Below are 72,089 nucleotides of genomic sequence, written 5' to 3'. Positions count from 1 at the left end.
TTGAGCAGAAGCACTGACTCTAACTATCATTACACATCCTTCTTAACTTCAGGCAGTTTCTGACTTCTGCTTTACTACTACGTGGCCCATATTGTGTGCAGTTTCCATCACTTATTGGTGAGAGGCAGGAGAAAAAGAAGGGCGATATTTAGAGCAAGGTACCCTGCTGCTTTGACTAAGGTAATGAGAGAGGAACAGTGAACATTGAGCGGGATTGGAAGACAGGATTCATTGACTGGTCTTCATCTAGAGAGGAGAAGATATTTCATTTAATTAGGGGTGGGATGAATTTAGAGCTGAGATTTTGGAAGACAGGTTTTTTTTTTTTAAATTTTTTAAAATTAAATTTATTCTGACATTGGTTAATAAGATCATATAAGTTTCAAGTGTATATTTCTATGGTCCAGGACCTCTATATTGCATTGTATGCCCATGACCCCAAAGTCAAATAATTTTCCATCATCATATATTTGGCTTGCTGATTGGCTAATATTACTACCCCCTACCCACTTCCTTCTGGTAACCACCACGTTGTCTGTGTCTCTGTGTTTCAGTGTTATATCCCACATATGAGTGAAATCATATGGTTCTCAAGGCTTCATAGAATGCCATTCCATCAGCAAGCTGGTGACACTGGTCAACTCACCTCACTTCTCTGGGTTATAATGAGCTCAGCTTGTTGACCTCTGCAATCTTAACCAGTAGGATTAGCCTTGACATTTACTGATGTTGCCTCTCTAGCTTAATCTTTTACACTAATGGAAATATTAGCAGTAAGGACCGAGAGGAGAATGTATTTTGACAACTAACAGAATTGCTGCTTCTGAGGAAGTGGTGGAGAAGTATTTATCAAAGGCATCTTGCTTATAGCAATAAGAAATGTCAACAGAGGGAAAAAGTGAATTAAACAGTTAAGCACTTTGTAATCTGAGCCTGAAAGATGCTGCCCGCGTAGAGACTACTCATATTAAGGGAACATCCACTCTTCTAAATCTAGTCAGACGTTACATGTTCTGCACAGATTTTTTTTTTTTAACTGCTTATGGGATTGTATTTAACGGAAAACACCCAATTACTGGAAAATGCTGATACTGTAAAATGGGGCTAACTGAAAAGTGTTCTTTGGTGACTATAAGAAATAAAAATCAGGCCGACACCGGTTTGGCTCAGTGGATAGAGCCGTTGGCCTGCGGACTGAAGGGTCCCAGGTTCGATTCTGGTCAAGGGCATGTACCATGGTTGCCGGCACATCCCCAGTGGGGGGTGTGCAGGAAGCGGCTGATCAATGATTCTCTCTCATGGATGTTTCTAACTCTCTATCCCTCTATATTTCTTTCTGTAAAGAATAATAAAAAACACACAAACATATTAAAAAAAAGAAATAAAAATCAATGCCTTAAACTGGAGGATAAAAATCATTTCAGTATTGCCAGGTTCTAGAGTGGCGATGCACAGCATTTTAAATAAACTCTTATTTGTTTCATTTTATTTTATTTTCTTCAGTCATTTGTTTAATCAACCAGAATATTTTTTGAATAGATGTTCTGTAGGTTACTTTGAATATTAAACAGGTTACAAAGAAGAATTAGACATAAACCTTGTACTTTAAGAGCTTACTCTCTATGTGGGAGAAATAAGATATAGATACAGCTAATGAGAAAGTAAGGTAATAGGTAATATTTGCCGCATGAACCCTGCAGAAGTATGGATCAAATGAGCTGTCTCTGCAGCTCACTGCTACAGCTTGAATCCTATCTTTACACCACTCACCAGCTGTGTTACCTTGGGTATATTATTTAGGTTTTGTACCTAGGGCTGTTTTGAGTGTTAAATAAATTACTCATAAAGTACTTAAAATAATACCTGCTCCAAACTAGAGTTTGCTCTTATAAATCAGAATAACAGTTACCTTTGGCAGTAGAAGTGGAATAGTGATAGGGAAGAAATAAATTCTGGCAATATTCTGTTTCTTGGTCTGAATACTAGTTATAAAGATATGTTTCCTGTGAAAATTCAACAAGCTGTATATTTACATTTTTACCTCTCTAAGTGTATATTTTTTTAAAAAAATGTAAAATATAGTGCCTCCATCATGGCATGATGGAAACAAATATTAATTGCACTCAAATTACAGGTCTTAGAAACTCTGAGATGGGGTATAATCATTTCTGTCCGAGACAGTGATATCAGGGAATAGAACATTGTAACGAGATCCTCATGACTATGGATTATGGACAAACATATATTTCACAAGAGACTGTATGCCGGGTTTTAGTTGTGGTGATCAGGAATACCAGATAGGTAAAGGGAGATATGCAGATTCCACTTCCTTTCTTTTTTTGTTGTATCTTCGAGGAGGCTTCTCCATTGTTCCACCAAGAGGATTTTAGCGGAAGAGAAATCTAAAAGTGTTAAAATTTATTTATTTTGAATCCTTACCCCAGAATATTTTCCCATTGATTTTTAGAGAGAGTGGAAGAGAGGGGGGAAGACAGAAATACTGATGTGATAGAAACACATCAGTTGGTTGCCTCTTGCAGCAGCCGACTAGGGACCAGGCCAGGGAGGAGCCTGCAACCGAGGTACGTACCCTTGCCTGGAATCGAACCCAGGACACTTTGGTCCACTCCTTGCCTGGAATTGAACCCAGGACCCTTTGGTCCACAGGCCAATGCTCTCTATTCACTGAGCCAAACAGTCAAGGGCTTAAATTTTATTTTAACAGAAATGCTATAGGGCTGGCTCATTCATTTGGAAAGTTAATGTTCGGAATGTAACCTTTCTTGTATTATTTGTATAGTATGATAACAGGTCTTAAATAAAAGTTACTTAACTATAAACAAATCTGCAAAGTCCATTTGGTCATGAAAAGTAATATATTCAGGGAGTATTGGGATTAGGAGGTTGGGGACATCATTGGAGAGCCATTATTTTGCCTTTCAAAGCATCACATATGTTTATTAGAATGATTGGTTTCTTTGTTTATATGTACCAGGGATGTACTAAAAATTTTAGCAACCTATTTGTTTCATAGGTCAACTTTTGGGTCTCTCCTTATGGAAACTTAGTGGAGCTAACAAAATAAAACAAAGAATAGCAACAAAATCACAGGGATTATTTAACTACCCCCATTTTATAGGCCAGGAAGTTAAATGAAGGTGGATGTGAGATGAGTTGAGATTAAATAGGGTTGCATATCTAGTGAAATTTAAACTCCCACCATTTTAGAGTAATAACTTACATGTAATTAGCAGAGCTCAAGTAATATCTAAATTAGGGAATAGTCTTTTTCATTATATTGCTTTAACATATTCAAGTTCAATATCTGTTTGAACTGTAGTCAAGATTTGCAATAGAAGTCAATAGATTACAAGACACATCGACCTGCATTACATGAGGGGTTTCTACATTTATGAGGCAAACATTGATCTATTCAGATATTAACATATTTAATAATAGTTTTACTATTTTGAGCCTTCTGCTTGAAAAATCTAAAAATGAAAGATTGCAATCTCCTCTTGTGATCAAAGATTGTTATTCTAAATGATTTTAGAACCGTTGGTAAGTCTTGATAGGAATTTGAAAATTGGCATTTTGTTCAACCTCTGTTAAATCTAGACACATTTACACTTGGAATGTAGCAAACATCTACTTCATCCCATGAAGAGGACTGATAACTGTTTCAAAGAAAGCACACAAAATACCACATTTTTCTCCTGAGGAGAGAGTTATTATTTTTTTAAAAATTATCTTGCAATCAGCATTTACCAGTCAGTCTTCAGTCTTTGTAAAAGAACATTTAGCTTGTTGAACCATAATTCAAAATAAGTTACAATTTAATCTTATTTAAAAAACACTCTAGTTAATTGTAATTAATGTTTGACAATTTGAAAGACATCTGTTATATTAACATAATGTTCTTATTGCACGTGAAATGCTGCACATTAAAAATTAAGCTGAGTTGAATTATGGGTATTTCTGAATAAAAGAAGAAACTCTTCAGTGAAAACATGTAGTTTCCATTATTTGCTAAACTAATTTGATTTTTTTTTTCTTTTTGACACAGCAATTAACGAAACATATGTTTCTTTAAAAGGAAAATATATATCCCATTGGTTTGTTTTAAACTTGGTTATTCTGGAGACAGTTTGACAGTTTGAAAGTCATTGACATATTTTATATTTTCATGTGTTTACTCATTGTCAGCTATTTATTGGAGGTCACTTAGACACTTAGTTTGTAAAAAAAAAATATGTTTTTATTGATTTTGTTTTAGAGAAGAAGGGAGAGGGAAGAAAAGAGGGAGGGAGGAAGAGGAGAGAGAGAGAGAGAGAGAGAGAGAGAGAGAGAGAGAGAGAGAGAGAGATCTATGTGAGAGAGAACTATTGATCAGAATGCACCCAGACCTGGGACTGAACCCTAACTCAGGCATGTGCCCTGACCAGGAATCAAACTGGTGCACAGAAGCCAGGGCAGACTCTTGGATTTTCCAGGCTATAGCAAAAACTTTCACCATAAACAAATAAATGAATGAAGCAAATTCTTAACAAAAACATTTGCCATATAGTTTCTTAAATCAGTGGTTTTAAATTCAGGGGACATTTGGCAATACCAGGAAATAATTTTGGTTGTCACAACTTGGGATGAGGGGTGGTTACCAGAGGTCAGGGATGCAGCTAAACACTCTATAGGAGCCCTTCCTCTCATCCCCCCATTTAATCCAAAATTGTTAGTAGTGTTGAGGTTGAGAACCTTTTCCTTAAATCAATAATAAAAATTAAAAAACAGGTTTAGAAACATTAATATATTGGCACAGTAGGGAATAACTCTGACACATGAAACGTGCAGAGGCAAACTTTATAAGTACAAAACAATCTACTGAGTCTGCTGTCTATTCACTCTGTAGATTTGTGATAATGAAAAGTCGGTTTTGAGTGGAACTTTGTAATTCACATTCTAAAACAAAGGAACCTAGAAGTGATTGATTTTGTAAATAATTTATTTGCCCTATGTGCTGTTTCTTTCTTAAAAAAAAAGGCTGACATAAAGACACTAATTTATTAGAAAGATAAGAGGAGAATAATTTTAAACCAGGACAGTGTTGGTAAACAAAGGTGTACACTAGCTAGAATTAGGTAGAAGATTTTATTGCAGATTCCTGAGGGCAAATGTAAAGAAGGAAGCCCGCTGAGTTGCAAGCTTTTCAGGGTCCATAAATATAATGTCAGCTATAGTTTGCTCCTGCATTGCCTACACATTATCTAATGCCTGAGACATAGAAGTCACTCAATAAGTATGTGCTGAATTCAGTTTGCTGTAGTCAGTGACCGAAATAATGGTGTGAAAATTCTTTGTAAAACTACAAATCACTATTCAGATGCATAGTTCCAATATGCTACTTCTGTGTTCATGGTTCTGCCTTCCTAGAAATTTCCTTTCCCACCTTGCTTGCTTGGCTACTTCCTTGAGCACATACATGGATGCATGTGTGTGTGTATGTATGTATGTATGTGTATTTCAACCTGAGAGGTGAAAATAGCAAATCAAATTGGAAACTAGGCATCTAAGGCTGATAGCTATTAGTTACTATGTGCCAGGCACTCTTCTAAGTACTTTACATCTATTGGTTCATTTAATTATTATAATAATTCTTTGATATAGGTGCTATCTATCATCCCCATGTTATAGATGTGAAAAGTAAGAAACAGGTATCAGCACTTAATCACATTCATATAGTTGATACTGTGCTCAGGCTTTAATGGCTTGGTGTAATTAATATATCCACCTTTTTAGCCATGACCACAAAACATCCCTCTAATAGCCTCCAAAAAGGACAGCTATGGGATGGTCTCTTACTGTTTTGGAATACTCCGTAAGCATCACGTATTCAGTTTCTGATACCCCTTTAAGGTTCAGACCAAAGGCCATGCCCTACAGAAAATGTTTTCCTATTCTAGCTAAAGGAGCTCTTCCCTTTCCTCTTAATGAACTTTTGTGGGAAAGATGTCAAATGCATCTTTTCCTTGTGTAATTATCAACCCCACAACTTAACTGTTTAAAACAGCAACTAAATATTAGCTTCTGATTTTGTGGTTTGGCAGTTTGTTCTGGGCTCCACTCGGTGGTCTTTTGGTCTTGGCTGGGTTTGCTCATGCATCTGTGTCTCTCTGCTTCAGAGGACTGGCTGGCCGTTGGCTGTGGTGACAGGGATAATGGGCCATGTGTCTGTCATTGTCTAGTAGGCTGGCCAATTAATTAATAGCCATAGCACAAGTTTTCCAAGAGAGAGTTTGATATACTGGCTCAGAACAGGCACAACGCCATTCCTGTTGCATTCTATTTGTCAAAAGAAGACACAGGAACAGTACAGATTCAAGGTGATGGGAAATAAATTCTACCCCTGGATGGGAGGAGCCACATTATCCCACTGCACAGAGTCCTATATACAGGTGGGGACATAATTGTAACTATAATTGGAACCAATCTACTTGGCCCCCCAAGATGTCATAGAAGTTCCTTGAAGTCAGGTGTATCATGTGTACACGGCACCTAGCATAGAGTAAAGTTTTAAATTAGTATTTTTAATTTTAGAGTTATCTTTTATTGTGGCTATAATGTCCAACCAATGAATCTGGGCTGTAGTTCATTCCTTGGCTTGATTCCATTTACCTTGGGTCTCAAATCAATACAGTCATGTGACACATAATGACTTTTTGGTCAATGATGGACTGCATATACAATATAAAATTCCAGTGGAGCTGAAAATTTCTTATCTCCTGCTAACATTGGAGCTGTCCTAATATCATAGCATGATGCATTGCTCATCTGTTTGGGGTGTAAACATACCTAGGGCACTGCCAGTCATTTAAAAATATGGCATAAACAATTACATACAGTACCTAATACTTGATAATGATAATAAATAAGTTATGTTCTGATCTATGTATTTACTGTACTTTTTATCATTATTTCAGAGTGTGCTCTTTATACTTATAAAAGAATGTTTACTGTAAAACAGCATGCTGTGTTATGCCAGCAGCAGCCTCATATATCTTGTTTACTGCATCTCTTGATTGCATTATTTCTTTCTTGTGCTTGATTTAACCTCATGTTGTTTTATTCATCATGACCCCTAAGTGTACAAAATCCACTGCTAATGTTGCCAGTAAGAGGCCATGTCGTATGATTGACCTGGAAACAAAGTTAAAAGTGATTAAGGAGGTGATTAAAAGCTAGTGATTATGAAGGTGGAAAATCAGGGATGGTTATTGCTTGCCAGTCAGGCATGTCCCATTCCACTGTGGCTAGAATCTTGAAGAACAAGAACAAAATAACAGACCTATTAAAGGATCTGCTTAATTGAAGGCAGTGAACTAACAAAAATTCAAGAAGGGCCTATATCATTCATGAAGAAACTTCCAATGCCCCTGAACTAAAGACCAGACACAGCGTGTGTCTGTCCCAGCAACCATGATGATCACAGCCAAAGAAAAAAGTTTGTGATGTTGAAAGAGAACCCTAGATACTACTACAAGGTCGAATTAACTGCTGGCTCAAGAATCATTGTGTATTACCGTATTTTTCGGACCATAAGACGCACTTTTTTCCCCCCAGAAGTGGGGGGAAAAGTCCCTGCGTCTTATGGTCCAAATATAGCCTACACATATACTTTAAAAAAAAAGTTTTTTTACTTGCCCGGCTCTGTGTGGTCTCTGTGTGCTTGCCCGGCTCTAAAATGGTTCTAAATGCTGCTGTTTACTTTACAGGGTTGATTACATGTGTTTATGACTGTGATGTTGGGTTTTAATGCACATAAAATATTTTAGGACACTATTTGTTTCAGAATCTTTTTTTCTTCATTTCCCTTCTCTAAAAACTGGTGCGTCTTATGGTCCGGAGCGTCTTATGGTCCGAAAAATACGGTACATAATGCTAAAGTGAGTGGTGGGTCTGACCTGAAGGCAGCTGAAGAATTTCATTTGATTGGGAAGGAAAATTTCACAGTGTGGGCGAAACCTCTCTGCTCTGGAAACAGATGTCCAAAAGGACTTTTCATCCATAAGAATGCCCAGCCAATGCCAGGTTTCAAGCCTCCCAGGGAGAAGATAACCAATAGTCTTCTTTGGAGGCAGTATTGCAGTCTACAGGTTCAACCAGGCCTTCAAGCGCATCAGTACGCACACTCTGTCAGTGTACTGCAGGGGCAGTAAGAAGTCATGGATGACCTTCTTACCTTTAAGATTCCCCCCTGAGCTATTATGCCAGTGAAGTGAAGAAGTCCTCCATGGAGAATAATACACCTTTCATAATTTTGCTGCTTATTGATGGTGTTCAGGACGTTCTTCTTTTATTGGTGATCTTCATCCCAATATCAAAGTGATCTTTCTTTCTCCTAACATCACCGTGAGAAATGGGCTATGAATTTACAGGATGGAATAGACATGGGACTTTCTATGGTTGCAGTAAACCTTGTGCTTACAGTTTGGTAGCTGAACATAGCTCACGGAGTTACTGCAGCTCTTAAGGCCTACTACCCGCAGAGGACCTTTGCCCTACTGGGGGAGAGACAGATGCAATTCTAGAGCATCTGTAACTATATCTAGAACCTTGCCTGAGCTTGGGGAGATTGTCCCAAAAATGTACAATTGGCATCTGGAGGATACCCAGGAGATTCATCTGTGACTTCAAAGGATTAACCTAGGGTGGGCAAATTGCAAAACCAGTAAGGCTGTGGTTGAGATGGCAAACAACATTAGGTTGTGTGTGGATGTGGATGACATTGAGTATCTAATAAATAGAGAAAATGGAGTTCCATTCTCATATTATTGGCAAGAAGTCCAAAGTTCTGAGAAGCTGCTGTCATTTCTATAGTCACTCAATTACTAATGACTAACCCATTTATTGGGTTAAAGCCCCTTCCTACCAGTCTCTGAGGTACTTTTCAAAACATAGAATCAATACTTTGGAATAATGTTTTTACTCTACTTTCCCTGTTTGAAAAAAAAGATGAAGAATAACTGCCAATAGTTCTAGGAATTGGATTCTGCCGGATACAGACATGAACCTCTTTTAGCAATAGTTTTCAGATAAATGAGTCCAGCTTTTCTAAAATCCAGCCAGAGGAAGAACCGCCACATTCCCAAGAGCCCGAGTGTGCTCACGGCAGGAAAGGACATCGAGCTTCAGCCACGTAGCAGTGCAGCCCTTAATTAAATGATACAGCAACATATGGGAATTAACGAAGAGATTAAGAGACTAATAGAGCAGAACACAGTAATGCTGATGCAAATGAGGAGGAGCTCCATATTGGAAAAGGGGGGGGGGGGGAAGAAGAACCCACGATGAAGTATAGAATCATAGAAAAAGGATCTGAGAGCATTGAGTGGTGAACGGGACCGTAAAGGTCACTTAGCTTTATGAGAGTTTATATTCTAGTAGCTGAGGATCTTTTGTGGGGCATGGGTGGGGGAATGGGAGCATGTTGCGTAGATTCTTTGAAAAAAAACAAGGGAGTGGTATGACACAACCATGTGAGGCAGTTTATCTCACCATATCATTCCTTTTCTCAGTCAGCCAGTTTCTTGTGACTATAGTCAACAAATATTTATTGAAGTTTACCATGTGATTCTGCTGTCCCAGGCATAGAGTTTGTGTGAAATAAACTTGATCTTGACTGAGAGAAAGAATTTCTTATGTTAAGATCCAGTGAGTACCTCTAATTGTTCTTATTTTTTCTTTTTTTTAAAATCATATAGAGCATTTTAAATTCTTTCTATGAAATTTTCACAAATGCCTAAAGATAGATAATTGTGTTCTAGAATATCTTCTACTTTCATAGTTCGAGGTTCCATTTTCCTAAATGTCAGATTATTTTGTCTTTGGATTCAACTGAAGGCATTAGGTTACCCAAAGAGTGACAGAATGAGTAAAAGGGAAAGAATCTATACTGTATTTCTACCATGAATCAAACCCATGGCTTGTCTCCTGTATCTAGAATGTGAGATCCATGAGTGTACAGACCTTATCCGTGCTCTTCGCTACGGTATCCCATTGCCTCAAGAGGTACCGTGTTTCCTCGAAAATAAGATATCCTCCGAAAATAAGACCTAGCGTATGGAAAGATAAGACATCCCCTGAAAATAAGACCTAGCACAACTTTGGGAGAAAAAATTAATATGAGACACTGTCTTATTTTTGGGGAAACAGAGTATCAGGAGTATGCTATGCACTTAGAATATATTTGAGGGGAAAAAGAATCCAATCCTTTGAATAGTATTAAAATGCAGTATTATGTCCCTTTTGCAGATGAGAAAACTGGTCTGGTGGATAAGCCATATGAATTTCAAGTCAACAGGACATAGTTACACTAGTGGAAGGGAAGTATTAGTCCTAGCAGTAGTGTTACTATTAATAATAATTACAATTGTTCTTTAATAGATCATCATAACAAGAAGTGTCATAGCTCGATTTAAGTGTTCAAGGAATGTATTCTGAGCTCTGTTTTTCCTGTCTCATAGCTCAGCTCATCTGTCTGCTGACTATTGTTTTGTTTTCTAGAAATAGGACCTCAACTAAATAATAAAGGGGGCCACGGTTGGCTCTCAGTTTACTGTATGCACCTGCTGTGAGCCACTGTGACAGCAGAAGGCCTGAACTTTGTACAGTTTGTTCAGTAGGTGCATTCATGAAACATTTGTGGAATAATATTTATTTTTTAAAAATTATTTTCACTGGAGAGAAGATAAAGTTCATGGAATGGGTACTACCTAGCAGAATTGTGGTAGAATGACAACATTCCAAAGTTTCAAAATCCCATTTTGTGATTAAAGAAAAAGATGAAATAGGAACGTTGCCTAATTGAATTATCCTTTGCATGAAAAAGCAAGAATTGAAGTTACTATTCTTGGAGAATTTAATGAGGGCTGAGCCAGACAGGACCGGTGCAAATGACAAGGCCAGAGAATCAGCAACATGGTCTTCAGTTGGGGTGATATAGAAGCATTATAGTTGAGATACCAAGAATTGATATCTAATGTAGTAGGTTCCACATATTTTTATGCTTTGATATATACTTGTGATATAATAAAAGTAACTAACATCTATTGAACACCCTCCTTTGTATCAACTTTTGCTTAAAAATGTTTTGATGTATATCTTTAGACTCTTTACAAAAATCATGATAACTGTATTTTCATTTTCTTCGACATGAATACAAGGCGCAGGTAAGTTAAGGCACGTAGGATTCCATAATAAATACACAGTGAAGCCGTGATTTGTAATCTGACAGTCTTATTACACACTGAATCCATGCAGTGAAGCGGTACAATGCACACTGTGAAAATAAACTCCTGATAGAGTAAATAAAAGGAAACTTTAATTCACTACATAGCTTCGCAACATAGCTGGGTGAAAGATGATAAATAAAAGACTACAAGGTGGACAACGGAATGCACATTTGGACAAAGCATGTGAAGAAGGCCACGTCTGGGGCCCAGTAGATAGTTTTGTCATCCCCACTTGTAATGAGCAAGGAGGAGGATGGAAGAGTATGTTGGTTAAAACCAGCACGATCACTCCACAGCCTGCTTTGTGCCATGATCATATGAAAAACAGATTTGAGCCACTGCATTTTTGTGTTGTTTCCAGCCTCAAAGAGACCAGTATCCCCCTCCCTCGGCATTCCTCCCTGTAACTCTCCTCCAGTTTGGAACTTGGTCAAGATGAAGGATAATCAAAGAGCAACTCAGAAAGAAATGACCACCATCCGCTGTGTCTCACTATACCCACTTAGTGTATATGATTTTATATGTTCCACAGAAGTATTCCCTTTTCAGAGCATTTAAAACAAATGAGACATTTATTAGCATAACCTTTATCCTGCCGATGATTTAAGCCATTTCAAAAGTAACTAAAAGAGGATCACTATTTGCCTTATACTCGAGTCTTCCCTGTACCCCCACCAGCCCATAAAACGCTTCAGTAATTTTAACGCACCATACATCTTCTGAAACCCCTACATAAATAATCTATTGTTCGAAAGGTCACCAAGGTAGAGGATCGCTTTGAAATGTCAGGAAAGTGAATTAATGGGTAATGCGGTGTCATAAGTTTGGATCTATGCATACCTCTTTATCCTTAGATACGGGTGCACTTTGGAAGGTAGGGGAGCATGAAAGCCTTAGGGTCCCGGAAGGGGGAGATGAATGGCTAAAGAAATGAGGGCTCGTCTCCCCCAGGACAGAAATCATCAAACGTCTAGCAATCATGGCCTTTTCTCAGGCCTTTCTGCCTCTGTTCCAATGGGGTGGAACCTCATTAAAACACTTAGTCTCAAAGACCCAGTTCAGCCTCGGATCTCTTTCAAGACAAAGGCCACCTTGTTAACATGGCCCTATGAGTTTTCTTGCGACTTTTGAACACCCCATACATTTGCAGTTAACAGGAAGGCTGATAAATTTTCTTGTTTTAAATGCTGTTCAGAGCTGTCATCCTTCTTGACAGATGTCACCGCTAAAGGATGGATTTCTCGACATCTAAATGTCACCACAGGGTTGTATGTCCAAAATGATGTTTGCATATTACCTGGGTAACTTTAAAAAAATTCTTATAACCAAAACCAGTTTGACTCAGTGGATAAAGCATTGGCCTGTGGACTCAAGGGCCCCATGTTTGATTCTGGTCAAGGGGTTGCGGGCACATCCCCGGTGGCAGGTGTTCAGGAGGCAGCTGATTGATGTTTCTCTCTCATTGATGTTTCCTAGATTTCTATCTCTCTCCCTTCCTCCCTGTGAAAAATCAATAAAATATATTTAAAAAAATTCTTATAGACATGTGAAACATTGGAATTGGGCAGGTTGTAGAGACCTCAGGGACAGATATGGACTCCCAGGCTTTCCTTTTACAGGGGACCAGAATATAGTTTGCAGTTAGGGATTGTGATGCCGCCAGCTTTGTTCTTCTTTTTCAAGATGGCTTTAGCTGTTTCGGGGAAAGGTAGAGAGGAGGCACATAATAAAAGACTCAGAAGTGGGATTGGGACCACAATGTCTTCCTGGAAATCCTGCGATTTTGCAATCTTACAGGGATGCCAGTTCTCCCACCTGGTACATTTCTTTCCCATGCGGGCTGGAGACCAGGAGGCTAAATGTCCTAACTCACATCCTACAGCTGTAAATAAATAAATAAACTCTTAGAAGTGAAAGCCTCCTCACAACACCATCTGTCCAGAATGAGCTATGTGCAGCTACCAAACTGTAAGCACAAGGTTTATTGCTACCATCCAAAGTTCCATGTCTATTCCATACTGTGAATTCATAGCCCATTTTTCAAGCAGGTAGTAATCTCTCTCTCTCTGCTATTGTAAAAAAATGCTACAGGGAACATGAGGATGCATATATTATATCTTTTAGAACTAGTGTTTCATTTTCTTTGGATGAATACGCAGATGTGGAGTTGCTAAGTGATATGGTAGTTCTATTTTTAATATTTTGCGGAAGCTCAGTACTGTTATCCATAATGGATGCATCAATTTATGTTCCCACCAACAATTCATAAAGGTTTCCTTTTCTCCACATCCTTGTCAACATTTACTTCCAGAGTTTTTTCTTTTTAATTTAAATTCTTTACTGTTTAAAGTATTATATGTCGTATTTTCCCCCCATTGACCTTCTTCCTGGCTGCCCCCACTCCCCACACATGCCCTCACATGCCTTGGTTATGCTCATGTGCATGCATACAAGTCCTTTGTTGATCTCTTACCCCCTAATTCACCCCCCCAGCCCTACCTTTCTTCATAGGTTGGACAGTCTTTTCAATGCTTCTATGACCTTGCTTCTATTTTTGTTCAGCAGTGTATGTTGTTCATTATATTCCATAAATGAGTGAGATCATATGATATTTATCTTTCTCTGACTGGCTTATTTCACTTAGCACAATGCTCTCCAGGTCCATCTATGCTGTTGCAAATGGTAAAATTTTCTTCTTTTTTACAGCAGTGTAGAATTCCATTGTGTAGATGTACCATAGTTTTTTAATCCACTCATCTGTTGATGGGCACTTAGGCTGTTTCCAAATCTTAGCTATTATGCTATGAACATAGGGGTGCATATATCTTTTCTGATTGATGTTTCTGTTTAGTTGGGATATATTCCTAGAAGTGGGATCACTGGAAGTTCCATTTTTAACTTTTTGAAGAAACTCCATACTGTTCTCCACAGTGGCTGCACCAGTCTGCATTCCCACCAGCAGTGCATGAGGGTTCCTTTTTCTCTGCATTACAGAGTTTTTACCATTCTAACAGGTGGAATGTGATATCTCATTGTGGTTTTGATATTCATTTGCCTACTGAGTAGTGGTTCAGAACACCTTTTTATGTGCCTGTTGGACATCTGTGTGTCTTCTTTGGGGAAATGTCTGCTCAGATTTTCTGCCCATTTAGGAATCAGATTGCTTATTAGTTTGTTGCTATTGTTATATGAGTTCTTCATATATTTTGCGTATTAGCCCCTTATCCGATATGATTTATATATTTTTTCTTTCATTTACTGGTTGGCCTTTTCATTTTGTTGATGGTTTCCTTTGATGTGAAGAAACTTTTCAGTTTGACATAGTCAAACTGTGTATTTTTTGCTTTAGTTGCTTTTGTTTTTCGTGTCATATTAAAAAATGATTGCTAAGACCTCTGTCAAGGACTTTACCACTTTTGTTTTCTTCTAGGAAGGAGTTTTATGGTTCCAGGTCTTTTGTTCCATTTTAAGTTAGTTTTTATGTATGTTAGAAGGTGAATTCATGAACTATTTTCAGTCTTAGACTAAGAGCCTTGCTTTTCATCTTCTAATGGAGCTTTAAACAAGAAAAAAACAGGTCACGTTGTGTGTCTCATGTACTCATTGCAAAAATAAAATCCTGGCCCTTCCTTGCTGGATGCCTTTCAAAGGATGTTCACAACAATGAGGATGGAGTCTGGGTCCTCAACAACATACTTGCTCTCTTCAACTTCATGTCTTCCCATCAGTCATGCCAAACCCATGAGTAATCAGTCACTTGATGCCTCCTTCAGAAGTTCTGCCAGGAAACTCTGTGTCTGCAACACACTTTGTTCTGTTTGAAGCACTAACAAGGCTTCTTAACAATTACAGCCCTGTTTTACAAGTGTGAATGTCTCGACTTGTGAACTTTCAGGAGACCTTCAGGGAAATTTTAATTGCCCTCGAACAACTACCTAGTTCAGTGCCCTGCGTTGTGCACGTTTGATATTAAGTGATCAAATATGAACCCTGAACCCCGGGAGGTCACAGAATCCCTTGATTTGGGATCAGGTGTAGAGAGATGTTCAATTATTAAATAATTAGTTTGGAAACAATAACTAGTGTAGTCGAATTCTCTTGCTGATTTCCTAATGTTTATTAATTTAAGCACCTGTGTCTTTCCGTAACGCTTTCCTGCAGAATGCTTACCAGGATATGCATAAGATGTAAATTTGCAATGAATATAATTACCTTTCCAGAGCTCACTCCAGGTGCCTAAGTGAGTAGAAATGAATTATGACTTTAATTGTCAGAAAGGTTTCAATATTCTGAATCTAATTACATAAATTTTGTTTAAATTTCTAGCTATGCAATAATATGTTGGTGTTACTTAAAACACCCAAATATGACATTTTTTTTAGGAACACCAAATGTTTCATTAAAGAAGATTCAGAGAAATAATTATGTTGTGAAAAGAAGCAGTTGTCTTAGCATACATAATTTGTTCTCAGAATATTTCAAGGATGATTGAAGTTGTAGATATATTTTCTAGTCTCAGAAAAGTCCCTCATTTTTTTCTTTGACCTTCCTCATTTTTTTTTGGCGGGGGGGGGGGGGGAGAGAAAGAACATTCATCTTTGCAGAGAAACATCCCATTGACACTTCAAATTCATGTTCAAAATGAAACTCATTATCTTTCTCTAAAACTATTTTGATTTCCCAACGATATTTCTTAACTTGATAATACTAGTAGCTTCACCATTACCCATCTTAACTAAATCAGAATTTGGAAGGAAATCATTCTAGATTTCTCAATCTCCCTTAAGCTCCACATCTATTAGTTACTTCATTCTCATCATTTTTTCTCAAATATTTTATCAAATTCTCAATGTTATTGCTTCAGACTCTTATTTGGCTTAGTCTATCCCAGGAGAGTTTCCCAAGGAATTATCTCACCAGGACCCCTGCCTCCAGCACTGGGCTGTGACCTTCAGGCCATCCTCTGTGCATCAGTGTTGTTTTCAGAAGTGTAATTTGGAGTGAGAGAAAGAGGAAAGAGCATGTTCCAAATATGGGTTACTAGTGAGTCCAACCTAACAGGAATGAGAGATTATTTTGTTTATTTAGTTTTTATTTTAGTGAGATGAATGGAGAGAGAGAGAGGGAGAGAGAGAGGGAGAGATATGAGAACAAACTGATCAGTTGCCTCCTGTACAGGCCCTGACAGGGGACTGAACTCACAATATAAGTATGTGCCCTGACTGGGCATCAAACTGCCCCCTTTTGGTACACGGATAACACTCCAGCCAATAGATCCACAACGGCCATGATAAGAGATGACTTTAAAAAATTAAGGGAACATGTAGTGACATTTTGAAATTATTCCAGGGATCAACTATTTATATCCACATGTGTAAACTGAATAACTTTATCTGGATACTCACAATAGCAACAACAGGTAAAAGCTAATGTGTGCATCTTCCTGGCATTAAAATACCTAATTCATACATACATAGATATATGTATCCTAATACATATATATCCTAATTCTCATACAGAGACAGTAAGAGACATGCAATCTCACGGCAAAACTATGGGCAGGTCACACTTGATCATTCTTTCAGACTTCCTTCCTTGGCCTTCAGATCATAGTGGATCTTTGTGTAAGAATGTATATTCATGGAAGTGCCCTGTTAGCATAAGCTGGTTTGACAAAGACTCATTGAATTTCTCCTGAGTTTTGACCAACAGTAGAAAGAAAAAATGTGTAAAACGATCTTTTAAAAAGCCTAGTACTTGGATGGGAGATCGGCAGGGGGACCCCATTATGTGGTATCACATATATTATTACACTTGTAAGAGTGTGTGTGAAAGCGGCAGGAAATAAACAGCAGGATTGAACTCGGAATGAGGCTGCCTGCGCACAGCGTTTCAGAAAAACATAATCACAGCATCACTGAAGCATGAAGGTAGCCACGCGTGTTTGTAGCCGCGGTAATCAGTGTAATTGGCCTGCCATTTCCTCTGCTCACCCTCTTCCAGTTAGGACGTTTCGAAGCTTTTCTGCTGGGATGTACACTTAATGCCCGCTTGCTCCCTTCATGCTGGGAAAGCATGTTGCTTATCTGCTCTGTTCATAATGCTGCCATATCAGATGACATCGTTTTCAGAGGAGACACCACTATCAAACAGACGTACAGGCTTTCCATCAGAATAGAAAAGGCCCCTAAAATAAAGGGATGGGAAACTTTTTAAAAAATATATTTTATTGAGTTTTTACAGAGAGGAAGGGAGAGAGATAGAGAGCTAGAAACATCGATCAGCTGCCTCCTTCACATCCCCCACCGGGGATGCGCCCACAACCAAGGTACATGCCCTTGACTGGAATCAAACCTGGGACCCTTCAGTCCACAGGCAGACACTCTATCCACTGAGCCAAACTGGTTTTGGTGGGAAACTTGTTTTTATTGGTGTTATTCTTTGTTTCAGCAAGGCTCCCTTGTAGATAGCCACCTGCGTAGCTCACTTGGCTTGGGCACCTTGGCCATCTCCAACAGCACCTGTGTGCTGGCCAGAAACCCCACACAAGGATGGAAGACGGGGATAAGCAAATGAAAGAGTACTTACAAATGGCTAGGGTTAACCAGGGAGAACTCTAAGGTAGGCTATCTCAAACGTACCTCTTTATTTCACCAAAGAAGGCAAATGCAGCCACGATAGAACTACTATTTTGCTTTTGCTAAAAAGATCATATAGCCGAAACCGGTTTGGCTCAGTGGATAGAGCATCGGCCTGCAGACTGAAAGGTCCCAGGTTTGATTCTGGTCAAGGGCATGTACCTTGGTTGCAGGGCACATCCCCAGTAGTGGGTGTGCAAGAGGCAGCTGGTCGATGATTCTCTTTCATCGATATTTCTAACTCTCTATCCCTCTCTCTTCCTCTCTGTAAAAACTCAATAATATATATATATATATATATATATATATATATATATATATATATATATATATATAAATAAAATAAAATAGGTCATATGTAGTAGATTTACAAAGATGAATGGGCACGTTCTACCGCTCTCGGGAGCATGCCCACATCTCTCCCCTCCCCTCTTCTCCCCCTGGGTATATTACCTTTCCTTTCTCTCTCCTAAGCACCAAGGGCCCTTCTTTTGCCTCCGCAACTTACTTCCTGAGCCACGCAGCCCAGCTTCTCTACCTCTGTGACTTTCTAAATAAACTTGCCCTTATAGTATGAAAAAAGGTGATTGATTTAATATATCCAATAGTAACTGATAGCCTTGACAATAAAATAATACCCTTTCTATGAAACTCAACTATTCACATTTAAAAAAAATTATTAAATAAAATGCTAAATAGTAAAATGCTACCATGGACTTTTTAAAGAAAAAAACAGGTGCGTATTTATAATATGATATCTGATGATAATGAAACATTGATCTTTGTGTATTTAGCAAAAGTATAACTTTTTATAAAAAATTATCATGTACATAGGAAGATTGTGTCTGTCTTAACTAGCTCCTGGGGTATAAGGAAATACCACCCATCCACTGTTTTAGAATTTAAGTTCTATATATCCATATAATTTGATAAACAGATAACATTAGATATTAGCTAAGATGCTGAAGCTGTATTTTGATCTTCTCTTTAGTGTATGGTTGTTGTTAGAATTAATAATTTTGAAACTACTTTCATTCACAATCTATACCAGGCAGGATGTTATATTATGCAAAATTTTGTTGTCATACCTATATGAGTGTCCCATTATATTATAGTTACTCTCATTATTGATTCTCAAAATCTATGTTCAGCCAGTGTGTATATACTCAAATTGGCTCCTTTGTCCTTTGACAAGACTCAGTAATTTTCAATAGTTTCCTTACTCTGTGATATGATAAGATGACCCACGTTGTGTCCTGAACATATTTTGTCCCCAACCACCAGTCAGTTAATTCTCCAAGGAGTCCTTGTTCTTTTCAGTGGGATATGGTATTTAGAGGCTGATGGGTATCTGAGTACTAATATGGTATCGTTACTGGGTTAGTCACAAATGTTTTAAGTCTGTGTACAGTGGACCACTCTAGGAGATGCATAATGTAAATACACAGAAAGTATATACTGATATTCCAATTCAAAGTCAAGATATAATTATTGAATAACTTCATCAAGCTTAAATCTTTATCTACTTTCCTCCTCAATGAAAACTTGATTCTCAAATATTTTTATCAATTTTCTCATTTAATGATTTCAGAGAGGAAGAGAGGAGGAGAGAGAGAGAAACATCAATGAGAGAATCATTGGTCAGCTGCCTCCTGCATGCCCCCCACTGGGGATCAAGCCTGCCACCCAGGCATATGCCCTTGACTGGAATTTATCCAGGGACCCTTCAGTCCACAGACCTACGCTCTATCCACTGAGCCAAACCAGTCAGGGTTAGTCATTTACTTTTGATACACATGCCACTCACAAGTTACTAACACACATTAGTAGTAATACAAACATTACCACCAATAACTAGTATTGAAAGCTGTTTTAATTCTAAAGTTTATCAGTAGTTTTATCACATTAGGGATGTGCAGCCTTTGAAAATCATAGAAAATATTTCCTTCTCTGTGTGATTGTATTAACAATTAGATACAAAAATTTTCTTTTTAATTTGATGTTCAATGTCAAGAATTTATCCTTGAAATTTAAATTTTGTTTAATTTAATGGATGGTATATTTACCTGGTCCCAGGGTCTCTATAAACTAAGATGTATTCAAAGAGATATAGTTTCTATCTCTATCTTCACACTATTCATCCTTCTATGAATAATACTATAGCTTAAATTTCAGTTCAGCTTAGTTTAAGATAAGTTTAATTTAGAATAAAATTAAGCTAACTTAGCTTTAAATCTAAGTTTATATTTAGTTAAAAAGTATATAACTAAAAATGGTTGTATGTGTACATATACACACAGCTGTTAGTATCTTCTTCTCAGCTAAACTGTAACATATGAGGGTTATTTCCACCTTCCTTTTGTAATTTAACATTTTCTAAATATCATCACTATAGTATAGGAAGATATTCATCATTTCTTTAATTCCAGGTGCATGATAATTCATTCCAAATATGTATCGAGATGAATTTAAGAAGATCTTTGCAAATGATCATTGAAAGTAGCTTCTAGTTTTATTGCTGTTAGAAAAATTCTTTAATAAATCACCTTGCACATTTGCCTGTTTAAGTTTTCCCCCCCAGCGTGGTATTATATGAGATTCCTTGAAGTGGGATTATTGGGGCAAATGGGAAATCTGTGCGTGATTTTGTTCAGTCTTGCCAATTCCCCTTCCTGGGGGTAGTATCATTTTACTTTCTCTCTAGTGGTGTGTTAACATGCCTCCATTACCATAGCTGCCAACAGAGCAAGATGTCAAAATTTTACCACACATATTATAGATGAGAAACGGCACCTCAGTGTGGTTTTTAAATTCTATTTATATTATCATGAGAGAGTTGAGCATTTTTCACAAGGTAATAGATCCCTTGCATTTATTTCTTTTCTATCAACTTTCTTTTATATCTTTAGACCCATTTTTCTCTGGATTTCCTAGCTGCTTTCTTCCCCCTTAGACGTGCTTTTTAGATTAAGAATTTGAATTCTGTGTGGCAAATAATTTTCTGAGATTGTCATTTTTTTTGTTTGTTTCTTAGTGTCTTGTGGTACATAACCAAAAAAAAAAAAAGATTACCAACATTCTGTAGGTATGAGAACTGTTAATCATATCAGCACTCTAGATGTAACCTAAATAATATCCCTATAAATTTAATCAAGGAAATGAAGATGGATGAAACTCCACAAGGCAAACTACACAGTTTCAGAAACAAGCAAAAATGGTTCAAGAAAAACATGTAAAGAAAAGGGGAGCCTATTGAAGGAGTAGTTGCCTTCTACGGGACTGTCTGGTAGGAAATAAGGAAAAGCTTAGGGGGCTTGGAGCACAGAGAGACACCTCAGGCCCATGTCAGGCAGAGGGTGAAGGTGGCTTACCTCTGTGTCCATTGATTTGGGACTTCTGGTCATTGGTTAGGGTTGGCTGAGGTCTGGAGCCAGCTGGAACCTGAAATTTAGAGGCATTAGTAGAAGCCTTTCTGAGGATCTAAATATCAGTCCATTACTCCTTGACTTTCCTGCCGTCTGTGTGAACACTGTTTGTGAACGTGTGATTTTGCACAGGTTCAACCCATGTCTATGAAACATTTCACATCCTTATTGCAAGCAAACCAAGTCTATAGATAAATGAAGGTGCAATCTCTTTGGGATGTTGGCCTCAAGTTCCGGAATTGGGCAGGCTCTGGCCTCCAGATAGCATGTTCCTAGTCTTGTATCCAATTCCAGTTTGTATTTCCCCCCAAATTCTGCACATTCCTCCCCACCTGGATATAATCATTTGATTAAATTAAACTCAAAAAATGACTATACTAGTAATTCACATCATACTTTGCCCGTTACTAAAGCTCTGGAATGTTTCCCAAAGCGATCACCAAACTCAAAGACTGGCTGAGTAAAAGACGGTGGCAGTTGCTTATTGTGTCCTCTGCAGTATTAAAAATATGTCCTCTTCAGTATTACAAAAAAGATTATGTGACCAGAAAAAAGAAGCACAGCTGGTGTGACTCAGTGGTTGAACATCGACCTATGAAACAAGAGGCCAAGAATCAATTCCTAGTCAGGGCACATCCCCGGGTTGTGGGCTCCGTACGGGATGTGCAGGCGGAAGCCGATCAATGATTCTCTCACCATTGATGTTTCTATCTCTCTCTCCCTTCCTCTCTGAAATCAATAAAAATGTTTTTTAAAAGAAAAAAAGTACAATTCTTTGTTCTTAATGTCTACCACAGACATTAATGCCCCTGTTGCCTTACTAATGACTACATATTTTTACAACAAAATATGAACTGTCTTTCCAAAAGAAGTGGACAGAGAAATCAGGAATTAGGCAGTTCACCCTCTCTCACTTCCCCTTTTATAAATTTTTTTTTTTTTTTTTACAGAGAGGAAGGGAGAGGGGTAGAGAGCTAGAAACATAGCTGCCTCCTGCACACCCCTCACTGGGGATATGCCTGCAACCAAGATACATGCCCTTCACCGGAATTGAACCTGGGACCTTTCAGTCCATAGGTCAATGCTCTATCCACTGAGCCAAACCAGTTAGGGCTCACCTCCCAGTTTTTAACTGTAGTACTACTGAACATGATGCACAGCCCCTGCTTAGATGGACCGATTTTGTGATTATTGAATTTAACAAGAACAAGATAAAAATTTCTCTTACCTGGCATATGATTCTAAAGACATGCAAAAATAAGTATGTCTCAGATAAATTATTCTGTAGATTATGAAAGAATTCTAAATATGGAGCAAAATGTTCTGCTCTTAATTTGTTTTTTGTAGGGGGAAATCAATAATACCTTTTAAATATATCACAGAAAAAAAGGGAGTATTATACGGGATACAAAAAGCTTCGTATTACAGCCCAGCTAATGGCCATAACTGTACATGCTATTAGAAAATGCACATATTATGTTAAACTAAGTCTCACAAGCTCTGGGTTTGCTCTGGGCAATGGAAAGAGGATTTCCTAGCTGCTTCCCTAAGGGAGCTGGGCGGGGGCTCTCTCACCCAGGCCTGCTCCTCACATCCATCATTTCAAAGAGACATAGATCGCCTCCAAAGTGCTTTAAGGCAGCTGCAAGTAAGTGTCACTTTGAGTTAAATGCATTATTAAACTGTTGGAAATTTCACATCATGGGTCATTTATCTATGCTAAATTAGGTCAAAAGCTTCTGCACATGCCTAGATAAATGAGAGAGAGGAGCACATTCTCCTGTGGGAAGTAGTACTTTGACAAGCTTTACGAGTGTGGGTTATTTATTTATTGAGTAGCCATGGGGAAGGGAGGTTTTCCTTTGTGTGTGTGTGTGTGTGTGTGTGTGTGTGTGTGTGTGAGAGAGAGAGAGAGAGAGAGAGAGAGAGAGAGAATTTTAAGAGGCAATCAGTGTACATAAATACACTTAGATATATTACATAAATACATCTTCTCCAATAAATACTCTTAGATATTCATCATCCTTGTAATATGTTTAGAATGAGATGTTGTGGAAAGCATATATCATTAGTTTGTTGTTCATTGGCAAACATTTGAGTGTGTCACACATCATATAAGAAGTAGAGATAGCAAAAATTATTATTATTTTTTAATGCATAACTCTAATTCGAAGGCCTAATCAGAATGGTGGGAGAAAGCTCATCACCTTAGTTGATTTACATATAAAAGGTGTGGGGGTGCAGACAAGAGAGGGATTAGATCTTTAAGGGTTTAAAGAAGGCAGTCAGGGGATGGTGACTGAGCAGAGCCCTCAAGGACCAGTAGTGATGTGCCAGGTAGGGAAAGTCCTGAAGTCCAGAATGGGCAGATCTTTGAGCCAGAAAGCAGAGGAGTGGTCACCTTGGGCTGGATTGAGAGTTTGTGGGAAGGAGGGGAAGGAATTGCTGATGGAGACAGGGTTTCCTTTGTGGAGATGTAGATGTCCGAAAATTCCATTTTTGTGATGATTGCACAACTCTGAATTTACTAAAAACATTGAATTTTAACACTTCAATGAGTGAATTGTATGGCATGTGAATTATATGTCAATTATACATAATGTGACAATTTTGTATTTGTACAAGAGATTCAGCAAAGACTCAAATGAGACCAGATTTTTGTGACATGAGCCGTTGACAGTATAACAAAAATACTCATCAGCTGTTCAATAAATGCTTGTGAGATAAAATACAAAAGGTGTAATCATTCAGGAAAATTCTTTCTGCAGGTTTCTGCTCTAGATTCTTTTATTTCTCTTTTTATAGACCAGATACATAAATGATGAATAATAGATGTAATGAAACAAATAATAAAGGTGAAATAAAAAAAATTCTTCGATTTACTAGGATGTCAGTGAACTAACATCTTTCAATTGAGATATCTGTAGAGAAATTAGCTCTCATCTCCACTCTGGAGATTATAAATAATAGAAGGGACTGATTGCAGGTATTTTGTACACAATAATGCGTTCAGAGGCTCCCCTCCCCCTCTTCTTTTTCTTCATTGATTTGCAGAAGAGCAAAGTGTGAGAAAAGGCAAAATGAGGCTTCCTCTATAATTATGAGCCACAAGCAGGAAAATAAATTTTTTTTTCTCTCTTTCTGGAGGAGCCAAAGGTGCTGGCAGCTTCGGAAAGCCACTCGGAGAATTTTTGATGCCACGCTGATTTGGATTCCAGAGTCATGCGTATTCCTTCCAAAGGGGGTTGACTCCAGGCTAAGAAATCCGACTCTGTGGAAATGGACTATCGCCATCAAAGTCTGATCATTTGCATTGAATTCACTGTTTTGCTCCATCGCAAGATCACTTTTTAGTTATTGTAAAATGTGAAACACCACTCCCCTGAGAGAGAAAAGAAGAATCATCTATTTGTCTCTTGAGACTTACAATTACAATACATATATGATCTGTTACCATGGGCTTGCTTGGAACTTGGTCCTTGGATGGAAAGCAGTCCTGTTTGCTTAGGGTCTATACATGTACCAATGTACTTGTCTATGCAGAAAGGGAAACAACCCAAAATGGGACTGTCTTCAAGTACATGGCTTAATATTTGTAAATTTTGAATAATAGGCAAATTAAGAATCAGTACTAATTGTCCCAAAGAGTAACATCTTCCTCTGTGAAGGAAATTAGAGAAAAAAATTCATAGAGGGTTTAGACAATTTATATTAATCCCTGCCAAGGACATCACCAGGCCACGCAATATGTCACTGACCCCACAGTGCTTTTCATACTTAGAATCCATTTGTCTTTTTATTTGAGATTCAAGCTTAACTGGGTGTATCATATTTTCATTTGGTAAACATGGCAACCTTAGGACACTCAGTATAATTGGAAATACCAAAACCCAAGCCACACCGCCCTCTTGCAAGCTTACGCTGAAGCTTTGCAGTAGAGCTAGAAATCTCACACAGGCATTGATGTGGAATGAACTAAACCCAGGGCGCAAGGGACAGCTGGTTGTTATGTGGAAGGGGTCTGGACCTGAAGGTGCCCGGATCCCTCCTGACTTGGATGCGATACCCTGAGAATGAGCTCTTCTCTACTTCCCCAGGAATGATGTTTCCATCAGCCGCCGTGGGCACTGGCCTGATCACGTGGTCATTGTTGGCTCCTTGCCTTTCAAATTGCGCTTTTCCTCCTGTGTTTTAGTTTTCTTCTTCTCTTTGCTCTGGCCAGCCTAGTGTGCAGGTGAGCATTTGCTTGTTTTGTAGTGAAAAGCTCGGTGTAAGAGTTGGACCCGAATTCCTGCCTTTCCTCTTGCTAGCAGAGTAGCGCTATTTCCTCTCTGAGCCTCAGTGTTCTAAGGTGTCCAATGGGGTTATGTAGACTCTCCCCAATCATCAGGTAGCACAGCGTATCCAACTGACTTGTGCCTGACACAGCACGAAGAATTAGGTGTTAACTATTTCAGAAAATCTTCATAAGAAAGCTCTGAAGGCAGACACTTGTCATAAAGAACTTCATTTTTTATGGTTGCTAATAGCATTGAGGGTTTCCTCCCCTCCTCCTCCCTTTCTACCCCTTACCTAAGCAAGCTATAAAGCCTGGGTACCACCTGCTTCAGTGCCAGGAGGACGTTAAAACTACAGGAACCCTTGCTTCAGCCCTACTGCCTCATCACCCTTAAAACTCAATGCCAACCTCCTTCCCCTGATCTCTGGAGCCATCTTAGGATCAGCTTGGGAAGCCTGCTCTGCCCCATGAAACACTCATCCTGTGAATAATAAACATTGTCATGTCTTCACATACTTCTGGGGTGTGTGTGTGTGTGTGTGTGTGTGTGTGTGTGTGTGTGTGGTGTCTTCAGTATCAACATCTGAATAACATTTTGGATGAGGTTCCTCTCTCTGGAGGGGCTAGAAAACAATACTTTTCTCTCTCTCAGTTTAGAGATAAAAGGGATGGCTTAAACAAGATTATCTTACCCCCAAGTCCCCACACTAATAAATGATGGATCTTGGCTGGACCAGGGAGCTTTCACTTTCAAGCCCCTGCTTAACCATTGCACCCAGGTGTCAGAAACACGGAAGGAGCAACTTCACGTGCAGTGTTGAATATAACACCTGGCACATTTAATGGCCCATAAATCCATGCCACGTCTGGGTGGAGCTGGGAGGTTGGTGTGTGTGGACACCAGAGAACGTAATTAGCTCACAGTGTTTTGCCACCCGGCTCAGCCTTTTTCCGGAAATAAAGGTTTGTGTGTATCACAACCACCTGCTTGCAAACATGCCATGCTCTCTTCCCATCAGCCCAAGACAATGTGTTTATTCTTTTAGTTTCCCGTCCTTCATTCCCTGGGTGTTTTCTGGAGGCTGCTGGCTGGCTGGCATTGGTGATGGCCCCCATCTGTCATTTGTATATGGTGTGCCCCTGCGCTGCCTCTCATGGAGTCTTGCAGGATGTGCCTTCTCATTGTCTGGGAAGTGGAGGTGTTAGCTAAGACCCTGGTGAATCCCGGGGTTCCATACCACGCTGTGTAAGGGACAGTGAAACCCGCCTTCCTCCACCCGTATTGGAAAGGGACTCTCCCTGCTATTCCCGGGGGTCATTGGAATGACAAACATGGATCGGCAGGGTCGGATGGCTGGGGAACATAATGGATTCTGTCTTAGAATAATCAGAATCATGATTACAAATACTTCTGAGCTTATTGTGGTGGCTGGAGGACATTTGTTCTCTAGCAAGAGCCCTCCAGGTTTTATTTTTCACAGCAGAAAAATATTAGGCGACAGAATTACTGTGAGAGCTGCAAATATTCCTGTGGTCAAGAGAATCTTATCAAGAAGTAAGATGCATAGACTCCCAGAATCCTGGCATATTAAACTGGTCTTCCTAGCAGCCGCTGCTAATCACGTCTCCTCAGCCTTCTACTCTGCTTCTGCTCCTGTTGCCACTAGTTCTGCTGCTAGTGATAGTAAGCATTCCTAGTAGTAACCAGTTCGTATACCACACACTATTCTAAGTCCTTTACATTGTGGGATTCTATTCTCATTGCCATACGACAGAGCAGGGTTATTATCGCTGTTTTCTGAATGATGAAACTGACAATTGGAACTATGTTCCTATCATTCAACTATTTGAAACCAAGCAAGGATGTAAACCAAGATACTCAGGACTAATGTCATTACCGGCCCTTTTTAAAAAAAAATATTTTTATCAACTTTAGAGAGAGGAAGGAAGAGGAAGAGATAGAAACATCAATGATGAGAGAGAATCATCAATCGGCTGCTTCCTGTATGCTCCCTAAGGGAGATTGAGCCCGCAACTTGGGCATGTGCCCTGACAGGGAATTGAACCCTGACCTTCTTGTTCATGGGCTGATGCTTTAAGCCACACCGGCTGGGTTTCACTAGCTCTTTGGCATCTCTTTATATTTAAACATTATCTTGTTTGACATCTTCTAGTGGAGAAATCTGAATCTCAGGGAGCTACAATAATTTGTCCAAGGATCCAGGGTGGAATTCTAGAATCTAGGTTTTCCTGGCTACAGATAAGCACCGACTTTCATTTTATGCCAGATAAATAGCAGTGAAGTGTTAAGCCTATATACTGAGTGGTACTTTTTCTAGCTCTGGTGCTAAATAAAGACCCTCATTTTAGGAAGTGCACTTGGCACACTAGTGGGAAGCTAATGCTCCGAGAGAGAAGAGGGACTGTGTTCAGTGCATGAGTTAGAAATGCTTACATCTGTGGAAACACGACGTATTCTTCTCCCTGCTTCTCTCTCCCCTACAGTGTTTCCTCTGCTTTCCAAGCGGGAATAGTTATCTGATTACTTCTCAATGAGCCCATGATACATTACATGTGCCTTTTTTTTTTTTTTTTTTTTTTTTTTTTTTTTTTAGCATGCTTACACAGCTCTGTCATTCCTTGTCACCTGTCTGTATTTCCTCTTGGGCTATAAGCAACTTGAAGGTGAGACGTGTATCATGGTTTTATTGGCTTCTCGGGTTTCTCAGATAGCAGGCACTTGAGATATCCATAGTAATTTTACAGCTGGCTGGCTGTTTAACGCACATTGAATTGCCACTAGTTGCAAAAGTTTTTGCCTCTTTCTTTGCGGAAGGAGAATTAAAGGTAAGAGATGAAACACAGGGCCGAGAGCCCAGCAGCATGCAGGGACTCATGGTGCTGGCATGCAGGTGTTACCATGCAGGTTATATGAAGGGCAAACTAACACTTAATAGAAGATGTTATTTATAAATAGATTATTCAATCGCAGGCATTTCTCCTGAACATAGCGGCATCATACTGATTCAGGTGACCCGGAGTACAGAATCCGTGGCAGCGTCAAATCTTTGATGTTTTCTTGGAAACAAAGAATGTGTCCCGTGAATGGTCTTTCATGTGTAGAATATGATCAGTGTTATTCACCGGGTGACCCGTAAAGTGTTAGAGAAAGGCGTGAGGCTTCCTAGGGTGAAACATTGCATTCAAAATACTTCTTTGATTTGCTTAGAATGCTTGGCAGGGAGGTATTCAGAATGAGGAATGCAGTGGGGGGAAAAGAATGCTAACTAATGTGAGAAGAGACTTGGATCCCTTCCACCACTGAATATCATGAGGTATTTGACTAATTGGCTTAAATGGGAAACACTTTATCAAAAGGAAAAGGATGACGGGCATTTTTGAGCTGAGTAGAGAGAGTTTTAGGTAAATCCTCAGTGGAATTGTAGAAAAAAGCATTATCAACTCTTGGAATCATAAAAGTATCCGTATATATTCAGGGCAAAGCTTATCACATCGCAAGTTCGCATCTGATTTTCTGTCTGTTCTTAGATCTTGGTTTCTTTAGGAATCGCTCACTTCCAACTATACATTCCCTTTCTCCTCCTGCCCCCTCTCCCCCCCCCCCCACACACTGGGTAACACACTTATTTAGGACACTAAGAAATGAAAACCCTTCCTTGCACCTGTGCTGAATAGTGAGTGGGGGAGAGAAGCCTGAGTGGGTGGAATTTGTGTAACAGGAGGAAGAGGTGAAGGTGGCACACTATCCTCTGCTATTCATGGGGAGGGAATGATTATAAGTAGAAAATACTATTTCCAGGGTGTTAGGGGGTGAGGAAGGGAAGCTCTCTAGGTCATTTCCTTTCTTGGGGAGGAGAAATAATAAAACAATAAGATGATACATGAGAAGATATCAGAACCAAAGAGAAGAGGGAGCATAATATTATAGAAAACATTCTTGCACTGCTATAATGTGCTAGGCATTTGACAGATTATCACATATAATCCTTGCCACCACACATGGAAAACAGTTATCACCACTACTTTTATAAACAAGTCAACTAATTTTAAAAAATTGTGAAAAAAGAATATTGTGCTACTAGATTGTAAAAAACTCCCAGTCTGGCAATGCTAAATATGGCTGGGTATACCCCTTACAGAAAGTCTGACAGTTGTGGTTGTCTGACTTACTAGCTGCATGACCTCAGAGAGGTGACTATTTCTGAGCCTTTTCCTTGCTATTAAAAGAGGAATAATAATACTTCTTGGAATATTTTATGATTTGCATATTATATGTCAAGCACTTAGCATATAACAGGATGAATAGCCCAGGCCAGGGTGGCTCAATTGGTTGGGCATTGTCCTACACAAGGTTAGATTCCTGGTCAAGGCCATGTTTCTCTTTCTCTCCCTCTCCCTTCTTCCCTCTCTAAAAATTCAGTACAAATTTAAAAAATGGGATGAATTAATTGTAGTGATGATGGTGGTGGTGATGACAACAGAGGTCATGATGATGATGATGATGATGATGACTTGCTATACAAGAGGGGAAGAAAAACAATTTGATTTTCCCATTCTCTTTAGAAATTCTATCATTAAAAAAAACTTCATACTGACTAAGAGAAGCCTGTGTATGGGTCAAGGAATTGGGAAGGACATAAGAATTGCAATCAATTGAAAACCACCCCAGACTGGGAGGCACACAAAGACACTAGGTAGATGCCCTGTAGCCAATGTGATGTGACATATTCAAATCTTTCCTAATCTGACATTGGAAGAAAGAGTTTATGAGATTTACATATTCATGACTGCTTTAATGTAAATGATGCATTATTCGGTGACAATTAAACTTCATGAGATAACTATGAGCTAAAGGTGTTTAACCAGGAATGAAGGGTTGAGGACAAAAGAGCATAATCTGAACGATTGTCAGCACTCTTTGTTGCCATGGGATGCGCTAAAAGTAGCAAGCTGGACAAAAAGGAAAAGTTGGAGGAGATTGGTGATGGTGAGTTGAATCTAAGTGGGGCTGGTGTCTGGAGAGATTCTGCACAGGTCCAGTGGGCAAAAGATGAGTGGAAATTATAAGGAGATAGGGTTTAGCTCAGTGCAAAAGAATGGAAACACCTAATAACAATAGTGATAATAAAAGTAATGAAAGTTGAATAGGCCACTAAATGTGGCCTACCCCTTTCTTAGAAATACGCATAAGAGGCCAGGTAACCACTGAAAAGTTGTTTTTAGAGGGATGTTGAGCTACATTGCTCTAAGATGATTTTAAACCCATAAATTCAATAGCTTTGATTGAGTGAGCTATCCCTTTTACATGGTGTTTGCATTTTTATTGTGTGAACACTTCATCAAAAATAGGTTGGCTCTGGTAAATGGAGGCAAAACACAGAGTTGAGCAAAATGGCAACTATCTTCTATAATTCTAAAAGCATAATATGCAAATTGACCAAGCCACCGAATAGCAGAATGACCATCTGAATGACCTTCCAGATGACCATGCTGTGACATGCACTGGCACCATTGGATGCGATTGGTTAGGGGGCCCCACCATTGCCCCACGATTGCCCAGCAGAGGGAGGCTCAGGCCACTGGCCAGTGGGGAGACCAATCAGGGCTCCACAATCACCTCAAAGAAGGCCACCTAAGCCACCCTCTGCAGAGCAATTGACGGGGGTAGGGTGGGGAGAGGGGGAGGTGCTCTGTGATGGATCACCCTGCAGAGAGAGACCAGGCCATCCTCTGAGGGGTGATCAATCAGAGGATTCTGCAGAACTGGGGGACGGGGGTGTGTGGCAGCAAATGTGGGCAGTGCCAGGCCTAGGTGGGTGCGGGTGAGAGGCAGGACTGCAAGGCAGCTGGGCCACAAGGGCCCTGGCAGCCAAGGCTGGGAGGCAGCCAGGGATGGGAGGGCCTACCCTTGTACAAATTTTGTGCATCAGGCCTCTAGTTATCATTATAAATTTTAAATTAAATACAGAAATGTAATCTGTTTTTCTTAAAGGAATTGGTAAAATCTCATTCCAATATGTATCTTGTGTGTTTTTCTAAAAAATTTTTGTATTTTTTTTTCCTTAGCCTGGTTAATTGCTGCTGAGTATTAAAGCAGGTCAGGCATACCCTTCAAATACTTTATGAATAATAGAGGTTTAGGTGACTTTTTAATCCAAGGTACCAAAGAGGATTATTATTTAATAAATAACACTAACTTCTGTATTTTTGTGTATAGTTGAAAGCTGGAAAATTATGTCATAGAATAGGGAATTCTGAACTATCTAAATTTTCCTAGTCATTAGCAATACTATTTTCCATTCAGCAATTATTTTTGAGTTCCTATTTGGTGTTAAAAATGTAGTGTGTGTGTGTGTGTGTGTGTGTGTGTGTGTGTGTGTGTGTGTGTGAATCTTCCTGATTGCCAAGAGGAGAGTGAATTACAACTAAAATCTTACTGTCACCCAAGAGTGGGGAAGTAGAATACTCTAATGCTGTCTAAAGGAGGTGGGAAATGGCACTTTCATAGTGACAAGAAGTATTTTATAGAAATGATTGACTGGGTCTCACCTTTGATGGAGGACTGACTAGAACATTCTGTGAGCCACACGTGTCCAAACCATAGGCAACACACAAGTGCACATTTGATTAATATATTATCCTCTGTGTTTTTTGCTGTTACTGGTCTTCTAGTGACTCACCATCTTTGGGAAAGTGAGGCAGCTCAGAGATGAACTCATTAGCCCTCTTATGCATCTAATAAGAGTTCTAATAACTACCGGCTTCAATCTGTAGTTCCCTTTAGAGTGATTCTCATTTTTCTAACCTGTCATCAGATAACATTAATGCCTCAGTGAAAAATAATTTCCTTTCTAAATCATCTTTCAGGTGGCTGAGAGTAAGAATTAGGCTACTTATTTGTCTGATTTTTCCTAACCAGGAATAAGAAGTTCCCAAGGAAAACAAAATTCGATAATTATACATATTAAAATTCAAACATGTTCTCTGGAAAGGTAAATTATATGTTTTTGTGCAAACATACAATAGGCAGAATTTCTCAATTACTGTGGAATGAATGTGCCGAGAGCAGAGAACAAGAATTTGAAATTGTTGTTCAAATAGCTCAATGAATGACAGGCATTCTGGTATCTTCAGTGGAACCCACCAAGATAAGCCAGAAATTCTCTGCTGTCCCTACCTATAAGTATAGCATGTTGCAAGTATTTCACAATTACTTCTTCTATAGGAATTCTAGAAAACCCCTGAAGTAGGGGATCATGCCTTCAATGAATGATGACAAATCTTTCAGTGCTCACAAGGGTTGATTCATGACTACCAATAAATCATATAGAATTAAGATTGGTAACATGTAAAGTGCAGTTTTTATTGTTGAGAGAAATGTATCCATTGATGGCAGAAGGTGATAACCATTCTTACCTTGATTTAAGATGTGCTAAGCTGGGAGCCCTCCCCACAAATAGAAATAGTTCAGGCAATGAAAATTAAATTGTAAGCCCATGAATGATAATAGGTACATACACAGCCTGGTTGTCTTAAGCCTTTCAGCAAGTACAGATCACAACGCATTAACTATTTAGGCTTTGAAATTCAGCTCAGCTTCAAGTTGGGCTTTGTGGTTGATGACTCCTTTCCATATTGTGCAAACACATCATCAGTTAGATTTGAGAGTCCTGGGATGAGTATTAAAGTCAGCACATGAGTAGATCAGAGTCCAGATGTGAGAAGAAATGTATATTTGATTTATTTGATTAGAGTGCTTGCTGAAGACATAGCAACCTCTTCTCTTGCGTTAGCCGGATGAGGTCATTGTGCAGAAGTGGTGCTAATGTCCATATTGAATGGAGAATGTTTGCAATGACAGGTGGAGACCCCAATATGAAACCTGCAAATCAATATGTTTCTGGCCATCTCTAAGTACTGCCCACATTTGCTGGACATTGAATCTCTTCTCGACCGAGGAAAATATATTAACAAGAACATTCTGAGAATTAAATTATAAATGTCTATTATAGATTTTCCATGTTTCACAGCATGGTCTTGTGCATAGCTTAGCCCATTATGGATTAAAAGTGGTTTAAATTTCCCCAACCCCCGTAAGGCAACTGGCTATGAAATAAAAGGTAGTGATTATGATCACATGTTTTCCTTTTTTTTCCTTTCTGGTTTTCTTAATTGCTCTTTGTCTTAATACAAGCATATTTTATTATCACTGGATATAATACCAGAAACAGTCATTTTATCAGTCTCTAATACTCGGTTGGATCCAAAATCTATAAGGGCATAGACCAAGTATTTAGGATGGCTGACCTGGATCGCCCTTTAAAGTATTTAAAGTTTATTGGCCCTTTGGAAAGTCTTGATATAGTCCCCAAAGTTAATAAATCCTTACCATCTATTCAGTTTTATTAAATGAAGGATGGAGAGAGGGATGCAGGAGAGTCATTGACTTAGAATAAATAATTGTCTAAAATTTAGACCTATTCATAATAGTATAACTGATAATAGTTGAACTATTATCATAGGATATGTTAGGCTAAAATATTTATATGACATGGATTAGCTCATTGAATTGTTATGATCTGGGCAACATTAAAAGGTAGATATTGCTATTAATTAGTTTTAGAAATTAACTGAGGCAAAGGGAGGTGACATAACCAGCTAGGATTAGAATTTAGGTGCAAGCATCTAACTCCAGGAATGTTGTCCAGGTTAGCTAGGTGTGTGTCTAGGCAGAGATCTCACTGTGCAGAAATGCCATGTGATGTCTCATCAGGCATATCTAGTCCTGCCCAGAGTACCTGGGTCCAACCAGCCAGCACAGTGCCTAGTGTGATGGATAAGGATGCAACGGAAGGAAAAGGGATAAGAAAGTTATTTTTCTTCTGTATTAATTAGACTACCAAGGACTCTGAGTTGTAGTGTAAATATGTGGTATTCAAACTTGAAATGTTTTAAATTCTCCAAAAGTAATATGAAAATTGTGAAGAATGTTTTTTTCACTTCTCTTTGAGGGCCCTTTGTTCTCACATTCTAGTATGTTAATTCACTATAGTTGTTGGCATAAATAAGGAGGAAGTTTGATGCTATAAGTTAGTTTTACACTATCCTACATAATAAAAGCCCAATATGCTAAGTGTCTGGTTGTACATTCAACCAATCAAAGTATAATATGTTAATGATATGCTAAGGCTGCTCAACTGGTTGCTGTGACGTGCACTGGGGGCAGACAGTCGACAGGTTGGCCAGTTGTTTGACATGCATTGATCACCAGGGGGCAGATGCTTTGATTGGTAGGTTAGTTTTCTGCTGGGGTTGGGCTGTTTGGGACTGAGACAGGCCAGACATGCCCTGGAGCCCTCTCTTAGCACCTTCCCCTGGCCAGCACCACTCCCAATCAGCCGCTAACACCCCAACTGGGAGTGAGCCAGCCAGCCAACCATCTGTGGTCCCTTTTCCCAGCTACCCCACCCCAGATGGACTCCCATCGGGGTGGGCTAGACAGACCCCACCCATGCACAAATTCATGCACCGGGCCTTTAGTCTCATTCATAAGAATATTAAATTATTTTAGGCAAAGTGGCTGTGTCAAACTGAATAGAAATAAAGGGAAAGTGATAATTAGACTATGTTAAAAATATAACCTCCAAGGATATTAAATATGCAAGAGCTCATCCATGAAAAATTAGACTGCAAGAGGTTACATCATGTATTGGCTTAATTTGTAAGATATCAAATTACCTCTCATGAATAAATATGACTAATAACGGGAACTTTATAATTTAATGCTATAATGTTAATAATCCTTTCTTGATTCAAAAAAACTAGTTATATATTTTATCATTTTTCATTACCAAACTCTAACTATACAGGTAATTAAATGAATAATTTCTATTGACATCAATAAATTTTGAGAGGTTTTACACTCCAAACTCCATTAACAAAATATTTTAGTAAAAGCTAGTTAAATGAATCCTGAGATTTAAAGGATAAATGGGAAATAATAACAGGAACTACTCTTTATGTTAATCATGTCAAATAACCTGAGAGATTACAGTGAGGGACTTCCTTATGAGCCCAACATTTTGTGAGGTGCTGGGGTTATAAGGACAAATATGAACAGTGAAAAATAATTGCAAATAATTAGTAATGTAAAAAATATTGTCTTATTGAAGGAAAGCTGATAGTATCTTTATCATTACATTAACTTTTCTCAATTTTGTGAAAAGTTATAATTGAAGTATTATTTAAGGCCTAACTCATATTGATCTTCATTCACTTTCTCCTAGTTTGGCACTCATTACTCTCTCCTAGAATATCTGTAGCACTTATTGGTAACCCTAATAACTCAACCATTCTGGAACAAAGAGATTCAGTATAAGTTAGAAATGTGTTTGTTGAACTTCTTGATTTTTTTTTTTAATCTTCTATAAAATTGTTGTACCTGTTGAGTAAGGTTCCATTTAAGGCTTTTCTGTTTGGTGAAATGGGTTAAATAAACCAAGCCATCTTTTTGCTCCATCTCAAATACTTTGTCACTACATTTTCCCTTTATCATCTGAGGATTGTTACAACAGTGTTTCCTAGCCATCTTCCTTTGTATTATCTTAAAAAAAAATTGATGTCCATCAGTACACCAGCAGTTCAGTTTTATAAATTACTGATTTATTTATTGGGATTATTATTTTTTAATCCCCCATCCTTAGCTGGAGATTCCTCACAACTTGTGGGTTTGCTTTTCTTCTCTCTTCTGAAGGCTGACGCTAATATTTTAAATTCTGGCTTTCATCCCAGTACAACAAAGAAGGAAGGAAACTGCAAGGCATTTTCTTTTAGATATTGAAGATTAAAGTTGTATCAATAGTTTATATACTGTTAAGATATCAGTAGTCTGAAAACTTACTTATGGATTCAAAGCAATCCCAACTAAAGTTTTCTTTGAGGATATCACCAAGCTAGTTCTAAAATTTACAATATATGGGAAGGCAAAGCAGAACAAAAACAAGCTTGAAAAGAATAACAGTGCGGAGAGAGTCACACAAACTCATTTTGTGCACTAATATAGTCAATTAACTGTGAAGAAAGAGAATTTTTTTTTTCTTTTTACAAAAGAGCACATGTTGGATGGACTTATTTATTTTTAATCAATTTAATGGGTGACACTGGTTAACAAAACTATAGAGATTTCAGGTGCACAATTCTACAAAACATCATCTGTGTGCTGTATACTGTGTTCATTCCAAGTCAATTCTCCATCCATCACCATCTATCCACCCTTTACCTTCTCCACCTCCCCCACGCTTCCTGCATGATTTTATTTATATGAAGTTATAAACAGGCATATTAATCCTATAGTAGAGTAAACATAGCTTCTAAGGCTATGGATATGTTTTTTGACTAGTAAGGGACATGAAGAATATTGTAAAATGACAGTATTCTAATTATTGATAAAAGGTATGTTACATAGGTGGATGAATGTCAAAATTCAGTAAATGTATTAAAATTGTGCATTTCATTGTCTTTAAATTTTATAAGAAAAAATAACTGTAAACTAAAAAAAAAAGTAGTAGAACATTTTAACTACCTACTAAAATAGCCTATGGAAATTTGCAAGAACAACAACAACAAAAATAGCATTAAACACTCAGGCAAGATTCACAGTAATTTCTTGGAATAGAGCCCTACTTACGTAGGAGATGTTATTAATATCTCTTTAAGATGTTTTTTCCTGTTAGAGATTTCCTACATAGAGTGGGATGTGGAGAAATTGGAATAGTCTATCAACACAAAAAGATTAAAGGGATAGAAAATGGAACGGGGGAGAGAAAAGATAAAAGGAACTTGGGTTATTTTGTGTAATTTCTAGAACAGAAGTCGGGAGATTTCTTTACAGTCATCTTCCTTCGCTATTTATAAGGAAAATGTGTTGAGTTCATTGTGACCCAGGAAACTATCGGTAACTTTGAGGTCTTCCATCCCAGCCTCCTTTTTTGCAAGTGAAAACATTGATGCCCAGGGATCAGATGCCACTTGTTGAAGATCCCACAGCTCCTTCACAGTTGAGGTTTGGAATAGGAGTCAGCATGCCTAACTCCAGATACTAAGCTAAAAATGCCAAGGCATATTATGCCTGCAGATGTGAGAACTCAGGGGATGTTGTAGAAAAGGTTCTAATACAGAAGTAGGAAATCTATTTGAAGAATATAATTTTCACAATGCCTCATTCATATACCTCTATTCTTAGTCCTCCATCTCTTCCTTACTGCCCTAGAAAAAAGAATTGGAAGTTACTACAAACTTGCCTCTGGTTCCGGGGCAAGCCCAGGATGGGGATAAGTGAGTTAATCATTTTCTACTTGCTACAGTTTTTGGTTCTGTTAGTTTAGCCCTCAGCCAACTGCTACCACAACTTCCCCTGGCGATACTGGCTGGTTTCAGTTGTAGTTCAGTTACAAGGAGCATCAACACTTTCCCTTAGAACCTTAAGCTCCTTTTGAACCTTGCAGAATATAAACATGAAGTTTAGGGCTTCTCTAGTCATTTTCAAACATGAGGGAAACTTTTCTGAGCATTTAACACAAAAAAACAGAAACAAGTTGAGTCAAGAAAATAGCCAACAAAATTAAAATTAAAACCTGGATCAAATTATGTCCAAATTCACTATGAATGTTGAAATTACATGCTCAACTAAATTTTCAGTCATTTTAAAACTATGCTTCATTGAGTTTTCTGGATATTTACAATCAAAAGCATCCAAATAATATTAGCCAGAGGAAATATTTCTTATGAAAAATATATGACTAAGAGTTATGCATCCCTAACAATTTAATTACTAAACCAGATAACTAATATTTACTGTAAAGTAGTCTGAACTTTGCATTACATTATCATGTTTTGCATACATAATCCTGGCAAAAGCCCTGTGAGGTAAGCAACACTGTGAACTTGTTTTTCAAATCAGGGAGTTATAGGTGAAAGTAAAATGCTTCCAATGGATGGTACTTAATTTCATGCAGCCACAGTGTGGCAGGGTTGGAATTTAGCCCAAATCTGTCTCATTTTAGGGCTGTTGAGTGGAAGGTGTATTATTGAATGAAAGGTGTATCTGTTACAAAGCAGTCTTTATTGACTTAGAGATAGATAATTGAAGTTCCACTTCAGTCTTGGAGACTTCAGGTTTCTGGGGCTTATTGTGAGCATGAAAAGATAGAATGAAAGTAAACCCTCAGTGTTGTACACGGCCCATATAAAGTGCGATAGGTTAAATTTTATAAGTATTCATTAATTGTAGTAAATACTACTTTTAATGTTCTTGTTCTTAGCACTGGCCATAAATAATTTCTATCCATCCTGGATATAAAAGCAGTAAGTTGAAGTGTAGACCAGGCACATTTCAACTGAACTGGATCAAAGAGGCTGGAGCTACTTCTAGTAGAGTAGTGTCCCAGATGCATTTTTGTCAGTTATGAGTTCTACCAGTTCCTGTCCAGGACAGTTGTGAAGCTGTACAGAGATTTTCAGTTACTCTAAACTGATCGATTATAACCAAAACCTGAAAGCAGTTACAGATTGTCCTGGAAGAAAGGACTGAATAAAGGGAACTAAAATTTTTAGCATATTTGTTATGATACAAGATCTTATGACACATGCTTGGATTGTCACAACTCACCAGAATTCTGCAAGCTGTGTATTTATGAATATGCCTCTATGTATATAAATGTGTATACTTCATGCAAAAATAGACCTAAGTGAATGCTCAAAGACTAATCAACTTTTCTAGCCACCATCCCACCCCCTCAATCCTGCAGAGACCTAGTAGGACACAGAGGAAAGTCTCCATGCAAAGAATAGAGGGCACACCTCCCTACAAAAATTTAGTTGTTCATAGTTGGTTTGACTTGATGCTCTTAAAAGCCTCAAATCATTTTTAAAGATGATGACTTGTATAAATTATTTTTTAATGGAGGAAAGTGGGTAGGGTAACGAATGCATCCTACTTTTTATACTAATTTTCTACCTTCAAGTAAATTTTAATTTCAGTTCTTGAGGCCTTAGGTGTAAATGAATATTTATTTCTGTTTTTTTTCTTATATAAAAAATGAGCATATTAGCATGATTAAAGTTGATGACAATTTCATTTCCATAATTATAATGTATAGCTTATAAAAATGTATTCAAAATAATGTTCCTTGTGTGTGGTATATGCACTTTTCCCCAGGAGGGAAGTAGAAGGGGAAAAAAATGGAGATGTGTTGGAAAGTGAGAGACTTTCATTTCCCATTATGTTTGTATCAGGAATTGGGCTTCAGTGTGTATCTTATGTGAACATGATTATGTCCCGTGATCCTCAGTGACCCACTCTGCTGTATTCAGATGATCATTTCTCCTTGATAGGGTGATTGTGAGGACCAGAAAAGATAGTGATAGAAAGGAGAAATAACCCTAACCCTAACCAAAATTCAAATAATATTTAGTGTGATATTTAAAATTCTTAAAAAAATTATGCAGTGGCTGAGAGGTCAGACACGGAGGCCCGACAGACTTAGGTTTTAATCTTGGCTCGGGCTCCATTGGCTCTGTGTCTGAGCACATGTTGCACCTACTCCATAACTTCTGTTTCTCAGTCTGAAAAATGGGATACGGATACATCCTATCAGCAAGCCGATGTCTTAAAATGCTGAGCACATCACCAGGCCCATCATAAGGTTCCAATAAATACTGTCCATTATCAACCAGGGACATTGTAGTTGCTGTTGTTTGTGAATAAGGCAATTGAAGACAGAGAGCTTTGAACCTGTCTCCTTTTATATCCTTTCAGTCTTAATTTTCTGGGACACAGAATCTCCATATCTTTTTTTTTTAATGCTTTTATTGATTTTAGAAGGAGAGGAAGGCAGTATGAGAGAGAAAGAGAGAGAGAAACATCAATGTGAGAGTGAGACATTGATTGATTGCCTTCACCTGACGGGGGGAATCAAACCCATGGTATGTGCCATGACCAAAATTGAGCCTACAATTTTTCAGTGTATAGGATGATGCTTCAGCCAACTGAGCCACATCTCCCAGAGTATGGATCTCTGCAAAAGAGTTAGCTGGCTGGGTTAGATCTTGCTCTACTATTGTTTCAGTATTTGCAAAGACTGAATCCAAAATTGTAGGGAAAAAATAAGTTTAGTGAGTCTCACCTTCAATGTGAAATGTAACCCATTAAAACAAGCATCTCAATGAAATGTTTCATACAGGTAATCTGGTTTTACCATAGGCTTTGCCAACATGCGCCAGATAGCTCTTCAGAAACATAAATGTGAATAAAGCTTTTGAGTCCTTCTAGGAAATGTGTAGCTTTATATCATCAGCTTCTAGGATTCTAATTTATCTCTCCAATCCTCTTTCAATCTCACAAATAAGGAGAGAAATTCAAAACTCAGCATCCAGTCCCACAGAGACCACCCAAGTGTACACCTCTGTGATTCATATCCCTGAATCTTTTCCTTGTTGATTGAAAACCCAAGTCTCCTGACTTCCCAGACTGCATAGATTAACGGATATGACCATGAACTATGGTGTCATGGAGATGTGGGCTTGAGTTTCTCCATTCCTGTGTATTGCCTATATGGTCTAGAATCAGTTATTTAACCTGACTTTGTCTATAAGTCTAGGATAATAGTTCCAGTATCACAGGCTTTTGCAAAGATTAAATTCAATCATGAGTGTGAAGTCCTTCTCATGCAATAAGTCATCCATAAATGACTTTTATCCTTTCGAAGTCTTGGTGATGCTAAGTTCAAATGCAGTTTTGTGAGTGAACAAACTTTATTCTGCATTTTCAATCATGACATTCTAAATGTCATGAAAAGAAAATCTTCTAAAATATGTCTTCTGGCAGCTTTATTATTATTATTTAACCCAAGTGTGGGTCAACTTTGAGACATATGGTAAATCATTTGAATGGAATTAATTCAATCCTGATATTGATTAATCATTGTTCAAGTTTATCATTGCTCACAAATGTGATCCTTTACAGAAGTGTGGTCATTTATCTTAGAAATCTGACAGACATTCCCTTGAGACAAATTCATTCCATTTATGCCAGCCGATGGGAAGAGTTATGCACTGGATGTAATTTTTCTTAATAAAAAATTAAAATGCAGCTTACCAGCCTTAGTTCAGTGGATAGAGCCTTGGTGCATGGACTGAAGGGTTTAATTCTAGTCGAGGGCATGTACCTTGGATGCAGGTTCCCTGCCTTGGTTGGGGTGCATCAGGCAACCAGTTGATGTGTCTTTCTCACATCGATGTTTCTCTCTGTCTCTCCCTCTCCTTTCTACTCTCACTAAAAATCAATGCAAAAATATCCTCTGGTGAGGATTAACAACAACAAACAAAATATGCAACTCATTAAAACTACCAGGCAAACATGATTTTATAAATGAAGGGTTTTTAATTCTCCTAATTTCCTAAAGGTGATACTGTAATATAGGCTTTGTTCTGAAAATCATTTTTTTCTTTCCTGTTGTTTAATTTTTCCAATCAAAATGATCACCGCTGAGCATAGTAGCAAATAGAAGGGCTGATGGCTGTGGATATGGCATAAAATTCTCAGTTCACTTATTTCTGTAAAATAAGCATATCATCCAACACACATACTCTATGTGTGGGAGTCATTCTGTTGGCACAACTCTCTTGTACATTCAGTTTTAGTATAAACTCAGTATACTTTATACTTTAAATAGCACGTTAAGTAGCACCTTTAATAATTTCAAAGATTTTCTTATATACACTTATCCTTTTTTATCCTCTCCCAAAATTTCTACAAGAAATATACACTGAGTGGTAAGATTATTATGATCTCTGAATGCATAATAATCTGGACACTCAGTGTACTTCTCTTAAGTATCTCATTTATTGGATATCAAAAATACTATAAATAGTGCACATGATTAGTTTCCCCCTTTGCACTGGCTGATAGAAAGCTCAGGGCAAATAGGTGGTTGATCTCCAGGAAAAGTCTAGAATACTTTTGGAACCCATTTGAGATACAAATACACCGACTGGCCTGATTATTATCAATATGCATTCAGAGATCATAATAATCTGGTCACTCAATGTGTTGTCCCCATTTAAACAAAGGGAGAGATCGTAATTGATACAAAATCAACATGGGTAATGAAAGGTAGAGTAAAATCTATAGCGTGGGCTTTATTTTGTGTATTATGGTTAAGTGCTACTTCTTCTTAAACACCCATTACAAATAACTCCTTCTGATGCCCATTCCTTTACCTTTGTGTATTTTTTAGAGGTAACAGTAGACTCAATGTAAAATTATTTCAACACAAAAGAAAAAAAATATAATCATATCTCCTATCAAGCAGTCCCATCATAAATACACGATAACAACAGGTAATATAAGGTTCCATGCCATCAAATATCTGTCTTTCCATCCCGTCTGTGATGCTATAGAAATGACTTTGTTCCTTAGGCTAATTCCCCTCATGGTCAAGAGAAACAAAGATGCTGCTGAGATGTAAGAAAAGAACCTGCTTTAGCAGAAGGAATAGCAGATCGTGAAAGCAAATGACTTCAAGAGATGATTCTAAACAACATCAATACAGCCCACTGAAGAATTTAAATCTACTCATTTTTAAGAGGATTTAATTAGGTGAAATTCTTTTGACGGTCAGATTTTAAAATGACATAACCTGTTTTCTGAAACCAATAAGATGCCAAGAAAGAACATTTTTATTTATTTATTTATTTTATTCACATCCTCAAAACAGATGCAATAAGTGCTTGCGACCATCTGAAGGTATTTGACAAACTGTCTCATCTGCTTTGCTGGCACTCTACCCAAGCAACGTGGGTGGTTCCGAGTTCTGAGTCATCTTTCTCTAACACTTGCATAAGTTGGCATGAGATGGAACTTACAGATTGCAGGAGGACATGTGTTTTTTTCCTCCTGTAAATCAAGGTGGAGGGGGAGGACATAAAACAGTGTTCCTAGAGTATAAATATTGGAATTGCAACTAGAATCGGTTATTAATATCTCTATAAAAACTAAGAGCCAGTTAGGGCATGAGTAAATCTGACACGAGAGTCTAGTGGTTATGCACAAATCCCCTTTCTGGCATGAGGCTCTCATTCTTTCATCTACATGGAGTGTTGTCAGCTGATTGTGAGCTAAATTGCTTTCTGGGAATTTGTCCTCACCAAAGAGATTTCCTTCCATGATCATGGTCCCTTCCAGAGACACACTGTATCTACCAATTGGTTCTTAGGGGGGAAGAAAATGCCTGGTTTCTTTGCTTCTTGGCATGGCCATTCTGAAAGTTCATCCCAACCTCAGAGCTCCCAATGGAATCAGTTAACACCTTGCTGTGAATGCATTGCCAGTAAATTGCTCCAGCCCTTTGTCTGATCATACACTGTCCCATAAACTTCCTACATGCAAATTTTCTTCTTAGCATCTCTCACCTTCACTGGAATGGATGTTTCACAAGAGATGAAGAAATAAGGATAAGTCACCAAATCTCTATTATACTTGTGATTCCCTCCGCATTATTGCATTGCTTTTGGGAATAATTGTGTCCATTAACTCTTATTTCAGGTCTAGACTCAAGCAATGCAATTTTAATTATAGAAACTCGGTTTATACTTGCTATCTTTCCTTAAATTAAAAAAAGAAACAGCTTATTCTATAGATATACTTGAGTTCTTTTGTCACCCTGGCTTTACACTTAACTTCCAAATAAAAAAATCCATTGTATACCACACATTTAGGGAAGAGATAAGTACCATTGAATCATTAAACTAGAATTATGAAAGGGTGAAACACTGAGGTCTATGTGTGTGTGTGGTGGTGGTGGTGGTGGGGTAGCGTGGGGAGACAGGGTGGATTGTGGCTTGGAAAAATATATTCTACCTAATTATATCACATGTGCCTTAACATCGATGAACATTCGTGCATTTGACAATTACAAATAATGTAGGGAATAGCCATTCTGAATTGCAGTCAGCCTGGGGAGAATTGGAAAGATTCTTCTGTTTTTGTTTTTCCCCCCTTTTCCCATTAAAAAAATAATAATAAATAAATCCTGGGTCACTGAAGACAAAGCACTCGGGCCTGATTCGGTTTCCAGGTAGTTAAGCAATACCAGAAATGCCATGGCGCTGAACTTCAGCAAAAGTGAGACCGTGCCCTGAACACTGAGTGAGCTAATGGTCTGTGTTCCCATGCTCCCTAGCAGATCACCCTCCCTTCCACCCCAGTGCTCAGTGAAGCAGCGTCTCTTCCAGGTGAGCACTCGGCAGGGGCAGGCGAGAGAGCGGCCTCATCTATTCAGGTGACACAGTTAATCGCCTTGGACAATATTCGTTTGTGGCTGACGTGAGGCATTTCCAGACCAGAAGTGATGCTTGGCTGTTACAGTGCTATTAACACCCAGGTCCACCGACACAGAGATTTCCACCAAGGGTGCCGAAGCCCATTTCAAAATAAATCATTGGACGCCCAGATTGGATCACTCCTGACCAAACATTAGCACAGACTTCTCAGCATAGATAAATACAGATAGTGTTCTGCAAAGCTTCATTCAAGTGCCATGAAGTAGAAAAGGTATTAAAGACTAAGAATAACGATTGGGTTTATATAACACAAAAAGACCTAGACAGACATTTTAAAATGTACTTGATTTTGCCTTCTTGAGAGGAGGACATTTAAATAACTCCTGCCCAGCCGGTGTTGCTCAGTGGTTGAGCATTGACTTGTGAACCAGCAGATCACATTTTGATTCCCAGTTGGGGCACATACCCGTGCTGTGAGCTCCATCCCCAATAGGGGGTATGCAGGAGGCAGCTAATCAATGATTCTGTCTCATCATTGATGTTTCTATCACTTTCACCCTCTCCATTCTTCGAAATCAATAAAAAATATTAAAAAAAATAAAATCTTAGCATAGTTTTCATCCAAATGAGATCTTTTCTTTTAATCTATTCAAATCTCATGTAAGTGTGATAGTTCATTTCAATTCAGTGCAAGGTTACAGTTCTCTAATTTGAATGAGATAAAATTTAGTAAATTAGCAGAACACTTGGAAAGTGGTAATTCTTTGAAAGAACCAAATGCGTGTTGCGTTTCACCATTTAAGAATGTAAAGTATCTTGCGAGCAGGAAAATTGGACATCAGGAAAAAAGTTCTGTGATGCTGGTAGCGAAATGGGTGGTTTAGGTGATGAGCTAGGGTCTGCCTTGGTTTTCTAATGTATGGAGTAAATTCTAGACCATCAACACCATTCATAGAGATGGTAAGGGTATGTGATCATAGATGTGAAATTATGTATTGACTACTTAGTGTTCCATGTCATCATTTCTTAGGCCCTATTGGGAAGATGTAGATGGTGTTAGGTAATAAAGGGAAACATGTTGGCAACTTATCATTATTGCTTCCCAGGTCTACATCCCCCTTCTTTGTCCTGGGTTGTTAGCTCAGAACCTGTAAGTACTCCCCCTCTGCCAGGTGGTGCCATGTTGGCCTCCGTCCATAGAGACTGAGAATGGGGAGGCAGAGCGGAGACAGGCTTTTCTTCTTGATTTCTGTGCATGTGTCTCTTCGTCTTGTGTCTTCTGCTGGTGCTCAGGACACCCAGTAGCACTGACATGGCAGCTTGTTTCTTAGAATGAGCTCCCATCCATGATACCTCATCTGGTGGCTTCCTATGGATAACTCAGCCCCAACCCTTCCTAACTTCCTAGGGCTGTATGTAAGGCAGTTGTTCTCAACCTTTCTAACACCATGACCCTTTAATAGAGTTCTTCATGTTGTGGTGACCCCCAACCATAAAACTATTTTTGTTGCTACTTCATAACTGTAATTTTGCTACTGTTATGAATCGTAATGTAAATATCTGTGTTTTCCCATGGTCTTAGGCGACCCTGCTAGCGGTTCTCAACCTGTGGGTCGAGAACAAGGTGATTAGAATCTCAGCCTTGGAAGCTGGAGCTCTGCCACTCAGTTCTCTCCTTGGTTTTTCTCTCTCAGCCCTGCATGTAGTGGCTTCACCCTACAGTTTCTGTCTTTGGTGGTTAGGATTCTTTTTCTTAAAATTTCTATTTGTTGTTAACGACTTTTACTAGAAAGTGTTTCTTTCCATTAAATATTTTCTGTTCCTGTTACCAGAGTGCTTTCTGTCTTCTGACTTGACCTTGACTAATATACAATGTATTTAACATCTTTATGATAATTTATGTTTACTATATATTCATGATCAGGCAAAATTTCATTATCTTATGACAGAAATTCAAAGTTGCCACCCTACAACAACTTGCTTTTCAAATATTATGTAAATAAGCATGAAAGTAGTTCACAGATATGGCAAAATTGAACAGTATTACATAAATGGCTAAAGTTAAGGAAAGTCTGGACTGTTTAATAAAATATCTAAGTTACTTAGTAGTAATTCTTGGGTGTCTAAATTATGTCACTTGAGAAATTGAGAATAATGTGTTTACTTAATCACACAATTCCATTTTATCCTGGCAACAACCCTGAGCAGCTATTCTAAACTTCATTTTATACCAAAAAAGCAAAAGGGAGTCTCAGAATAGTTTAGGCCAACTGTCCAAGATAAAATTCCTACTACGTGACAGATCTGGGCCACAAATGCTGGTTTATCTAATTCCAGTGTCTCTGCGTCTCATTTGTAATAGCAAAATCCTAAAAACAAGCTGTCCCGTTGAAGTAGGGTAGTAATTGAACTATAGCTCGCCAAAATAATGGAATAATATTAGTAAAATTAAAAAATGAATTACAAACATGTACTGACCTGAAAATATAACCATGATATATTGTGAGTTGAAAAAAAAGTTGAACTGTGTGCATTGAATGACTCTACTTTTGTAAAGTAACATAATGTACAGGTATATGTAACACCTGTACATATAATTATGTTTATAAAGATATGGAAGAATAAGGAAGGTTGTTGATTAGTCTCTTGTAGCTGACATTTTAATTTTTTGTTTGTTTGTTAATCTTCACCCAAGGATATTTTCCCATTGATTTTTAGAGAATGGAAGGGAGGTGGAGAGACAGAGAGAGAAACATCAATGAGAAAGAGACACTTCAATTGGTTGCCTCCCACACCCACCCCAGCCAGGGCCAGGGATCAAGCCTGCAACTAAGGTATATGCCCTTTACCAGAATCCAATCAGGTCCCTTCAGTCCACGGGCCAACATTCTATCCACTGAGCCAAATCAGATAGGACTTGGAGCTGAAATTTTTAATGGAATTCCTAAAGTTATGAGTTACCATTCCTTTTTAGGTCCCCCCCCCCCCTCCCCCAGTACTTTCTCGGTGTATTTGGAAGTATGTTGTGTCTTACAACTATATCAATTTTCTACTTTGCCTTATTCCTCAGTGACATGAAGCTAGTGGATGCTTTCCCTAGAGGCAGCAGCCAGAGAGAGAGCGAGAGAGCGAGAGAGAACAAGCGCGAGAGAGAGCGAGCGTGCGCTGAGGAAAATATTACTTGAGAGCAATGTGAGCAGAAAGCCCCACTGGCAGGAGGTTTCTCTCCAGACTTCCCAGGCCAACTGTCCTCTAGGCTCTCACTGCCAATCAAATGAATAGGCTTCTCACCATAGTGGCTACAAAAGCATGATCTACAGAATCTTCTCTCAAAATATGGTTACTCCTTATAAACTATTCTGCCACAAAATCTCAACTAGAGCCATAGAAGTTCCAGGTCCTGAACATAAAAAGTGCAAGGCTGACATGGTTTTTTTAACTGCTTTCTCTTCACCCCATCGACAAGGGAGGGATTCCAGCACTAGGTTGATTGTGATTGACGAACCCAACACTAGGCAGAAGAGACTGTTAGTTTATTAGTTGCATGGTGAGCCTTATCATGCAGGGCCAAAGGATTGTTGTGCTTGGGGACAGAGGAGCAGTCAGGGGCTGTGGGAGGCAGCCTTTGGGGTATCAAAAGGGTGGAGTGTCCCCTGGTTGCTGTGAGGGAGGGTGTGATTGGCGTGTTTGAATAATTCTGGCCAAGGACTAAACACTGAGATTCAGGAACTGTATCTGGTCTTTGATAAAGAACATTTTTTTGGTCCAACTGGCATGGCTCATTGGTTGAGCATCAACCTGTTAACCAGGAGGACATGGTTTGATTTTTGGGCACATGCCCAGATTGCAGGCTCCATCCTCAATATGGGGCATGAAGAAGGCAGCTGGTCAATGATTCTCTCTCATCATTGATGTTCCCTCCCTCCCTCCCTGAAATTAATAAAAGATATCTATATATGTTTTTAAAGAGAATTGTTTTGGCTTGGGGCCTTATTTATAGGGCCAAGTGGAAGGGGTATTTGTGGTCAAGCCATTTAGGACCTTCTCAATTACCAGGTGTCAAGAGAGCACATACTATTGGATCTTCATGTTAGGTCTTCCAGCACAAATGGACAAGGGTTAAACTGTAACTGAACTATAAGGGGGGTGAACTCAGGTAGGTCCCTCTTAGAATGTTAAAATGTAGGCTTTTTCTAAACAGCTTATTCTGGAAGTTGGATGGCAATGGTTTTTTATTTATTTATTATTTTAACATATTTGTTGACTTCTATGCAGCTTATTTATTCTGGAAGCTGGATGGCAGTGTGTTTTTTAAAAATTACTTTAACATATTTGTTGACTTCTTAAAAACAATATCACATATATATTAGGGGGGAAAATCATGTTTTATTTATCTTTGTTAGTTCCATGATTTACCCTCAACTTCACACCACAAAATTAATTTTTGTCCTTGAGTTAGAGCTTGGGAATTTTAAACTAGGAGGTTTATCATAAAAAAAGGAAAAAAGAACACCATTTGTATGTCATCCAGCATTTTTAATAACGGATTTAAAAATGAATTTAGAATAGCACCCATAAGAATATAAACATGGGCATTGTAATTAATCTGCAGCTGGGCCAAGGAATAAACAGCTGTACAGGGAGCTGGTTGTGCAAACAAGTACATTTTATTCGGAGGCCCGACAGATAGTTAACATGTGGGTTTAACTGCTAGGCACTGTAAGAACAGCCTATTGTCAATGATAACCAAACCAAAAAAAAAAAAAATGCTATAAAAGTTTGTGACTATTACAAACAACTGTGTTTGACGAACATACATTGAAGGAAGGGCTAAGGAACTGTCTTTGAAAGGACATCACATGGAGGTTTGTATAGAGAAATGAGACTTCATCTCTCAGGGGCCACAGCGTTGACTTTGAGAGGCAGACGGCTGCTTTCTAGTACCTACAAGCTGTGTGACCAGCCTCTTCCTGGTGTCATCTCCCTGAGACTTCATTGATTCACTGTAAAATGGGAAGAAGAATAAAACTTTTCTCACTGCTTTCCCATGAAGAGTAAATGAGATTTTGCATAGCAAGTGCCTGGTGGAACACTGGGTATGCTGTGAGGGCTCAGTAAACATCAGTATCCTTCTTCATTGGTAGTCTTTCATGACCTATGATTTGAGGCTCTTAGAAAAGCAGTCAAGCCCCACCAGTGTGGCTCAGTGTTTGAGCATCAACCTATGAACTAGGAGGTCATGGTTTGATTCCCACTCGGGGCACATGCCCGGGTTGCGGGCTCCATCCCCAGTGTTGGGCGTGCAGGAGGCAGCCGATCCATGATTCTCTCTCATCACTGATGTTTCTCTCCCTCTCTCCCTCTCCTTCTTCTCCCCCTCTCTCCCTCTCCCTATCCCTCTCCCTTCCTTTCTGAAATCAATAAAAAATATTTAATAAAAGAAAAGCAGTCAAATTATATGTTACCCCACCTATTTCCTGAGTTAGTTATTCACATTCATTGTCCATAGGGGAACTCTAACTCCAGTCTGCACAGGAGTCACCTGGAAAATTACTGGCGTGCAGTGCTTTTGACCCTACATTCTTGCATATGGATCAGCAGATGGGTATGGGCCCATAAATATGCATTTTAAGCAAGTCTCTAAGTAATTCTTTTTTTTTTAACTATTGCTTTTAGAGAGAGAATGGGAGAGGAAGAGAAAGAGAGGAAGATAGCGACAAAGAGGGAGAGAGAAACATCAATGTGAGAACCATCAATGTGAGAAACATTATGTGAGAGGGAAGCATCAATCGGTTGCCTCCTTACCCTCTCCCAATCAGGGATCAAACCCACAACCTGAGCGTGTGCCCTGACCAGGAATTGAACCACCACTCTTTGGTGTATGGACGATGCTCCAAGCAACTGAGCCATATCGACCAGGGCTTTCAGTAATTCCTAAGCACACTTGGAGACACGCTAGTGTTTTCATCCCAAATAAGCAGATGTCTCCAAACTGTCTTCTTCAAATTAGTGAGATGTGTTAGTTGTGTTATAAAAGCAAAAACAAAGCAAGCCTCATACTTGTATTACAGAAGTGAAGTTAACTTTCACCTGTGATATGTGCTCTCTAGAAGGAAGTGTTACTGAGAGGATTCTGCAGGAACACAACAAGATTTAAAAAAAAAAAAAATGTGTCCATTGTTCTTCCAGGAATGTCTCTCTCTTTGCCAGCACCCTGCTGTGGAGCAATAGTCCTTCCCTAAGGGTCTCTGAGAATGAGAATGGTTGGCCTGATTCATTAAGAGACAGACATCTGTTCAGATTTCAATACTCCCAGGGAATATAAAACAGAAAACATGGCTATTTTGATTGTGTAATCCCAGCAGATATGGAAGCCCTGCCATATCAAGGGATGAGTATGACAATGTGCGGAATAGATGCAGAGGAAGGTCTAGAAAAAGGAAAGTTCCAGAACAATGCACCCCACTACTGACTCTCTGTGGGCAATGCAGGAGGCTGGGGTGTCTGTGGAAGGAAAGAGCTGTGCAAAGGGAAAACCAGTGAAGTACTGTCTGCTTTCCTCCTCCTCCTCCTCCTCCCCCTCCTCCCCCTCCCCCTCCTCCCCCTCCTCCTCCCCCTCTTCCTCCTCCTTCTCTTTCCCCTCCTCCTCCTTCTTTTTCCCCTCCTCCTCCTCCTTCTCCTCCTCTTTTTTCCCCTCCTCCTCCTCCTCCTTCTCTTCTTTTCTAAAATGTTTTTATTGGTTTCAGAGAGGCAGGAAGAGGGAGGAAGGGATAGGAACTTCCGTGATGAGAGAGAATCACTTATTGGCTGCCTCCTGCACGCCCCATACTGGGAATGGAGACTGCAACCTGGGCACGTGCCCTGATCAGGAATCGAACCACGACCTCCTGGTTCACAGGTCAGGTCAACACTCAACCTCTGAGCCACACCAGCCAAGCCAAATGTGATCTTATTTCAGGTGCAGACTAACCCTATGAAACTCCCTTTCTCTCCATATCGCAGAGATAGTATTGGGACTCTCCAGAACTACCGGCTTTTCTGGGGAAAACCTAAGCAAACGTGGTGGCAGCAGAGTAGGGGAGTTATGCCGATAGACTTTGCCAAACAAAATCGGGGCCAGCTCTGGTTATTTGAAATCCTGTAACTGTTAAGCAACCGGGCCCCAAGGCCCCTCTTTGCCTTCAGCGCAAACAAGCTTTGGCTCTGGAGCATGTGTTAAATTTATAATCACGCATTACAAATATCTCCAGCCTGTAGCAGATTGCTGCAGCTATTTCCTGTGTCTGTCCCAAGGCAACGTGTGACAAGTCCTTAAATACACGCACCGCTATATATTATTTGTAAAATAGGTGCACGCTCTCTCTCCCCAGAGCTATCTGCCATTGGTGGTAGCACGCCCTGCCTTACTCTGGGGGTCTAAGATTATACCAGGTTAAACCCTCCAAGTAATTTGATAAATCTGGTAGATTCACACTACTGAGCTGATGGGGATTCTTGAGTCATAAATGGTCTATTGGATTGATTTTGGCTAAGCACAGGGTTTTAAAGTCATATACTGGGGATATCAGTTGGGCTCCCCTCTGGAGTAGCTCAGTGGCATTGCCAATTCCCATGTGCTGTTCTCAGAGCTCATGGCCCCAATGTCAAGTTCAGTATATCAATAATTATCCATACTGAACTTGACATTGGGGAAGAAATGCAGAAGTCCCCATTTGGTGGTGTCATTTCACTGGCGTGGCTGGAAATGGCCTGTGAAAGGACAGACCGGGTGACCTCTCAAATACCAGGTCTCGCATTCCTTTGTTGGTGAATTGCATACACAGAAATGCCAGTGGTTTATAGAACAGGAGCCTCTGACTTTTTAAAAAAATATATATTTTATTGATTTTTTTTTTACAGAGAGGAAAAGAGAGGGATAGAGAGTTAGAAACATCCATGAGAGAGAATCATCAATCAGCTGCCTCTTGCACACCCCCTCCTGGAGATGTGCCCACAACCAAGGTACATGCCCTTGATGGGAATCGAACCTGGGACCTTTCAGTCCACAGGCTGACGCTCTATCCACTGAGCCAAACCGGTTTCGGCAGCCCCTGACTTCTCATTGGGAGAGCTTTCCGGTTTCATCAGTCCGCACTGTTGCCTCTTCTGTCTCCAAGCTGGCCCCTCACTCTCCTATTCATGAGAGAGGGGTGCCTGGGCCGCACCGGGCATTTCTCCCTTCTTCTGCTGCAAGCATGCAGTGATGGGGACACACCAGTCACCACATCACCATGCGTTTATTTTCAGAGGGACCTCCAAAAGGACTCCTTGGTGAACCTGTAAAATCCCCTTTGGTTGGGGCATGGATAACATAAAACTTAAAGGAAAAACAAAAAAATAACGGACTGAAAAAAATCAATAGGTCCTTATATATTATTTTTATTAGGGACCTTGTCAGAGTAAAATAACTTCTTTCCCCCGCTGGTACCAAGCACTCTATTTCATGGGCAGAACTTAATGGCCTTTCTGTTCACCTTGCAGGTGACGAAGGGGCCATGGCTGCAGAGTGGGGAGGAGTAATGTGCTCTGTGTCCCCATGCCCAGCGCCTCCCCGTTATTGCCTCTCTGCTCTCAGCCCAGGGCTGAGACAGATAAGGACTGTGTTCATTTCCTGATGGGTCCTACTGCCTTCTCACCAGGTAAGCTGCTCTGAAAATTGCCCTGACTGTGTGAATATTTATTGGGCACTTACTACATTCTAACCACGCTGCTAAGCACTTCATATGCATTTTCTCCACCGCATTTATCATCACCTCACAGTTTCTTATATTTATGTATGATCAGCCTCCTCTACACAGACTACAGGCTCGAACGGGGCAAGGGTTTGTTCATTATTGTGTTCCCTGCCCAATGAGCAATGTCTAGTCACGGTAAGCACACGATACATAGTATTTGTGGAATAAATGAGTCATTTAATCTGTGTGAAAAGTCTATAAAATACACATTTTTTTAGCCCCGATTTGCAGATAGGGAGGAAAAGCCCTGCATAGATACATACATCACTTTCTCTAAGCTGTACAGGTAGTGGAATCCAGGAGTTGAACTCACACCGTCTATCTGACTTCCGAATTCACATCTCCTTGCACGATTGAACTATAACTGCTTTGCTAGCTTTATGCATTCAGACACGAATGCTATTTGGCTAGAGCAATCAGAGAATGTCCAACCCTCATAGTTCTATAAACCACAATGTTGTGCAATGGGTTCCATCATTTTATAAAGCAAAGCATTGCACTGTAGGACCCAGCTCAACAGCCGTCCTTGGGGTGTGTGCAAGAAGAATTTGGAGTTGCCGAGAGGGTAGAGGAAGGAGAGACAGGGAGATAGACAAGGAAAGAGAAAGGAAAAGCAAAGGATGAAGGAAAAAGAGAAAGAAGAACTCAACTGGTGAGGCTCAGCGGTTGAGTGTTGACCCAGGAATCAAGAGATCACTGGTTCAAATTCCAGTGAGGGCACATATTTGGGTTGGGGGCTTGTTCCCCAGCGGGGACCATGCAGGAGGCAGACAATCGATGCCTTCCTTTCTCATCCATGTTTTTCTCTCTACTCCCCCCCTTTTTAAAAAAATATATTTAAAAAAAGAGGCAGAAGGAGACACATTTTGTGTTTGAGGATTTAAAAAAAAAAATATATATATATATACATACACACACACACATATATATACATATATATATACACATACATACACATATATACATACATACATACATACACACATATATACACATACATACATACATACACACACACACATACATATATATATAATTGATTTTTCACAGAGAGGAAGGGGGAGGGATAGATAGTTAGAAACATCGATGAGAGAGAATCATTGACCAGCTGCCTCCTGCACACCCCCTACTGGGCATGTGCCTGCAACCAATGTACATGCCCTTGACCTGAATCGAACCTGGGATTCAGTCCGCAGACCGACACTCTATCCACTGAGCCAAACCGGTTTCGGTTGTATTTGAGGATTTATCTATTTCCAGAGAAAGCAGAACCTCATCTCTGTGCCGTTCAGTCTCAGGAAACGGTTGAGTGGTGTGGATTGTTGCAGGGCCATTAGCAGTGATTTGCAGCCAACCAATTTAGAGGTCACTTAGGCATGAAAACACTGAGCAAGAAATTGTATACCTAATGAAACAATATCAGTAATAGCATATTTAAATGAACAGTATCTGTATTAGCATATTCTAAATGTTTCATTAAGTCGGAATGGCTAGCATCAGAATGCTGCAGTTTAATAGATTTTACCTTCTTTAACAAGTGTTTCCATATTGGTCTTATTATTCTTTATTGGTCATGTCTCTCTATGGAAGTCAGCAAGGTATCAAAAGTTACAATGCTTCTAAAATCATGTGATCTTTTTACAATAACATTTTATTTAGGCACCTTTTTTTCTCTCTCTCTCTTTTAACTTCTATTTAACACAAAAGCCAGTACATAATAAAAAATATGTTCCTGTGGCAGGAGAGTACATAATAAAATTTGGGACATTTACATGTTTGAATTAAAGTACATTTAAAATAAGGTTGTTAGTTCAATCTAGTTTTATATTCTTCACAGCGTGTTATGGGGAAAACAATGCTATCAACCCAATAATAGGTTTGCTTTCATTTCAAGATCATCAAGAAACAATATTAGGCCTTCAGAGACCATAATAAGAATACTTTATATTCTCAAAAACCTTTTTCACATTTTTATTGATTGCGTTCAAGATGTCTTTCTGGCTGATTCTTGTATTTACACAAAGAGAAAGGGAAACATTTGAGAAAAGTTTTCCAGGATGTTAATTAGTACTGCTGATCACCTTCGGCTGTTCAGGCAAGGCATTCTATGTATTCTTAAAAATAATTTCATAGTTCGATTCCTAGTCAGAGCACATGCCTGGGTTGTGGGCTCAATCCCCAGTGTGGAGCATGCAGGAGGCAGCCAATCAGTAATTCTCTCTCATCACTGATGTTTCTTATCACTCTCTCTCTCCTTCCTCTCTGAAATCAATTAAAAATATTGAAAAAAAACAAAAGGGACAGTGTTTGATCTCTCCATCATCCTGCTCTGAGCCAGCGGCTCTCATTTCACAGCACTTAATCTCACTCCACATTCACCAGGAGGGCAAACATTTGACGGATGGAGACACGATGTGAAAAGGCACCAACTGTGGGAAGTGGTAGAATTCAAACCCAGGGCTCTGACTCCACGGCTCCTGTGCTCTTTCTCATGCCATGGTGCCCATGGGTCTCCCCTGGCATCCTGCTGGTCCCCTGCGTGCTGCGGTGGCATTTCGGATAACCTGAGTCTGTGTCAGAACTTACCCCAAGTTAGCTAGACTATTGCAATATTTACGCGATTGTGCGAGGTGCTTCACATCCAGGCAGTCTGATCTGAATGGGTGGACAATTGTTTTAGTGAATCAGAAGTATGATTTTTTAAATTTTAATTACATTAAATTCTTCCATGGGAGGATTTTTACTTGCTGGGGAAATCTTTTAAAGCACATGTTTTCTTTGGCAAGCATGAAAACACAAAAGGGAAGTCAGTATCACTGTGCTGGCAGAAACTGCAGCTTCGGAAGTTGAAGCCAGAGGCTTGGGAGAGAATTTTGTCTCTACTGCCTTGTCTCCCTGGGGGGTCTTATTTCTGTTCTCTCTCTTAAAGATGTCATCTTCCATGATTTCTACTGTTTATGGTGGTCCTTTGCTCTCTGCTGGGCTCCAGACAGAGTTTCAAATGATTCAAGGGAGTTCTCTTTGCTTTTGCCATGAATCATATCCAAGACGCTGTAGTAAAGTTACCGCCTTCTCTCCAAACCAGAGTTTTCTCCCTTTTCCTGTTCTAAATCTAGATTTGAAACATTGAAACATCTCTCATTGCACAGTTGCGTTTTTAAAAATATTTTTACTGATTTAAGAGAGGAAGGGAGAGGGGGAGAGAGATAGAGGCATCAATGATGAGAGAGAATCATTGATCAGCTGCCTTCTCCACTCTCCCCCGACCCCTTCCACACTGGAAATTGAGCCAGAAATCCAGGCATGTGCCCTGAGTGGGAATTGAAGTGGGACCTCCTTGTTTATAGGTCACCTCTGGATCACTGAGCCACACCAGCCTGGCTACACAGTTGGTTTTGATAGAAGTAGAGAAATTGGCAGTGTGACGCAGCTCACCACATATAGTAGATTCTGCATGTAATACAAAAGTTAGTCTTGAGTGCATTGTAAAATAAAGTACTTTTTATTGGGCATTTTAAGATTCCAGCCCTCCCCACCCATTGGGTATTTTAAGGATATAGTTCACATTTCTCAGAGGTAATGCCTTCGATATAAGATTACATTCCTATAAAATTCTTTCTAGGTGGTCATCTTGGTTTCATTTTTCCTATAAGCGAACAGACACTTGGCACTATTAGATAACTGGGTTAAAATGGGGTTTAACCATGACCCGTTTCTCCTCAGTGACTTAATGTGATCAGTCAGAAGTTTTCTAAATATATGTCCAACTATTGCAAAACATCTCTATTAAACTAGACCCGTGGTCGGCAAACTGCGGTTCTCAAGCTACATGCGGCCCCTTGGCCCTTGAGTGTGGCTCTTCCACAAAATACCAAGGCCTGGGTGAGTCTGTTTTGAAGAAGTGGCATTAGAAGAAGTTTAAGTTTAAAAAATGTGGCTCTCCAAAGAAATTTCAATCGTTGTACTATTGATATTTGGCTCTGTTGACGAACGAGTTTGCAGACCACTGAACTAGACCAAGGCAGTTTATAATTTGTGTTCAAATGCAAAAGGTGAGTGGACATGCTTCAAGGTGGTCAAATTCTGGGTGTATTTGGAAGGATGTATAAATATTCTTTGTAAAATTTCCTTAAGTCCTCTAGAATGTAAACTTGTCAAAATGAAATATTTTCAACAGTTAAAAAATATTTGTTGGGAATATGTAAAGATTTCTTTTACACGAATTTTAAAAATAGGCAGGTCTAGTCTATTTTTTAGTCTAGTGATTTCCTACAGTAGAGGGCAGTGTTAGGGCATATGCAAAAGGGATCTTTCTGGAGTCTCAGGGGGCTAAATAGGTTAACTAAGTGTACGCAATTTCTAAAACCCATAGAACTGCATACTTAAGATTATATGTGGCCCTAGCCAGTTTGGCTCTGTGGAAAGAGCGTCAGCCTGCTGACTGAAGGGTTCCAGGTTCAATTCCAGTCAAGGGCATGCCCCTCTGTTGCAGGCTCAGTCCCTGGCCCTGGTTGGGGCTTGTGTGAAGGCAAACAATTCATGTGTTTTTCTCACATAGTTGGTTCTCTCTCTCTTCCTTCCACTCTCTCTCTTAAAAAAAAAAAAAAAAGGGAAAATATCCTCAAGTGAGGGTTAATGACAACAAAAAAGGTTATAGTTTGCCTCTTCAGTTCTTTTTCTTCAAACACATCAGGTTTATTCTTACTGTTGGATCTTTGCACTTGTGGTCTGTTCTCTCATAAAAATTTCTAATCCTCTCATGTCCCCATTTTACCTTAGCTGTCTCTTTCTTATATTAGGGATTCCATTAAAACCAATTTAAATTAACTCTATCCCTCCCTTTCTGCACAGTGTATCACCTTATTTTCTTCATCAGACTTGTCACTGGCTGACACTATCTTAATAGTTTTCTTAATAGTTTAAGCTCTCCCAGGAGAGAACTTTTGGACTATTTTTGTTCTTGCTGTAACTCTAGCTCCTAGAATGGGACCTAATAGTGGGATGCTGAGTATGAATGATTGGGATTTATCAAAAAACCGAATAGGTGACTAAAGTCTATTGGATGGATTGCTTTGGAGTATTTCATTAAAATATATCCCGCCATTTGTGTATTGTTTTAAAAATTACAAATATTAGTATCATTAAGGAAAAAAAATCAGAAAGAATATCAAATGCAGATTTCAAAGAGTTGCTCCTTAGAAATCTATTCTGTTCTGTTTAACTATCTTCTCAGGTTGTCCAGGTCCCATTCTTCCCCGTGTGTGTGTGTGTGTGTGTGTGTGTGTGTGTGTGTGTGTGGAGAGAGAGAGATAGAAACGTCAGAGATGAGAGAGAATAAATTATCAGCTGCCTCTTGCATGCCTCCCATTGGAGATTGAGCCCATAACCCAGGCACAAGCCCTTGTCCAAAATGGAACCTGGGACCCTTCAGTCCACAGGCCAATGCTTTTGCCACTGATCCAGAATGGCTAGGGCTGTGATTTTATCCTTAAGAGAATCATTGAATAATGTATTGTCTCACTTATCTAGGAGAAGTTCCAGTCATTCCCCTTCTCCTCCCTTTTACTTTTCTTATCACATCCTATCTAATTAAGAGTGAATATGCTAATTGACCTTCATGCAGTTGCAAAGATGGTCGCACCCACAGGCAATAAGGAGGGAATATGCTAATTCACTGCCCTGCCCTCAATGATGGCAGCTCCCATAGCCACAAGATGGTGGTGCCCAGTCCCCTCAGTCCCCCAGCCGCTCAGGGCCAGCATGAGGTACAAGCAAGCCTCAAAGGTCAGCTGCCCGGCTGCCCAGCTGCCCAGGGCCACCTGAGGCTCAGGTAACCAGGGCCGCCTGAGGCTTGCACTGCCAGCAGTGGCAGCAGCAGAGGTATGTTGGGGCATTGCCTTCCCCTGATGGCTGGTCACCTCCAACCAATGCATGAATTTTCATGCACCAGGCCTCTAGTGAAAAAATAGAGATGCATGAGATCCATAACATTGGTAATATCTTACCAATCTATGATCTCTCCAGCATTTGTCCCAACAGGGAGAAAGCCTAGAGGTCTGGCTGTTGTTATTTTAGGGGATGGGAGTTTCACTCTCTCTTAAGATTTTTTCCCCCCCCCCCAAAAAAAGGCAGTAAAGCAGAGGGGTAGTAAGCATGTTCTGTGATGATGGAAAACAGTGAAACACTTTTTTCTTTTCCTATCAGTTCTTGCCAACCATTGCAGTTGTATTCTTGTCCAATCTTTGTCTTTCTCAGCAATGCATACTTGGTCATTGTATCTGTTCGTTGGGGTGGAAATTAATAAAAATCTCCTTTGGCCTTATTTTTTCTGGTTTACATAAGCCTTCAAAGCAGATTTAAAAAAAAAATGACTGCTCCAATTGTCCCAGGCTGTATCACTAACATTCTTCATCGGGGTTTGGGGACAAAATGTCAGCTAGTAATAAAGTTTCACTCTGCCTCGCCTCTTCCTTTGCATCCACGTCTCCCTTGCAGAACTCAAGAGAGGGAACACTGGCCAAATGCCAGCTTCATTTCATCTCTCTTTATTATCTTCCAAAGAGCAAACCTGATAACATTTTCACTCCCGGTAAGAAAACTCATTTACGCAGACTCCATACAGAATGCAAATGACCCAAGGCCCACAAATGAGAGAAAAGTTCTTTGAGGCATTTTTCAAACCCAATTGGGAAAGTCCTTTTCTTCTCTATCTCTCCCTTTCACACGTTTATTTTTTAATACACCCAGTATGCTGGACACTATTCTATGGGCAGTGTCTATATGGGCAAGAAAAGTCTATTCTCTACGTTACTGTTTAGAGGGGGCTAAAAAATAAATTGACAGTAGTGTAATATAATGCTATGTTCTGAAAAGTAAATGAATTTTCCCATATCTTAGCAAAAAGAGAGGTCTCTCAATCTAATCTTAGTCTCCCCCCCCCTCACCTTTTTTTTTAATCCCTGTTGCCCATCTGATGATTATTCTCATGAAGTGTTGATATGACAGAAGGAATCTGAAGACAAGGGCACTGTGCCCTTGGGAAAGAACACAGCAGAGGGAAAAGCATGAGCGAATGCCTATGGGAGGATTTAGTTGGGCGTGCTCAGAAAACATGGACATGTCAGTGTACCTGTGTTATAGTGAGTTATGTGGGAAATGAATCGAAGTATAAGAATATAGGCAAAAACCAAAACGTTGGGGTCCCTGGCTCATCGAACTTTTCATTTTCAACACCTAAAGAAGAAATAACTCAATCATATTCTGACCAACCACCAAATTTCTTTTCAGCATTTCCAGCCACATAAGAAAAGCTTTGCCTGGCCAGCATGGCTCAGTGGTTGAGTGTCCACCTATGGTTGAGGTCATGGTTTAATTCCAGGTTAGGGCACATACCTGGGTTGCAGACTCAATGCCCAGTGTGGGGTGTGCAGGAGGTGGCCAATCAATGACTCTTTCTCATCATTGATGTTTCTCTCGAAAGAAATCAATAAAAATGTATTTTTATTTCCTCTCTGAAATCAATAAAAATGTATTTTTTTAAAGAAAAGCTTTATGTGTAATTAATGAATGCTCAGTATGAAATTCAAACTCTCTTGCCTCAGTTTGTGCAAACTCTGATGTGTGATTACATCCCAGAATTCCCCTGAAAGACCAAGGTAACACCATTTACAGCACCTTTCTTTGGTTTTTCTTTCCCCTTTCTGTCTACTCTTGGCCATTTCCCTCTGGCAGAGATTCTCAGAAAAACTGGTACATATGAAAACTTCCCTAGTCTGACAGATATATTTGTGGGGATGGAAGGGGTTATAGAGACTTAACATACAATCCCCGAATCTCCTTGGTTCAATATTCAAAGTTTATTTCTTCTTGATGTTATTTGTTTCCTAGGCCAAGGGTGGTGGTGAGCGTGTTCTTTTCTAAGTAACACTCAGGGACCTAGTCTGATTCTTAAGACGGGCCCAGCAAGAAACAGATGGCATATTTAAATGAACATAATTCAGGGAAAGGGGCAATTGGCTAAGATGTGAGCTAAGTGTAAGGGGATCCCAAGACATATGCCATCTATCACCTGTGCTACCTGGAACATGAAGCTTCTTTAATTGCTAGACCTGGGAGGAAATACTAAAAAAAATAGATTAAAAAATCAAGCATAAGCTTTATAGTTCCTGAGCCTGAAAGTAATGTACATCAGGTTGCAGACTACTTCAAAACTTGTGCATTTTTCAAACATACCTAACTTTTTGAACTTTTATCAGTCTTAGTATTTAGGTGCCTTCAGCTATCAAGTCATCAAATATCTATTTTTGACCAGTGTAATTTTCAAATTTTGATTGGTGTCATATCTTAGCATGGAAGATAGGATTCTGGGTAACATTAATAATTAAACATTTTAAATTAAAGGATTTCATAAAGTAGCTTGCTTTTTACACGATCAAAGTGACAAGTTGTTGAAAGATGACTGTTATGTGCCCTCCAGACTGGTAAAAGGAGTTTTTAAAGGAAAATAGCATATCACATCATTCCATGATTAATTATATGCATTCATATTGGAAATTTTATTTTTTTAACTTATTGCTCCTGAAAATATGAGCCATATATTTCTTCCTCCCGTCCTCCTCCTCCCCCTTCTTCTCCTCCTCCTTTTCTTTTTAGAATTAAAGGTAATAATACAGTCAATATATCTGTCAAGACAGGTTAAATTATGCTGCAGTAACAACATAAAAAATCTCAGTGAATTCAAATGGCCAAAGATGTAGTTCTTGTTTGTAATGTGATGGACTCAGCTCTTCCTAATCCTCATTTAGAGACCTTGTGTGAAGTAGACTGAGTCTTGCTCTGCTCTCATGATGAACTAACATCTCTTATTTTTATCAAGATTTTCTTCATTATTTTTTAAGATCCTTCTTCTCTTACAAGATCCCACCCAGAATATCACATTTCATTTAGTTATCACATTTTCATGGCAGCCTCTTGGCTGTGAAAATTTCTCACTCTTGATAATTTTGAGGAGGTCTGGTTAGGTATTTTACAGAATGATCCATGAATAGGATTTCACTGGTGTTTTCTCATAATTAGACTGCAGTTAAGGGTTTTGGGGAGGAAGATCATGAAGGTAAAGGGGCATTATCACAAAATCATTATCTTCATAAAATCATTTGATTATATGATTTATTACTGTATTTTCCAGCGTATAAGATGACCCCCTAATTTTACAGTTAAAACATAGGTTTAGGACTATATTCGCTGTATAAGACTAACCCCCACTTCTGAGGCAACACCAGTTCTTTTTTTAATAGACCGTCTCTCTGACTCTGGCCAATCTGAGCAGGCTTTTTTTCATTTCACAAGTCGTCTTATACGCCGGAAAATACAGTAAATAATAATAAATCATATAATCAAATGATACATAATATGAACAGGACTTATCACTGTTGATGTTGACCTTGATCATTTTGGCTGAGGTCATGTTTGTCAGGTGTCTTCATTGTGAAGTTGCTCTTTTGCTATTCCACCCTTTTCTCTTTGGGAGGAAGACAACATGTATAGTTCATAGTTCACACATAGGACTGGGAATCATGCTTCCTTCCTTGAGGATGGTGTGTCTCTATACATTATTAGGATTTTTTCTGCATGGGAGATTGGATTCTGTGTCTCCATTTTTCCCCCCAATAATGTATTCATCTCAGTCAAGACTCATGGTATTTATTTTGTATTTGGGATTATATTCCATTACTGCTTTATCGTGTTGCTCAGGTCATTCCAACTCAGGCCATTGAAAGCTCTTTTAGTTGGTCATTGTGCCCTTTTAATATAGCCCCATATTAAGTGTTGTTTTTTCCAGCATCACCTAACTGTCTGGCATTGATAATGCTTCAGACATATATTTCCTATCCCATTCTGAGAACCAGCGATTTCTTCAAGGAGCCTGTATTCTTTTTACTGGAGAATGGTATTAATGACCCAGACATGGCATTCAGTGAGCTCAGTGCTCCTGGAATATCGTTTCTATTACTTATTAACTGACTGAGCAAGGAAACATGTGAGCACATCTGCCTGTACACATACACCTATCTAATTGTAACCACCTGTACTATTTACAGATGCCACCACAGATACAATGTCATCGACCCTCATTCAGTATCACATGGTTCCCTCTAGCCTTTTCCCCTTGCTTATCTGTAACCTCTCACTCCAACAGCCGGAAAGCTGGCTTCCTCTGACTGCCAACATTGACTTAATTGTTCGAGTTTATTATACACGCAGACTGATTTTTGACTTTTTAATCTGTATCCCAGCGGGAAACAACTTTATTGGCTAACATACCATGCCTATACGTTGTTTCTCTGGCCTTTAGTCTTACAGACTCCACTCGCTTCCAAAGTTATTTAGGTCAGCACCTGATTCCTTGAAGCCTTTGCATGATTGTTCCATACATCTGTGGAACACTATGATTGTCTTGTCACATTCTTCATCCCACTTGTAGAAGCACAACTTCCTTAAGGCTCATTCTTTGTGTTCTTTGCACGTTGTCATGAGTTCAGTAGCACAGGATCCCATGAATTTACTGCCATAAACATTATACTGTTCTTCACCTACTTGCCCCCAACCACCAAATCTAGGCCAACAACTGCTCTGCTTTCATCTCTATGGTTTTGTTTGTGCCAGAATGTTCCATAAATGAGATTATACAGCATGCAGCACTTTCAGACTGATTTCTTTCAATTGGCAATGAGCATTTAGAATTCCTCCTTGTCTTTGTGTTACTTGATAGCTCATTCCTTATTGATTGATTGATTGATTGATTGATTTTTTACAGAGAGGAAGAGGGAGGGATAGAGAATTAGAAACACCAATGTGAGAGAATCATCGATCAGCTGCCTCTTGCACACCCGCTACTGGGGATGTGCCTGCAACCAAGGTACATGCCCTTAACTGGAATCGAACCTGGGACCTTTCAGTACGCAGGTCGACGCTCTATCCACTGAGCCAAACCAGTTTCGGCAATAGCTCATTCCTTTTATTGTTAAAAGATTCCATCGCATGCTAGCAGAAGTGCTACTCCTAGTTTATGGCTCTACCAGCATCTGCCCCAGGTAAACAAGCTCAGCTGTCTTTCTAGATGCATCTCTCGCTCCAGATTTTGGAGTGGCTTTTTTCTCTGCTACCCTCAGGTTTCTGATAGATGCAAAATAAGCCATCGATTATAAGTCTGTCCAGCTTTTTCTTCTTGTAGGAATGTGAGTGGCAATTTCCAAAATCTTTTCATGTTGCAGCTGAAACTCACATTTATTTCTAGCTGTTGGAGCCATGCCTGGGGAGTGAAGCAAGCCGTATTATTAGCTGAGGTGTCGACAGGAACATTTTTGGTATGTTTCCAAATGGTGTACATGTTTGGATTGTACACAAGGTGCTGCTTTGTAATCATTCATACACATAATATAAAAGCACATATTTTAATGGCAATAATAATATTAGAACACATTACTAAATCATTAAAAATCAGAATGAGTATTATAATATATACTTATTTCCAAATCTCTCTCTCCATTCTCTTAAAGAAAACAGGTTATATGCATGTCATTTTCATTAGTGGAAGCTTTAGCCAATTTATAATTGTATATACCTTGCATTTACTATTGCTGCATTAGCATATCATTACATTTGACAAATATTCTATTAATCATTCTGATTATTTCATATCATTTAAAGGATATCCAGAAATAAAACTCCACATAAAAACAGTGAGTGCTTTGTGGGTACATTTCAGTGGAGTTACTGGCTGCCAGTGCCATCTTACAGTTGTCCAAGTCCTTTCAAAATATTGATTAGCCCTGGTGTTGATAACATAAAATGCAGCTTTAAGATCAAATGCAAGCTTTGTGATTTCTTTGTCCTGTACCACCCAATTGTTTTCAAACTTGATTTGCTGTTATTTGATTCACTCGCTTAATCAAAAAATCCATGTCACCTCCCCGAACCCGGAGGTCCCAGGATTCTCCAGTGTTTACGTTGCCATGGAAATTATTCACAATAATTTTTTTTTACCAAAGTGCAGCGGAATGAAAATTTGTTAAAGATTCAGCAAACAGGACTTGCATTTATCTCAATTGATTGATTGCACTTACACCAGCAATTTTCACATTTATTACCATCCACATAGAAAAGAAAAATAGCCAAGGGTACAAATTAGTTCATATTCGCTCTAACTGCAAACATGAAAGGGAGTACATTAAAGCTAATTGTCCTTCTATTACCTTGTCATTGCCCCATGTTGACTGGTACATGATGTGAAATGAAAAATAGGGAGCTTGGGAGCACGGTGAGAATGGAATGTAGGAGCACTCAGCTGGTCTCTCCTGCTTGCTTCAGCCTCCTGTCACCTGGGCTGTTTGACCCAGAGTGACGATAAAATCTGGGCATTGCTAGATTAAGTGAGCTTTAGAATGGTGTTTAAGACATAACCTTTGGCATATTCAAAAGGAGCAAAAGATGGTTTAAAAGGAAAACAGCTTTTTCAATAGGACTTTTCATTTCAGATTTTGCCATTCTACCACATCATTTTCTGTGCCAGAGTGGCTGAGGTCTGCTCTGTGTAAATGAGTGCCCACAGCACCAGTGCATGAGTGTCTGTAGCCACAGAGTTCTCCTCACGCCCCCCTGTGAATCCTGCATAGAAGTCATAAATTATTTGTGTTAGCATTGTTTTCAGTTGCTCCCCTGGTCTTACCAGTTTGGTCCTTTGCTTCAGCATTAGTCATGCTCCCTTTGCGTCTCCTTATGGCTCTCTAAACATTTCATATATTATTTATCTCTGAGTTCTACCCATTTGCTGTGCGAAATTACTTATTAAAAAGTCATTTTTATTCAACAAAAGTCTTGATTATTTATTATAGACTACTATACATTTTTAGTAAATTAGTTGTCAAATGTAAAAAAAAGTTATTTGTATTCAACAAAAATTTTTGATTGTTTATAATAGAAAATTATAATTTCTTGAGAGGTTATACATTTTTAGTACCTAGGAGTCACATGTAAAGTTCTGCCTTTTTTAGGACCAGTTGTTTAATATATTTTTTACAACCTGAACTTGAAAAATGGGGACAATTAATAGTTTTCTTCTTTGAGTTTATATATCTCTTGTCCCTAAAGAACTAATTCATTCATTTAGTGACAACTGGCAAACATAGTTTTCAGGGTGTGTGTGTTTTTTTTATTGTCTAAAGTTTTACATATGTCTCCTTTTTCCCTAGTTGACACCCTCCCCCCAGCCATTCCCACCCCAGGCAAGCCCCTACCACCCCAGTGTCTGTGTCCATTGGTTATGCTAATATGCATGCATACAAGTCCTTTGGTTGCTCTCTAACCGCCCCCCCCCCCCACCATTTGTCTCTAGATTTATCTATTCTTGTTCATCAAATTATGTTGATCATTATATCCCACATATGAGTGAAGTAATTTATCTTTCTCCGACTGGCTTATTTTGTTTAGTATAATGTTCTCCAGACCCATCCATGTTGTTGCAAATGGTAAGAATTCCTTCTTTTTTACAGCAGCATAGATATGCCACCTATTTCTAATTCACTCATCTGCTGATGGGCACTTAGGCTGTTTCCAAAGCTTAGCTATTGTAAATTGTGCTGCTATGAACATAGGGGTGCATATAGCCTTTCTGACTGGTGTTTCTGGTTTCTTGGGATACAGTCCTAGAAGTGGGATTACTGGGTCAAATGGGAGTTTTATTTTTAACTTTTTGAGGAAACTCCATACTGTTCTTATCATGGCTGCACCTGTCTGCATTCCCACCAGCAGTGCACAAGGGTTCCTTTTTCTCCACATCCTCGCCAGCACTTGTCGTTTGTTGATTTGTTGATGATAGCTATTCTGACAGGTGTGAGATGGTACCACATTGTCTTTTAGATTTGCATCTCTTGGGTGGCTCTTATTGTATACCTGATTCAATTTATTACTTTCTCAATTACAAAAGTTTTGAATTTTCTAAAACATTTTCTAAGATAATTCTCAGTAGTGACAAGATTGCTAAGTTTTTATCACATACAGAGGCATATTTTATTTATTTGGATGTGAGGCTTGAGCATGGTAGTGCAGGCAAGAGATAATTTATTCAGACACAAATTGTGGAATGGGGGTGTATACCAGGCTTGGAGTAAGCACATAACGTGTGGTAGGGACACAGGAAGTCTGCTCTAGATAATTTTTATGAAAAAATAATTTCAACCTAAAGACTTCTTCTGATATATTAAGAATGCTAATTATAGTCAATGAATTACAAATAACTACATAGGCAAAATGATAGTTTGTTGCTTTTTCTAGAAACAAAATTAGTTGAAATTAAAATTTTATAGTAATTTGAAGAATTTGAAGGCATTTCAAATTTAATGGCAATGTATTGACTAGCATATTAGTGAATACATTAAAATTTTTCTAATATTCATGCAGCTTTAAAAAGACTAAGTGGCATAGTTGAATTATATTGAGAAGAATAGTTTGTTCTTAATCAGGGCATTCCAGTAGATGTACTAGTTTGTAAGGTTAAATGGTTTTCAGATAGTTTGCCTAGGTTCTCCAGTCTGAAACATGTTGAACACTAAGCCAGAACATCTTCAATGAAGAGTGCAATATTTTAAAATGCAGCATATTTATAATGTTATATGGGTGTACAATTTGAAAATCTTCCCAATCGATTCACACCCTGACCAAATCCAATTCCTTTAATGTTAGATTTGTGGAAGAACATTGGATTGGTCTCAGACCTACGTGATAATTTAATTTTTGCCCATTACTTACACTGTGGTAGCTTCAGTAATTTTGTTGAACTCTATGCATCTTAGCTTTCTTAAAGGGGAAAATAAAAATTGTGATGTTTAACTACTGTGCATGATGCTCAAATTGAGAATAAGAATAAGAATACCATATTTCAGAACTTGGTGTTACTCAGTTAATGATTAGTTACCTTTCTCTAAAAATACAGGCATGTGAGATTCCAGGATTAAGCATCAGCTACTTTCATCAATACAAATATATGTGTCCACCTCATTGGAGCACCAGCAGTATTCTTGAGCTGAGTGGCTCTCTGACACTTAACAGAATTCTAAGTAAGAAAATCAGTGCATCCTTCATGGCCCAGAGATCCAGAGTCCGGACATCTTATGGGAAAGCTGTAAAGTCCTTTTAATGAGGCTGTAAGCTCCTTGGTGGCAGGAGTGAGTCTTTACATAACTAGTATTTAGTTTAGTGCAAGGCCATGTTTGTTTTTTAAAGCACAAAGCGACCAATGTTAGGTACCTTATGAATCATCTACTCTAACCACGTTATTACACGATGCACTGTCTCTCTGAACTTCTCTTTCTGAGTGTTCCTCTTTTCCTCTCTACTTTCCCTGAGTAGTAACATGAATAAAGTCACAGGTTTAGCATCACCTCCTGCATTGGGTCCAGGGGTCAGTGATTTGTACGGAGTCCAATGAAAACAATCCTCCGACCATAAGTTTCAATCAATGGGAGGAGTTTCACAGCTTTTGTACAAAGTTGAAAACGGGCTGCTTGAGGACCTGTTTTCTTTTCTTTTCTTTTCTTTTCTTCTTTTTTTAAAATCTATTTTATTGACTTTTCACAGAGAGGAAGAGAGAGGGACAGAGAGTTAGAAACATCCATGAGAGAGAATCATCGATCAGCTGCCTCTTGCACACCCCGCACTGGGGATGCACCCACAACCAAGGCACATGCCCCTGACCGGAATCGAACCCGGGACCTTTCAGTCCCCAGGCCTACGCTCTATCCACTGAGCCAAACCAGTCTCAGCAGGACCTGTTTTCTTTATAGCTGCTTCCTTGTTTAGAAAACAAGACATTGTTCAGAAAGGACCTTTGAAACTTCTTTGTAAATAAAGGTCTGGAGCAAACACATCAAGAGCGATCTGCCTTTTTCACCTTCACAAACGTGACTTCTCCAACCCCATTCCATTCAGTGATGCCTGTGGATTTGCTTTCTGTTTCTTTCCCCTGACAGATTTTGTACTTGTGGAACATCCGCTTAGCATTTAATCTCCTGGGCTAACAGATCATTACTCATTTGTTTATGAACCACATGATGTAGATCAGTGTAAATAACTCCTGTAATATTGTTCTCGCAACTGATTGACTCTTCAACAAAGCAATAATGAGGAGGATAATGTAACTTGCGCTAATCTTGTTTATCGTCGGTGGACTGAGCCAAGGGTTTGAGTTTATTAGGATTCCTGGCAGGGAAGCAGAACTTGCAGCATTCCAACTACAGATAAGCTTACATTCTTAAGAATCTTGGTAGACATTTAAATATAACCCTCAAAACTACAGAATTTCTGCAGTCCACTAGCAGCTCTGAAAGTCTTTATAGTTCTAATCTGCTTCTGAAAATTACAGCTGAACCTTAATATTTGGCCACTGTCCTGTTGGAACCCAAGGTGTTGTATTCTGGCCAAATCTCTAGTTTCAAGTGAGACTCCCTCATGAAAAGAGTTAGGTGCTATATTTTAAGAAACACACTGTCCAAAAAAAATGCTGTATCGCCTTTTTTACCCAGAGAAAATTGAGAGATTCTCTCAAGCCCTTCTCTTTCTTCATTTAAAACATTGTATTTAGCCGAAACCAATTTGGCTCAGAGGACAGAGCTTCGTCCTGCGGACTGAAGGGTCCCAGGTTCGATTCCAGTCAAGGGCATGTACCTTGGTGGCGGGCACATCCCCAGTGCGGAGTGTGCAGGAAGCGGCTGATGGATGTTTCTAGTTCTCTATCCCTCTCCCTTCCTCTCTGTAAAAAAAAAAAATCAATAAAATATATTAAAAATAAAATAAAAAACACTGTATTAATTTAAAAAAATGTTTTTATTGATTTCAAAGAGAAAGGGAAAGGGAGAGAAAGATAGAAACATCACTACACCCTAGGGATGGAGCCCACAACCTTGGCATGTGCCCTGACTGGGAATCAAACTGTGACCTCCTGGTTCATAGGTAGTCATTCAACCACAGAGCCACAGCAGCTAGGCTAAAAACAATGTATTTATTTTATTTGCAAAACCAACACTGATTTGAGTTGTTATTCTTAAAAGTAAAATAGAGTACAGCTGCATAGTGTCATGGATGGACCTTTGAGTATTATGCTAAGTGAAATAAACCAATCAGAGAAACATAAGTATCACATGGTTTTACTCATATGTGGAATCAATGAATAAACTAAACTAATAAATAAAATAGATCCGGAGACAGAGAAAGAAGCATGGAACAGACTGAGGAATTTCAGAGGGAAGGTGGGGGTGGGAGTAGGTGGGTAGGGAGTGATTAAAATAATGGGAGTGGGAACTTATATGCATAAATCAAGGCCTGGGAGGGGCAGGCGCAGGGTGGAGGGGGTCAGTGGGAAAATAAACAGATAAATAAAGGGGGCAACTGTAATACTTTCAACAATAAAGAAGAAAATTAAAATAAGAAAGGAGAGGAAAATTTTGTGCATTCTAATGCAAGAACTGGCAAACTGGGTTTACTGATTAATAACCCCATGGATATAAAGATAAAATGTTAGCAAGTCATTAAAAGAGTAAGGTTAGCATATATGTTTTATTATACTTATCTGATATTCCTGTATGACTCCATTTTTATCAAGTATTAGAACTGAAGAGTGGCTTCCTCTTTGAGATATTTTGAGAGAAATCTTGGTTAATAGAAATGTTCTATAGCTTGGTCTGGCTGATAGTTACAAGCTTTATACATTTATAAAGTTTTGCCGGCATGGTCACCCTTTGCTACATGCTCGGCCCCCCTTTAAACTTCCCCTCCCCCCACTGCCCTGGTCTCTCCCAACTGCCCCTCTGATGGCCTGGTTGCTCCCAATTGCCCTCCCCTGCCTGCCTGGTCACCCCACACAGTCTGCTGTTCAGTCGTTTGGTCGTCCCTCACTAACTCCCTTGCTGGCCTTGTCGCCATATGCAGCCTGCTGTTTGGTTGTTTGTCCGGTTGTTTTAGTTGTGATGGCTCCTGGCTTTTTATATATTGGGATGGTATTATGGCTATTTGTCCACTGGTCAAATTTTAAATCTGTCAAACAAAGTGTAGGAGCTACTAATGATAGGTGTTTAAGGCAGAAGGTATCACCAACATGGTTAACATATATTGCTTCTGTCCAAAAGTCTATGTTTTATAAGCTCAGCTAGTTTCTAAAAAGTAAGCATGCACTCTTAGGAGCATTTCATGCCAATAGTCTCTCTGAGTGAAGCAGGATTCAGAGAAACAGAAAACCATTTGGCTTGATAAAATAACTTTTTTAATAAATCACTAAAATG

At 39.1% G+C, this 72,089-nt stretch overlaps 1 long non-coding RNA gene across 1 annotated transcript; it reads left to right on the top strand.

The window, feature by feature from the left end:
* Window positions 1-18,033: 18,033 nt before the first annotated feature.
* LOC118720457 lies at window positions 18,034-41,972 on the top strand. The gene is made up of 2 exons (XR_004988443.1): window positions 18,034-18,070; window positions 41,863-41,972. It is a non-coding gene; the product is annotated as an uncharacterized LOC118720457 (long non-coding RNA).
* The last annotated feature ends 30,117 nt before the right edge of the window (window positions 41,973-72,089 follow it).

Source organism: Pipistrellus kuhlii, unplaced genomic scaffold (genome assembly GCF_014108245.1).
Source record: "Pipistrellus kuhlii isolate mPipKuh1 unplaced genomic scaffold, mPipKuh1.p scaffold_m20_p_17, whole genome shotgun sequence".
Classification (NCBI taxonomy): Eukaryota; Metazoa; Chordata; class Mammalia; order Chiroptera; family Vespertilionidae; genus Pipistrellus; species Pipistrellus kuhlii.
This window is presented reverse-complemented; position numbering and strand designations above follow the sequence as displayed.